The sequence below is a fragment of the Misgurnus anguillicaudatus genome, chromosome 18, assembly GCF_027580225.2.
Source record: "Misgurnus anguillicaudatus chromosome 18, ASM2758022v2, whole genome shotgun sequence".
Lineage (NCBI taxonomy): Eukaryota > Metazoa > Chordata > Actinopteri > Cypriniformes > Cobitidae > Misgurnus > Misgurnus anguillicaudatus.
The window spans coordinates 39,724,873-39,793,557 of record NC_073354.2 but is presented as its reverse complement, the minus strand read 5'-3'; the positions used below and the strand labels follow the sequence as shown (position 1 = coordinate 39,793,557).

General features: G+C 37.3%; 3 protein-coding genes across 5 annotated transcripts in view; 2 read left to right on the top strand and 1 right to left on the bottom strand.

The window, feature by feature from the left end:
* Window positions 1-9,451: 9,451 nt before the first annotated feature.
* kif3ca (kinesin family member 3Ca) lies at window positions 9,452-32,509 on the bottom strand. The gene is made up of 8 exons (XM_073856496.1): window positions 30,294-32,509; window positions 19,046-19,147; window positions 18,792-18,914; window positions 15,642-15,760; window positions 15,434-15,550; window positions 13,125-13,230; window positions 12,873-13,033; window positions 9,452-9,781 (listed from the first exon to the last, which is right to left on the bottom strand). The coding sequence occupies exons 1-8, from the start codon at window positions 31,713-31,715 to the stop codon at window positions 9,667-9,669; spliced, it is 2,265 nt and encodes a 754-aa protein (XP_073712597.1). The 5' UTR covers window positions 31,716-32,509; the 3' UTR covers window positions 9,452-9,666.
* Window positions 32,510-35,443: 2,934 nt separating this feature from the next.
* Window positions 35,444-57,276, top strand: rab10 (RAB10, member RAS oncogene family). The gene is made up of 6 exons (XM_055186146.2): window positions 35,444-36,096; window positions 49,286-49,346; window positions 50,214-50,352; window positions 50,881-50,970; window positions 56,061-56,162; window positions 56,272-57,276. Exons 1-6 carry the CDS (start codon window positions 35,970-35,972, stop codon window positions 56,356-56,358), a joined length of 606 nt encoding a protein of 201 aa, XP_055042121.1. The 5' UTR covers window positions 35,444-35,969; the 3' UTR covers window positions 56,359-57,276.
* A 4,671-nt stretch (window positions 57,277-61,947) lies between these two features.
* Window positions 61,948-68,685, top strand: part of lin28b (lin-28 homolog B (C. elegans)) — a 32,926-nt gene continuing 26,188 nt past the window's right edge. The window contains exons 1-4 of one of the 3 annotated variants that reach the window (XM_073856495.1): window positions 61,948-62,393; window positions 63,397-63,528; window positions 63,974-64,019; window positions 68,541-68,685. The exon at window positions 68,541-68,685 is cut by the window's right edge and continues 7 nt beyond it. In XM_073856495.1, coding sequence (XP_073712596.1) covers window positions 63,998-64,019; window positions 68,541-68,685 — 167 coding nt within the window. In that variant the 5' untranslated portion in view covers window positions 61,948-62,393; window positions 63,397-63,528; window positions 63,974-63,997. Of the gene's footprint in view, window positions 62,394-63,396; window positions 63,529-63,973; window positions 64,020-67,400; window positions 68,031-68,059; window positions 68,454-68,540 lie in introns of those variants that run through there. The other 2 variants (XM_055186751.2, XM_055186752.2) reach the window with 2 other exon arrangements.

Here is a 68,685-nt window from a genome sequence, read left to right as displayed (position 1 = left end):
TATGTTTTTATTACCTTAGAATGAGACGTTTTTATCTACATACACCGAGTGTCCCCTTATGTGGAAGTCGGCATTTTGTGTCGCCATGTTTCTACAAAAGCCCTTAACAGACAAACTTTTTTGCTAAGTTGTCTCCGTCAATTACATGTTTTCCAGTGGCGGCTACCGTAGCTTATGCGTTTCAAAAGCTAGGGGTGAGCAGTGGACTGAGCTATTGGTTGCAATTCACAACCTCACCACTAGATGCGGCTAAAATTTACACACTGCACCTTTAAAGAAGAAACTTTGCAGTTGAACAAAATTATTTTATATTTTATACATCAAATTATAAAAATGAAAATGTTTCACGATAAGACATAAGTCTCAAGTAGTTGTGATCCAAATTTTAAGTTAAAATCACAAAAAATGAGGTTTGTGTCACACTTTTATTGGTTTTACCAACAACGGTCACTAGGTGTCAACATTTGCTGAATACTCTTGTCACAAATTAATAAATTACTGTCACTGCATTATTATTACTGCTAAAATGTTTTAAAATATGAAAACTACATTCTTAGAGATTTCCAATAATATATAGTTTGTCCAGTGGCGGCTCGTGACTGCTCTTCTGAGCGGCGCAAATTCAAAATATGTGTTCGGAGTGTCGTGTGTGTTGCTCGTGTTTTCAAAATATGTGTTTGTTGCGTCATGTGAACCATGTGCATCACGTGTCTTGTCAAAATAAGTGCCTGTTGCATACGCCGAAACAGAATCTCACGTTCACAAAACACTCGCAAGGCACTCACGTAACACTAAACTCTGATTACGCATGAGATTATGCGAGTATCTGGCAAACGCAAGCGTCTCTCTTACCATAAACCGTCTAGATGCACCTGCAGCAGGCACCCATCTTGACAAGACACGCGAGGCACATAGGTTCACTTGACGCGAACAACACACATTTTGAAATGACGAACCACACACATGATGGACATGTTGTGACAAGCTTAGCATCATTAGCCCTCGAAAAAAAAAGTCACCGGGCGCCACTGAGTTTGTCCATGTTGGAAGCCCCTGGCTGGCTTAGACCTTTCCAACGATATATAGTCTGTCGTGATGGATTAAAATTTACATAAAAAATATTGAAGTAAACTTAGGTGTCCCATATATAGGACGGGAGACAGTTAAAGTAACATGCAAATACCCTGGTATATAAAAGTACCATATTATACCATCACTGTCCCAAAACATACACTGTAAGAAAAATACAGTTTTGGATTGTGATAAGTCGACATTACTTATCACAACTTATAAAAGCAAGTCGAAATTTTTTAACATTTTTTTTTTTAGATTAAAGTAACATAAAAATATATGTTGATTTAACAAAAATGCTGCACATTTTTATTTTCAGAAATGAAATTCAGAATTTTTTTGGCATAAATCTATACTTTCTACTTATGAACCTCTGTTTTGATATTATTTTATTATTATAACGCTCTTCAAGATGAAACATGCCAATACATGCACAGATTTACACCTACTTTATCTAAAAGTGAATATGAAACAACACTAGCACTGCATTGTCCAAATGAAGTTTACCCCCATTTCTCAATGCTAACATTTTCGTGTCCGATGGGTCAGTGGATTCATACAGAGTGTTGGTGCTATTAATTATGATGCACACATCAATAGATGTATTAGACGCGCCCTTAGGGGTTTACCACGCCCCTTAGGATTAGTCACACCCCTAATCAGTGACTGAAACCTAAACTGGATAAAGACTTTTGGATCTTGTGCTCCGCCCCCATTGTGATATCAGAAGAATGAGGACACTATTCATCCATGAAGCACATTCTTCTCTGTTACATGATATCACTTTTGCACAAGTCATTAGTCTCAATCCTTTATGATGAGGATCTCTCTCTTTGTCTCTCTCTTATATGCTGTATACAGAATTGTCACAATAAAATAGCAATGACATTATGTGCATAAAGTGCATTTTACACCAGAAATCACAACAGAAGAGAGATTTTCAACTAGGTTCAGATTCAGTCATACATTGTTTAATATAATTGGGCTATTTTAATGTTTGTGGATTGAGGTTGTGTAACACCTGGAGATGAAATAGGCTTCAGCTTATATGAGGAGCCAGTTTATTTCTGTGTCCGTGACATCCTAGAAGAGGAGGAACTCGGGGAGTGTTAAACCTTTGTAGAATGTGATCACATGGACAGAAATACACACATGAGTTTAACATTAACTTGTGCTGCTGCCTGTAACCGGGTGACTTCTAAAGGTTTGCCACAGTAAAAACATTTACATTTGAGGTTAATTCAGATCAAATTTGCACGTTTGTATAGTCATTTTAATGTGCCAAAGTTTTTTTAAATGTACTCCACAGTTCAGACATTTCAGAAGTTCTGTTCAAAAATTGAATAAGAGTAAACTTTTTTGTCCAAGGTGAAGTAGCTGTATAGTCTGTGTCGAAATATTCATAGGCACAGTCAACGGATAGCAAATGTGTAATTTGTGGAGTTTGTTAGGGAAAATGAAGTGGAAATCACTGTTGTTTTATTCAAACACAAGTAAGTACAAAGGTCAGTCAAGTTAATGCTCTTGTGCTGCCTCCTGGCGGTCCAAAGCGGAACACTTTATAAATGGGTCAGTTATGGGTCAAAATAACTGACCCACAACTTTATAAATTGGTCAGTCTCGGACTGGTAGTGATGGGATAAATGAACCTTTCGAATCTTAGAATCAATTGAACCGATTGCTTCGCAAAACGATTCACTATTTTGAAGCGTTCGAAACAGCATACACGCTGGCGACACCTGCTGGTCAAAATCTGTAAATGCTACAAACATAATCACCTTCAACAAACAATTGCAAATACGGCCACAAATGTAATACTTTCAATATAATTTACAAATCATTAAATGTCATTAAATATTAGCATTATTGTGGTATGTCAGGTGATAACACAGACCTAACAATATTGCTTTCCAAATTCTCAAAATTCCAGCAAACACAAAAACGTTATAAAAAAGTTTTTTCACGTTGTGAAAAGGTTGTGATAACGTTATTTTCCGACGTACTTAATACGACAAAATGTCAGGGGTTTTACGTTATAAATACGTATTTTTACAACGTTGCAAAAACGTTTTAATAATGTTCCCAAATAATCGGCCTTCGTTTTATGTCACTCATTCACCATACAAAAACATTAAATGCCAAATGACCAGCAAACACGATTTCATTTTATTAACGGATTATCATTTTATTTTGATAATCTCCATTGAATTGTTAATGTTTATATGTATTAGGCCTATCCAACAGGGGGCAGTAAAAGCTTCTGCAGGTCCTTGTGATATTCATTAAACGGAAATATGTATTACTTTCAAATATCACTAACTGTATATTACTACATTAAATATTAACATTAATCATTACAGACTAAAATATCGACTAAATATGTTGTAGAAATTATTAAAGTGTTTCCTAGTTAGAAGAAATATTTTACTTTGAGAATAAGCCTACGCGTTGATTATTTATTTTAGTCTAGAGTAAGGTAGTAATTCATGAGGAAAATGTCCAGTGAGCAAAAAGTGGTTGTCATGGAAACAGAGAGTGATGGATTTCTGGCAGATTCCGGTGAGTGGCTTATTTCCCATCTTGGAATTCGAGATTTTCATATTTTTTTATTATTTGAATTGTATAACTTTGTAGTGGCCACACCATCACTTATCACAGTCTGATGAAAGTGAACGTGACACCGAGCGTGACCTCCAGCATCCAGATTAACCGTAATGCAAAGCGCCGCGTGGGCACGTGCGTTAATTATTCAGAGAAGATACACACTGTTAACCTCCATACAAAAAAGAGGGGAAGAGAAAAAGAGACACTTTTATCTTTCTCTTGTTGTTCATCATATCATCTCAAAAACCCAATTTTTATGCATTTCTTTATTTTAATTCTAATTTATTATTTGTTTTTATTGTGATTTTGTACGTAATGGCATTACTTGATTTATATATTTGGCAATATTGACCTAAGCATAATCATTCCATTCCAAGAAAGTGCTTTAAAGAGAGAGTGAGAGAGACAAACAAACAAACAGAGAGACACAAGGGTCATTCTACCAAATCAGTACCATTTCTGTCTCCAGGACATTAGATGTATAAAAATGCAAGAAAACTAATTCTAAAATACACTTTATTATTAAGTGCAAATCTAACACCAGATTTAAACTGTATCATTAAAAGGGGACATATCATGAAAATCTGACTTTTTCCATGTTTAAGTGCTATAGTTGGGTCCCCAGTGCCTCTATCAACCTAGAAAACGTAAAAAAAAAAAAAAAACAGCAACCTAGTTCTCTGCAAGCTTGTGAAAAAACAGGGAATTAAACCGTGGCTCCCCTTGTGATGTCAGAAGGGGATAATACCGCCCCTCACTCCGCACCATCCAACCACGACACTACCACCCAGTGCAGAGATCAGCTCATTTGCATTTTGGCACATTTTTGCACACACCTACAAAGTGAACATTTTAAAGGGGCCACGTTACAAGACTTTTTTAAGATGTCAAATAAATATTTGGTGTCCCCAGAGCACACATGTGAAGTTTTAGCTCAAAATATCATATAGATAATTTATTATAACATGTTAAAGTTGCCACTTTGTAGGTGTGTGCAAAAATGTTTGTTTTGGGCGTGTCCTTCAAAATACAAATGAGCTGATGAAATTCAAACACTGATCACAATGATGGTGGTTTGTTGCAATTAAAACTCAATTGTGCTTTTCTATGCACTAAATGGCAGTGCTGTGGTTGGATTGTGCAGATTAAGGGGCGGTATTATTATAATAAGAGCTCCTTATGACATCATAAGGAGAGCCAAATTTATTTTTTCATGTGCTTGTAGAGAATGGTTTACCAAAACTAAGTTACTGGGTTGATCTTTTTCACATTTTCCAGGTTGATAGAAGCACTGCCAATCATAGCACTTAAACATGGAAAAAGTCAGATTTTCATGCCATGGCCCCTTTAACATGCTATAATAAATTACCTATATTGCATTTTGAGCCAAAACTCACATATGTACTCTGGGGACACCAATAGTTTTTTTGACATCTTTAAAAGTGTGAAATGTCTCCTTTAAAACATTAATACAAACTACAAAGAACACTAAAAAAGAGCAGTTTTATCCATCCCTGCCTTTATATCTATACTTCTCCTTTAAATATAAAGCATACCATTTTTTAGATATCTTAATTCTTTACATTTTTGTGTAGGTCCATATCACATGTTTTAAATATTTTTTAACATTGGATAAAGTCATGTTATTTTAGATAAAATGCACATTTTAGTCATGTCCCCAGACTTCCCCATTTCATTTAATCCTCTCAACACCTTCCCCTCTCTGAATATCTAGGAATACTCCACAAATCACATTTTCAAGAGGAACTTACATTATCTGGATCTTCTTGAGGCCATTTTCTTTTCTGTACATTTTATGATATTGATGCGTTTATCTATTAGTTTATTTTAAAATAAAAAAATTGCTAAATCACTAGAATTTGCTCGGTGTCTTCATGTTATCAGCATTTTTTTAATGCGGGTATATCATGTATTTGCTAAATCTATATTAAAAACTGAGTCACTTTCAGCCCTGTTACCAAGATGCCTCTATGGTAAAGACTAACTAATATCCCTAAGCAACCTCTCAACACTTTTACAGATTTTCACCAACACCAGCAGGCTTTTCCAGAGAACTGCTCATTTAATTTCATTTACTGAGAGCACCTTGATGCCAATAACACTCATTTCTGACACACATAAACACACATAGATCTCCTGTACATATCAAATCTCCACATATGTTCATAAATACATTAGAAGGGCATCTGACTGGAATCCATCATGGCTGTTGCTAAAAAAGAAATCAAGTAAGCAAGGCATATCTGTGTACGTGTCTAGTAATGCAGATCTACTGTATGATCTCTCATTGCTTTAAATTAGTGCAGTGGTTTAAAGGTTTAAGCAAAGTCCAGTTTATATAGCACATGCTCTAGATCATTATAAATCACGATCCAGGGTTCCCACACTTTTGACCATTACATTTACATTATTTTCCAGTCATGATTATGAAACACTATCAACATTGTTCGTTTATCAAAGTTTTTTAAGGAAGTCACATCACTGTTAAGGGATGCTCATATTGACCTGTTAACCGAAGGTAAGAATTAATGACCGATTAAAATATTTAATAACGCACGGTGCATGTCGACACGTGCATACAGACATATCGACACTTTTCTATCCTTAATTTGTGAATGGCCTGTAAATGACACATTTGACAATTTTAAATTTTACAATCTTATCAGTCAACGGTTAATGTTCGGTTAAATGTGGTGGTCGGTCGTGAAAATTAACTGAAATGAACATCCCTAGCCACCATGTTTGCAATGCATTCAGATACTGCGCATGTGCAAAGTCCCTCCCCCGGAGCATAATCATTCTTTAACAGTTGACGATTGGCTCTTTTTACTGGAAGGCGGGACTAGAACGGCCATATTGATTGTTGCGATCTCCCCATTCGTAGCAGTAGCAGTGATGGATCTTGGGTAAAATATTTTTGGTCTTAATTAGCCCAATTAGGTTTAGTGTAGGATGAACATACATGCCATTTTTTCCTGGACAGAATTTCAGATGCATCTGCCGAAAGTCGTATTTGTCGACCACATTTCAGTTAAAAACATATACAATCACTGTAATTTCATTCTTACATTTAAATGTAGTGAAAAAGAACCTGAAATAATAAACCTCGATCGACAAATACGACTTTCAGAAAACATACTTTGGAAGCCAGGACGTGTCCCGGAAAAATGGCACGTATGGTCACCCTACTTTAGTTAGATCACAGTTATGAACCGTGATTTGCTCTTGCTTATCAAACATGGATTAAATGCCACAAAACTCCAATTTTGATTTCATTGGGTCTTTCAAGTGGAAAGACCTTAGCAGCACCAATTAGATTGTTTCCATGACATTTCCATATTATAAGATTTTAGTAAATGAATAGTTCACCCCAAATTGAACATTAGCGCATATTTTACTCACCCTCAAGACATTCTAGGTGACTTTCTTTCAACCAAACACGACTAGCAACGAGTCTTACAAGAACCAATGATCATCCTATGTACCTAACTTACTGTAGAAGATAAAGACTGAAAATATTTCATGTTTATTTAACTTTGAACAAACTGTTGCCAGTAAATAACATAAATGTAAAATAGGGCTGGGCTAAAAAATTTATTTTTCGATTAATCATTTTCAAAATCGATTCTCAAAGGCCACGAATCTATATATATATAAAAATATATATATATATATATAAAAAAAAAAAATATATATATATATATATATATATATATATATATATATAAAAAAAATATATATATATATATATATATATATATATATATATATATATATATATATATATATATATATATATATATATTTTAATGAAATAACCTGATCCTGTTTGATCAAGGAATGCGACTGTTCTGACTTTTTTAGCATATTTTTCCATCTTGCATCAAAATTGTATTGTATTTAACATAATTGTATGCATTTGAAAATTAGAGATGGGTTCTGTTTTAATGTACCTTAAATAAAAGAGTTTATTATACAGGTTTGTGGCGCTTAATTTCTTTTTATTAATTACCAACTTGTAAACTTATGTTCAGTGTTCTTTTTTTATAAATATTGTATTTGTATTAAATCTATATTCATTAAGTCGAATCGATTTAATCGAGCATTAAAATCGGTCCGAGAATTGGAATCGAAACAAGAATCTATTTCATAGCTTGTGAATCGAAATCGATCTGGAACATCTGAATCGATACCCAGCCCTAATGAAAAATCTACAGTATGTTACTGGCAGCTAGTTGCCAGTAATACTGTAATTTCTACAGAATTTTTTTACAGTGTAGATGTGTTTACATTTAAACGTGACGTTTCCATTGCTAAATAAACTCAACATACAATAGATGTTCTCTCACAAATGTATCGCTTCGCTTAAAGAGATGTTTATTTACCCATATTAATTATTTTTTCTGATGATGGATGTGTTTGATGCCTAGCCGATGCGCGACCAACGACCACCGGCTGAACCAGTTTAATCCGCTTACCCTACCGTATCTATATATATATATATATTAATTTCTCCCAAGGGTTTTTGTCCTTCTAGGAGTTTTTCCCACCGGGTTTTCTCCTAGGGGTTTTTTCGTCCCAGGGAGAGTCAGCCAACTTTGGCTTAACTTAGCACTTTACTGTATACGTTACATTATTAATACGCTAGCTTGTACGGTTTAACCTTAGCCGTTATATTCTACTTCTTATATTATCTATTGATTTTCTGTGTCCTCCTCTACATCTACTCATGTAAAGCTGCTTTGCAACAATTAACAATTGTGAAAAGCTCTATATAAATAAAATTGAATTGAATTGAATTCAGCTGTAGAAAGGAAGTCATATACAGCTGGGATGGCATAAAGGGACAAAAGAGTCCCCTTGGTATCTTTCAATAGCAGAGGACTATTTTCGTGCCCTACGTAATATCATTGCGCCTCCTGCAGTCATGTTACGGCAGCAAAGTCCTTGATTATTACGCCAGAATGAGAGTATAGTTTCTAGCCATATCGGACTAGAAAATCACAACTTTTAATTTTCTGTCGGTCTTAGTACACGATGTAACTACAGAAGAGTCAAGTTTTAAATAGGAAAAATATCCAAACTTTTTGGGGTTTTTTTAGGGCAATGCTAATGGTCTAATCAGATTCAATGGATTATGCTAAGCTATGCTAAAAGTGGTACCGCCAGACCCGGAGATCAGCTGAATGGATTTCAAAACAGTAAAAATCAAATGTTTAACTCTAGGGGAGCTAGAAAATTAGCATATTTTCACAAAAAATTGGAGTGTCCCTTTAAGAGTGAGTAAAATATGGGGTGAACTATTCATTTAAATAACATGTTCCAGTCCTGGAAATGAAAATGTTTAAATTCCCTGATATTTCCAGGTTTTCCATGACCGTGGGAACCCAGCAGATCCGTCGTCCAGCCAGACTTCCAACTCCTTCCAAAACCCTGTTCAGAATTACAAAGACACGCACACACATACAATTAGACATGCAGATAGAAAGAGAGAGAGACCAGTCTCTCTCGCTCAGCTCTCATCTGACCAATCACAATCCCGGCTTCTGTGTGTTTTCCAGATGTGGTCCTCTAACCCTGGATAAGACCGGTACTGGTCAGTAAGTAAAGTTGACCAAGTGTTTCAGAAGCAGCAATATGAGCAATATAAATCTTAAACGTGACAGCATGACAAGCCTCAGATGAGATTATTCTGAGTCTTTTCAGGTCAAAACTGTCCTGAGGATTAAAGAGCAGAGAGCAAGAGAGAGGAATATTATTTATATATTAATTGTTTTATTGGTCCTGATGAGAGTAAAAAATTGCATCAAACTGACTGCAGAAAAGTGGGCTGGTTTATTATGGATCATCTGAGGATTGGTTGAAGGTTCGATTGCTCCGGTTTTTCATCAGAGTCATTGTTTCATGGTGATGGAGGGGTTTGTCTTACCCCGTCTTATATAACAGTTGTTTTAGGAGGCGATTCCTGTTTCATTCATAAGCTGTTGCCATGGTGATGTTTTGTGGGTGTGGCAGACTGTGGGACCCTGAGGAAGCCAGCGAGAGGGTGGAGCTTGAGGAGGACATGACTTGTGGAGACTGACACCTGCACACAGATTACATGTGATGTCATTATCCTGCAGAGTAGTGTGATACTCAGATTAATAGGTAGAGCATCGCGTTAGCAACACAAAGGTTATGGGTTTGATCCCCACACATAGATGGAAAAAATTCATAGACTGAATGCTCAGCGAATTGTTTGAATAAAAGCATCTACCAGTTAAATAAATGTAAATGTGTATCAGCACAGAATACATACCTGAATATCCTACACTGCAAAAAAATTATTGTCAAGAAAGCATTTTCTTAGTATTTTTGTCTTCTTTTCAGTAAAAATATCTAAAAATTCTTAAATTAAGATGCTTTTTCTTGATGAGCAAAACGACCCCCCCCCCAAAAAAAAAATAAGTCTAGTTTTTAGAATATAAATTTAAGTGATTTTGTGAATAAAACAAGCAAAAAAATTTGCCAATGTGGTAAGCAGAATTCTCTTGAATTTAGTGTTTAAGAAAAATGTTAATTTTTTTGCTTCCCCATTGGCAGATTTTTTTGCTTGTTTTATTCACAAAATCACTTAAACATTATATTTTTGGTCTAAAAACTAGACTTATTTTCTTGGGTCGTTTTGCTCATCAAGAAAAAGCATCTTAATTTAAGAATTTTTAGATATTTTTACTGAAAATAGGACCAAAATACTAAGACTTTTTTTTCTTGAAAATCATTTTTTGCAGTGTACTACATTTGCCAAAATGTGCAATGTCTGGAACTGAATAATATGTGTGACCGTGGACCACAAAACAAGTCCTAAGGGTTATTTGTTTTTAAATCTAAAAGTTTCCATTGATGTATGTTTGAACGAGATACAACTATTTGAAAATCTGGAATCAAAACCTTTAAAGTTGTCCAAATGAAGTGTTTAGCAACACATATTACTAATGATAAATACATTTTGGATATATTTACAGTAGGAAATAAAAAAACTTCATTAAAATGATCTTTACTATTTTTTGCCTAAAAATATAATTTTGACCCATACACTAAAACAACAAAAAAATTACTTTCTTAATTAGTATTTTTGTCTTGCTTTCAGTACAAAAAAATTACAATTTAAGTGAATTTGTGCTTCCAAAAAGCAAAACAATCTGCAAATGGAGTAAGAATTTTTTCTTTAATTTTCTTGGATTCATTTTTAAGAAAAAAAGTTCAAGATTTTTTTTACCACGCTGGCAGATTGTTTTGCTTTTTTAAGCACAAATTCACTTAAAATGTAATTTTTTTTGTTTAAAAACTAGTCTTATTTTCTTGGGTCATTTTGCTCATCAAGAAAATACATCTTGATTTAAGAATTTTTAGATATTTGTACTGAAAACAAGACAAAAATACTGCAGGGTTCCCACGCCTTAGTTAACTTCAAATTCAAGGACCTTTCAAGGACTTTCCAGGTCCAATAACCTCAAATTCAAGGACTAAACGTGGGGACACATTTCAAGTGAGAGCAAGGTTACATTGTGTTAACTTTAAAGATACATTGTTACAGTTCCCTTTTGAGGGAACTCGCGCTGCGTCACTGCGGTGCCACTTTGGCGACGCCTCCAGGGGTAAGTGCGTCTGAATGCATATATCAAATTCAACCAATGGTGAGGCTTAACGACAAAGACAGGGTGACGCGGGAGTCAGGAAGTATATCACTATCTGAAATATTGCAAAAAACGGCGTTACAGGGACGCAGGAAGTATGTCAAGGGAGACGCAGCGTCTCGTTCCCTTCTCAGGGAACAAGAGTTACATACGTAACCCGAGACGTTTTCGTTTGTCAAACACAACTATGCAAAAAATCATTTTGTTATGAATCAACATTTAAATCTAGAAGATATAAGCATTTAAAGTGAACAGTTTAGCACGAGTGCTTAAAAAGTCTAGAATTTTTACACTACACAGGGAATAAGATGGATTCGTTTCCCAGAAAACTTCTTGCATAAAAAAGATTCAAGCACTTTCAATAACCTAAATTTATGTATGTATATTTTCAAAAACTTCCCAGGGCCTTGAATTTTTCCCCCCAGATTCACAAACTTTCAAGGATTTCAAGGATCTGTAGGAACCCTGATACACTAAGTAAAAAAGTCATTTTTTTTCAGTGTACTTGCTACTCATGACTGGTTTTGTTGTCCGTGGTCACATTTTTATATACTGTATACTCTCTTTATAATAATAAACATATTAAAGATACATAATGACAAGATGAAGATCTTTATAGTTAATGTTTCAGCTGTAAAAATAGAGGTTAACCCGAGGGGCAACCTTCCGATCTCTCTAATGAAGCCAACACGGAAGTGACTTAAACTGCAATTCATCGACTGGCCGCTTGAGGCTGGCTCCAAAAGGGAGTCAATTCCCATAGACTCCCATGTTAAAAATGGCCAACTTTACAGTAGAAAATAATATGTTTATAGCCTGGTACAAAAAGTGTTTTTAGCCTATATAGCTAATTTTGCCCTTCATGACAACTGTGAGGGGGGTGAATTTTTTTGTAACTCACCCGTTTAGATTATATTAAGCCATAAACTTCTGCATTATTAAGGGCGTGGCCGCTTGAGTGTCGGTTGAACAGCCACTGCTGTCACTAGACTCGCGCTAGGCGGGCGTGGTTTCACCTCAGCTTCACCCATGTCCCTCCTTTTTACCCATTTTCGGTTTTCCGCGATTAATTCGCGGGGACGCGCGGCCAAGATGGCGACGGCAGGCAACGCCTACTTTAAGCTTCAGAAGCGATCTTCACAAACCAATGGGTGACGTCACGGACACTACGTCCATATTTTTTTACGGTCTATGGGTTAACCCCATTGCATTGTGGGATACAGTAGTGTGTTATGATTATACACTGTCCATGTGGAAAAAGAATTAAGATTATTATGTATGAGTTTATAATGCTGTACACAGTACACATGATTTGTTTATGTAGAGATTATGTGTTTACACTGCGTATGTCAGATTATGTATGGGTTATGTCTAATCCAGTTTAACTCAAACAAATCATCCACAAATGCAAAAATTGCGGCAGACCAATAGTCTTGAATCAAACAGGAAGACGAGTGATTAAAATCTCAGAGTTTTCCTTATATATAGTATCTTACTGACCACGATTGAGATTTTCGAACCCGTCCGGTTGCTGATTTCTCTCTGTAAGGGGAGTTGTCCCATAGAGGGTCGTGGGGCACCTCTGATCCAGACTTTGGGGAGTGTAGTTGAAACACAACAGGAGGAGTCATGTCCAGCTCCAGAACCATTATATTCTCAGCCTATTTAAAGACAGCACAACGAATCACATAAGACTGCACATAATCGCTCAGTCGGACATCTCTCTCTCTCTCTGTGTTCATCTGTTCATACCCTGTATCTGGAATGAGCTCCCATCGCTATGGCAACCCTGGCATACTGGCTGATTGGTCGCTTGTATCCCACAGCGGAAGTGGGTCTTCTTTTCTGCGTGAATTTACTGTCAACACAGACAATGAACAAGAACATGTTAATTAAACATACATGGCACTCTAAAATGCTTGATTCTGATTGGCCAGTAAGGACATTCCAAGCTATGTTAGTCCAAGATAAAAAACACATGAAACTAATAACACATGGTAACCAGGATGCTGCAAATAATTTTGACAGGTACAATTTAATATTGCACAAAAATTAAATATTAACTCATTCATTGCCAGCCTTTTTTTTTTTAAAGTCGCCTGCTAGCATTTTTTGTAATTTTCACAAAAGTTTCACAAAATGCATTCCAGAAAAATTTTCTTCTTAAATATATAAATATATCAAATGAAAGAACAGACCATCTGCCTTCAAACAAACAACAAACAAACAAACAAAATGGGAAAAAACGTTTCATCCTATCTATATTTTCTTCTTTGCTTATAAACTCTTAATTATGGGTATTTTTCTTAAAAAAAAAATTTAAGCAAAAAGCTGAAATAATTGCATTTTTGTGAAGGAATTTTGTTAAGAGATCAGAACCAGGGTTTCCCCCAGCACTTTGCAGTTCGGGCGGCCCGCCTAAGTTGGGAAACCCTACTGCCTTAAATAGGTTGTCAAAAAAAAAAAAGTGCACCTTGGAGAATAGCGCGGACGCGCTTCACACCGCGAGCGGGCACGTGCGCCACACGGCCAAATGAGTGAAATACGTGGTCCGTCACTGTCTGGAGGATAACCCGTAGCCAGTTAATTAAACATCTCGGAGAATAGCGTGGACACGCTTCACACCGCGAGCATGCACGCGCCCCACACGCCCAAAACTGTCTGGAGGATAGCCAGTTGATAAAACGCGTGTCCGTGAGAACTGTAAGTGGACTTGTGTTTTGGGGTTATTTAAGCCTGTTATTGTATTAGTCTATAATTCTTGCAAATTTAAAATAAGTTAGCTGGTGATTTTGTTGTTTGAGCAACCTGCTATCAAGGCGCTCTTGCTCACTTTATTTATGTGCATTATTTACATGCTACAGTAGTTACATTCCTTTAAGATCATGTAATTAATAGTGGGAAATAATCCGTTTTTACAATCTTTGCGCTATCATCGTTCGCCAGACGTTCTACAACATCTCCTTCAGTTTGTGTTTATTAACCCTTTAGTTTCACTTCATCACGCAGCTATTTTTGTTAGAGCTATCTGTTAAAAACATTTAATTCATTAATAATCTAGTATGTGTTCATTTTCCGTCATAGTTTCTTCAAAATTAAGTTTTATTTGAGTGTTTTTAATAAAAATATTTTTATTTTCATCATGACGCGTACATCCCGCCCCTTTGATGAAAAATTGCTTCAGATTTTTTTATACATGTTTTATAATCGTGGTATTGCAGATTAACATGAAAATTCTTCAGAGACATGTTTTCTTTTAATTGACGAGATAACTCGTCAATGGCAGGGAAAGAGTCAATATGTTTTTTAATAACATATATGACATTATATCTACAAATGATTAAACCAAATAGTGTGTTCGTGACATTTGAACGTCATATCTTAAAACCAAAAATAAACGAGTTTCCTCGCAGGAGGTCTACATTAATTAAAAATGAGCAAATAAAATATTTCAAATTAATATTTCTGTGATAACAACCTGCTTCCTCTACATTATCCCTTACTTATTAATGTTTTGGATATTATATAGACGTTTCATCGGATGCACGTGCGTTGTTGCAGTTACGTATCTGAACCGAAGTAACCTTTTGGTTTGTATTTATTTATCAGTCTGGCTAGTATCTAAACCGATCTCTGAAACAAATAACTTGTGGAAAATAAAATGTTTTGGTTTTCTAAAGACGAGGGGACACGGCGAGCATGGATCACAGCTGTGCGGAGAGGTTTGGCAGCCAGGCAAGAATTCAAGGACCTGTAGCTAACATTGTATACATTCATTTTTACACAGTAGCTCAGTGTAATAGTTGATATGTGTTAGATATGATACAAACAAAGGTTATTTACATGTCATTTATTTCTTTTTTTATCAGAAATAAACTACTGTAAAAAGACTGTTGTTATTGATTCTATGTGGAAGACTACCAGAAGTTGCGTTTAGTCCACAAAAGCCGTTTGTTTATATTGTTGCTGCTGAAACCATCTATACAAATGTTTTCTGAGAGTTAGTCCAAGCATAACATTTATATTTAAGTGTAGTATTGCGTAAGTAAAAGTTTATTCACTTCTCTGATGGGACGAGAGGCTGAAACTTCCATTGATCTTCCTCGGCATCAAACTGAAGTCTGTTCATGATTTTATTCTTTTCTTCAGGAGGGATGAAGTTCTCTATGATCAGATACCTGCAAACATAAACACACATCCGTATGTATTCATCAATTTGTGTTTACAGAATGACTGATATTGGTTTAAGAACTGTTGACTCAGACTCACTTGAACTTGAGCTCTCTTGTCAGTTCATTTTGAGTTTGTTCTAGCTCCTGTCGACTTCGTACATGTTCGTCATTTACATCCTTAATATCTGCCTTCAGAGACTGAAGCTTTGCATACAACTACACATAGAAAGAGAAAGAGAAACAGTGAGAGAGATAGAGAGAAAATTGATCCATTAAGCTTTCATCCATCAGTCATTCATCCACCCACCCATCAATTGCTCATCCACACATCAATTCCCCATCAATCAATCATTCATCCATCCACCTATCAATCATCCATCAATCTTTCATCCACACATCAATTTCCCATCAATCAATCATACTTCATTAATCATCCATCCACACATCAATCATTCATTTATCCACTTATCAATCATCCATCAATCGTTCATCTACACATCTGTTCCCCATCAATCAATCAATCAATCATACATCAGTCATCCACACACAAATTATCCACCCATCAATCATTCATCTATTCCCCAACCTATCAATGATCTTTCAATCATTCATCCATCCACGTATCAATCATCCATCAACCATTCATTCCTCATCATTCAATCATCAGTCATCCATCAATCAATCATTCATCCACCTATCAATCATCCATGAATCAATTATCCATCAGTAATCGATTCCTTAATTATCAAACAATCATTAATTCCCACACCCACCCACTCATCAGTCAATCATCCATCAATTAATCATTCATCAGTCATCCACCCATCAACAAATCAATTATCTATCCATCAATCATACGTCAGTCATCCACTCATCTATCACTAATCTATTACCATTTATCCACCCATCAATCAACCATCCATCCACCTATCAATCATTCATCCATCCACTTATCAATCATCCATCAACCAGTCATCCACAAATCAATTCCCCATCAACCAATCATAATTTAGTCATCCACTCATCAACTATCCATCCACCCATCAATCATTCATCCATCGATCCATCCACCCACCTATCAATCATACATCCATCCACCACCTATCAATGATCCTTAAATCATTTATCCATCACCCGTTCATCCACACATCAATTCGCCATCAATCAATCATTCTTTAGTCATCAACTCATCAATTATCCATCCACCCATCAATCATTCATCCATCTAATTCCCTGTCAATCATACATCCATCCACCCACCTATCAATGATCCTTGAATCATTTATCCATCACCCGTTCATCCACACATCAATTCGCCATCAATCAATCAATCATTCTTTAGTCATCAACTCATCAATTATCCATCCACCCATCAATCATTTATGCATCCATCCATCCAACTATCAATCATTCATCCATCCACCCACCTATCAATGATCCTTGAATCATTTATCCATCAACCCTTCATCCAAACATCAATCATTCATCCATCCACCCACCTATCAATCATCTACCAATCTATCAACCATCCACTTATCAATCATCCATTAATCGTTCATCCACACATCAATCATTCATCCATCCACCCACCTATCAGTCATCTACCAATCTATCATCCATCCACTTATCAATCATCCATTAATCGTTCATCCACACATCAATCATTCATCCATCCACCTTTCAATCATTAATCCATCCACTTATCAGTCATTCATCAATCGTTTATCTACACATCAATTCCTAATCAATCAATCAATCAATCAATCAATCAATCATCATCCATCAACCGTTCATTCCCCATCAGACAATCATAAAAAAGTCATTCACCCATCAATTATCCATCTACACATCAGTCATCCATCAATCATTCATCCACCTATCGATCATCCATAAATCAATTATCCATCAGTAATCTATTCCTAAATTACCAACCAATCATTAATTCACCCACCCACTCATCAACCAATCATCCATCAATTAATCATCCATCAGTCATCCAACCATCAATCATCCATCCACACATCAATTATCTATCCATCAGTCATGCATCAGTCATCCACTCATCTATCATCAATCTATCACCATTTATCCATCCACACATTAATTCCCCATCAATCATCCATCCATCCATCCATCCATCCATCCATCCACCAATCATCCATCCACATACAAATTCCCCATCAATCATCCATCCATCCATCCACCCACCAATCATCCATCCACATACCAATTCCCTGTCAATCAATTATACATCAATCAATTGTCCATCTATACATTAATTATCCAACAATCATTCATTCACCCAAGCACCCACCCACCATCAGTCATTCAACCATCACATTTGTTCTCCGGTAATGAAGGTCAGTTCTCATGCTGTGACTAACTGCTCAGTGATCCAGTCAGTTAGTGTGACTCCCAATCCCACGCAACGGGGTTAAAGGTGAAGGCAGAGGAAAGAAATATATGAAGGTCATACAAAGGTCAGGCGTAGCATTTGACAGGCCTCAGATCTGTCGGGAAGTGATGAAGTCTTCTGACAGGAAGTGATGTGCGGTTAAATGTTGAGAAATAAGATTTTAAACTTAGTCTGATTAAAATCTTTATTGAGATTAAATCGGTGCTAGATAGATGGGTTTAATAAAGAAGGTTTTAATGGTTAGCATGCTAGGGGCAGCAATAGGGATTAATGCATTATAATTAGCTGCTCATAGCGCTTTCAAGACTAGCATTTAGCATTAGCCGCTTAGCTTCCGACATTCAGCGATCAAGCACGTGGAAAACAAACTAACCTTTTTGTACTGATTAAAGGTGGGGATTTTTCACAGGGAGGTGTCAGAGGGGTTCCAGGGGTCAAATGTCAAGGGTCCAGAATTAAAGGGGAGCAAAAGGAACAGATGAGTTAGGAAATTCATTTTAACTGTATATATGCGGTCACTATATTCAGCGGTTGTGAAAGAGTGTATGGCCTGCCATACACTACAGCTTTGCATCTTCTTTCTTTCTTTGTCTGTCTCTCCATAAACCAAAACTCTCTAGTCGTGGCCTAATGGTCAGAAAGTCAGGCTTGTAACCTGAGGCCGCCGCTTCGATTATGCAGTGAATAACCAGGTCATCATTGGCCAGCAGATCGATCATCAATCCCAATAAGTGCTGGTGGTTCCAATCAAAGGGGTCTTTCTTTCATCAAGAACCAGTGAATGTGATGCCACCAGCATCCACGATTCAGGTGTGCGTATATGTATCTCACCTTTTTAAGTTTCTTTGTTTTTGCCTCCACTTCTTGTTGTAGCGATGAGAACGTTTCTCTGAGTTCCACTGTTTCTTCATCCTGAACCAACATCTGTTGTTGCATTTCTCTTTCCCTGCGTGTCTGCACACACATATCAGAGCTTTAAATGCCAAATGGATATTAAAGCGACTCGCTCTATTGGTTGAGACAGTGTGATTTTGTCTGGACCAATAAGGTTGCTAAATTTTACTGTACGTGTGTGTGCGTCTTACCTGTTCGGCAATCTCATGCCGTTTCAACTCAAGCATCTTCTGTTGCTCATTGGTGTGATCAATAATGTTCTTCCCACCAACCAGCAGCTTGCTCTCCATCGCCTAGCAACCACAAGAAACCATCAACATCAGCACCACATCACATAAAGAGGTCAAACACACATACATAGGCTAAATCTAGCTATCTGAATGAGAGTATATTAAAGGATAATTCCGGTATTTAACACTTTGGGTCTCGTTTCTGGTTTGTTTTGGATGGGCTGCAGTGATGGACGCGGAAATTTTGACAATGGGTCGTGTCTTGACTTTTCGACTGGTTTGGAGGCGTCTCTTGGCTGCTTCAGAGTGGAGGTCAATGGTCATGCACAGGCATGTCATTGGGACAACACTTGACGTTCATTTTCGGAACTGTGCTGCTCACCGAGTGGTTCGTGGTGTTCGTTGATGATTAAAAACAAATATATTGGCGCAATGTATGATTTCAATCCGTGTTGTGTGCTTTAGTGGAACTATTTTTTCAGATACCTCACACACGCGTATATACTTCCGCTCTATATTTGAGTCTGAAGCATGAATGAACGTAGTCCAACAAACTGTAATAAAACGGTAGTATACTTTCAAAATCAAGTTTATTTATAACACTTACACCATCCAATATGTTTTTTCATCAGCAGAACAATAAAGAAGATATTTTGCAGAAACCCCAGTGCTCCGTCATACAAGTCAACAGATCCGCACACTTTAAGAGCTAAAGCATATATATCCAATACAACAGTAATCCCCCATAACTCCGTGTGACATATTGACATCTTGTGAAGCAAATCAATCAGTTTTGCAAGAAACTGAACGTTATTTACAACACTATTAGCGTGAATGCCAAAGCAGGAAGCGTGCTTTCCGTTTGAGGTGATCTCTTCCACTAGTGCTGTTGGCTCTGGATGTTGGTCTCTCTGCGCCACCTATAGAGCGGGAGCGTGAAGCGCACTTCCTGCTTGGCAAAAGCTCTGCATTGACGCTGTAAAAAAAAATATATATTCGAATCTCAAAACTGAAAATCGAATGTCAACCCACGGATCGAATGTCAGCCCTACAAATATGGGAAAAATTTCTTCTGAGAGTAAACAGCCCCTTTTCTGTTTCCCGGCGGCGGAGTGATATATCAGCGAGCATTGCGTCTTCCTAGAGAAGTCAATGGAATTTTACAAAATGCCAAATAAAACACGACAGAAACTGTATTTCGCTACACAACTTGTTTTTAATTATCAACGAACACCACGAACCACTCGGTGAGTAGCACAGTTTTGAAAATAAACGTTAAGTGTTGTTTTAATGACATGTTTGTGCATGGCCATTGACAGTCAAGAGACGCTTCTAAACGAGTCAAAAAGTCAAGACATGACCCATTGTCAAAATTTCTGTGTCCATCACTGTAGTTCATCCAAAACAAACCAGAAATGAGACTCAAAGTGTTAAATACCGGAATTATACTTTAATTAGGGCTGCATGGGCAATTTTTTTTTTTGATTAATAGTTTTTTTACGTGGTCGATTCAAAATTGATCATCAAAGGATTTTTTTTTTAATTTACGATTTTGAAGTATCGCATAAGAAACGAGTGATGGAAACGCCAAATTTCGATAAAAAAATCCCTTAATTCGCAAAAAAGTTTTTACGCTCGCTTGGGTGGTTTTTGACTTTGAAAAAAGTGTAAATGCGAATAATGAGACATGGAAACGTATTTGACGAATAAATTCTGACGTAGTCATTAAACCCACGAGACTGACCGTCTAGCTGTATCACCTGATGTTGTCTTTACCATATATGGGGCTTGATGTCATCGCAAAGCCCTTGCTGCTAATGCCTGCATCAAAATTTGCGAATTCCTTCTTCTCTGCACAATTCGCTTGAACAACTTGATAAAAACGCACCTAATTTGCATTTGCTTGTTTTTATTTTTTGCAAATTTTGATTCGCTTAACGTTTCGATGGAAATCCCACAATTGTGGGATCAAAATTTTTGTTTTTTTCTTTTATGCCAAAAATCATAAAGATCATATTCCATGAAAATATATTTTATTTCCTACCATAAATACATAACAATGTAATTATCATTAGTAATATGTGTTAAGGACTACATTTGGACAACTTTAAATGCGATTTTCTCAATATTTCGATTTCATTTTCGCACCCTCAGATTCCAGATTTTTAAATAGTTGTATCCCTGCCAAATATGTTCCTATCCTAACACACCATACATCAATGGAAAGCTTATTTATTCGACTTTTAGATGAAAAAAATGACCCTTATGACTGGTTTTGTGGTCCAGGGTCAGGTATTTTGTTATTTGAGGAGTTTTTTCACATTAAGCCATTTTCTGTACCCAAATTATCCTTCACACCCTGTGAAGGCCTCTGACCAGCTCTTATTGAAAATCAATTTTCTGAAATCTTTATTGCTGATAATCACTGACAGTGTGAACGACCCCGTTCAGATGAAACAATGCATCTTTGTCCCCTCCACCCTACATTTTTTCGAGCCAACAGTACAAAACTGTCTTTGTGGACAAGAGCAGCTCTTGGGTTTGTGACACACAACGAATATTTTTAAAAGGAATGTAGCTGATATGAGAACAAAGCCCGAACACAGTACTGCAGCTGACGCACACGACCCATCAGATGAATGCTCAATACATCTCAAAGAAACCCTGAAGAGACATCACAAAACACATCAGAGATCACAGAACCTGTCAGTCTCATTTAATGCATTTACCAAATCAAACTTCCCAGAGGCAGAACGGAAATGTATGGGATGAGATGATGGAGAGACAGAGAGAGATGGAAATATAGCAAGAGGAAAAACTAAGTGATTTTCGTCCCCAGAGATGAAACCAAAACCTTCACCATCTATCGTTCTCATACGCTGCATTAATGTACAGCTCCACACATGGATGCATGGATGAGAGAGCGATGCATTTCCCTGTTGTTTTAAAATAGAAACACATACAGTAAACTCGACAGAGGAGATGCTCTCATTTAATGGAGACCTTTCAGTCCAGACTCCCCCCGCAGCCCTGTCACCATAGCAACAGAGCTCATGACAAGTATGGGTCATTATGCATTCATACTACTGAGAAATTCATTGGTCGGGAGTTCAGGAGGGAGGCTCCGCCCCCTCTCGCACACAGACACTGACTCATCAATATTTTAGCAAAGCATTCTGGGAGAGGACCATGATTTGTGCTTACTGTCTGAACACAAAGGTTATGTTTAAAATGGAATACTAGCGTACTGCATGCATGCTTTTTTATGCATAAAAAATTCACATGTGCAAAGATACCATGCACAGCAGAAATAGTTAGATTTGTATGAAAGTATGCAGTTTTAAACATATAGCCACACACAAACAAAATAAATAATTTTTAATGTCTGTCCTGTTTATAATGACTTATAAGTAAACCAGAAAACAGGTTTGTATACAGGCAATCAAGGGTTAAAGTGTGTATAAAATGGATGATTTAGATCAACTAGTAAAACAAGGACATGGGTGTTGGGAATTCTCAATTAAAGTTTGAATTCACTCGAGTAACTGAATGAATCTGGGGCAAAACTATGTCACAGGCTATTTTTTCTATAGTAGATAATAAACACATTGCAGATGTATTATCTAGAAATTTCATGCTAACAAAAGCATTTTTTATAGGTTATATAGGTAAGCAATAGTTACGAGAGGCTGTGCTGTATCGTGAATAAGCCACAGATGAATGCTTTTATAAAATGTTTATGACAAATATTAAAGCAAAATAAAGTGTTTGTCCAACTTTCATGAAGTAAAATCACATAGTCTTATAGACACTGACCGACAGTAACAGATTGTTTTATGCATGTTTACATTGCTAAGGATGCTGTGCAATGTTACACAGAATCGTTCGATGCAGCGATCATAGCTGTGCTTTATTGTTAATAAAACACAGCTATTGACCAATCAGGACCAAGGACTGGAACTTTATAATAAACAATAATCTAGACAAATTGCATTACACATCTGTTCACACTGACTGCACATAATCCAAAATTGCAATTTGCTCCAATTGACCTTCTATTAAAGTCCAGTAATATCAAACATGATTTTTTCTACACCTTTCTTTTTGCCACGCACAACCATTTCTAGCTTTTACAAAGAATGGTGTGAAAAGGGAAAAATATCCAGTATGCGGGAGTCCTGTGGGCGAAAATGCCTTGTTGATGCTAGAGGTCAGAGGAAAATGGGCAAACTGATTCAAGCTGATAAAAAAAGAGCAACTTTGACTGAAATAACCACTTGTTATAACCGAGGTATGAAGAAAAGCATTTGTGAAGCCACAACACGCACAACCTTGAGGCGGATGGGCTACAACAGCAGAAGACCCCGCCAGGTACCACTCATCTCCACTACAAATAGGAAAAAGAGGCTACAATTTGCACGAGTGCACCAAAATTAGACAGTTGAAGACTGGAAAAATGTTGCCTGGTCTGATGAGTCTCGATTTCTGTTTAGACATTCAGATGGTAGAGTCAGAATTTGGTGTAAACAGAATGAGAACATGGATCCATCATGCCTTGTTACCACTTTGCAGGCTGGTGGTGGTTGTGTGTAATGGTGTGGGGGATGTTTTCTTGGCCCACTTAGGCCCCTTAGTGCCAATTGGGCATTATTTAAATGCCACGGCCTACCTGAGCATTGTTTCTGACCATGTCCGTCCCTTTATGACCACCATTGTACCCATCCTCTGATGACTACTTCCAGCAGAATAATGCAACATGTCACAAAGCTCGAATCATTTCAAATTGGTTTTTTGAACATGACAATGAGTTCACTGTACTAAAATGGCCCCCACAGTCACCAGATCTCAACCCAATAGAGCAGGGGTCCCCAACCTTTTTAACACCGCGGACCGGTTTCAGCTTTAAAAAAAATTGCGGACCGGGGGTTGAGGTTTGGGGGGGGGGGTGCTGAGTTGCTGTTCAAACAAAGTGCTGAAAATCCTCCTTTGCAAAATGTACAACGTTTGCAAAATGTATAACGTTTTACACTGAGACTCCCGTTTACCGTATGCTTTTAATGATGATTGACACAGTTTCCTTTTAAACCTACATTAAAAGTGTAGCCGTTAAAATATTATTACTGCAGTAGAAGAGTTTATTTTGATCATGGTGCCACGAACGCTGGATAATTCTGAAGTTGTTTTACAGAAGAATAAAATAATTACTTTTCAGTCATTTGCAATGTCACACAGTTGAACGTCTCCGTGTATTTACATGATTTGTGACGTACATTTGCAAATGATTCATTAATTCATACCTCTGCAATACTTTGATCGATTGTGTTTTAGAAGTAGTATATGCTCAAACTCTGACAGCAATGTGATTGCCGCTGCGCTGGTAGAGATAAAGAGAGACCACGAAAAAGAGAAAGTGCGGCTCTGTACAAAGGTGGAAATGATTTATGTTATTTCAAGTCGGCTCTTAAAGTACAAAATACCCAATTAAGCTATTACGTAGCTATTATACAATTTTTTTCAGGACGTTCTTGCGACCTGGTGGCAACTTGTCCACGACCCGGGACTGGGTCGGGACCCGGTGGTTGGGGACCTCTGCAATAGAGCATCTTGGGGATGTGGTTGACCAGGAGCTTCATGCCCTGGATGTGCATCCTACGAATCTCCATCAACTGCAAGATGCTATCCTATCAATATAGGCCAACATTTCTAAAGAATGCTTTCAACACCTTGTTGAATCAATGCCACGTAGAATTAAGGCAGTTCTAACAGCGAAAGGGGGTCAAACACAGTATTAGGATTGTGTACCTAATAATCCTTTAGGAGTGTATATATATATATATATACTACTTGTTTGATTGATTTCAGTATTTGATTTTTATCTCCATTTTTGTTTTCCCTCCTTTTTATTTTAATTTCTGATTTATTGTAAAGCACTTTGAATCAACTACAGTTGTGTTAAATTGGTGCTATATAAATAAACTTTGACTATTATTTTTTATACAGCAATTTACATTACATATGAGTAAAAAGAAGTATACAATGTAAAATTTGGCAGTGTTAAGTAAAGAGTAAGCTATTATTCTATTATGGGATGTGTATGTGCTTCCTGCGTTTCTGTTATTGTTTGGGTATCTGTGACGTGATTGGCTTAAAGCCGAAGCAACAGGATGAGGTTGTGATGAGTCAGGAAATAACCCACCAATTATGACGGTTATTTATAAAACCCATCTAAAACCCCTCTTTCTCTATCTTAACACGTTCTCTACTGGCCTATGACTTCAGTCTGATGATAAAAGCAAACATTTATGAGCTATGAATGTTTGAAAAAAGTCGGATGCAAAATAACAGCTTGTCAAATAGCGTATACTTTTAAATGTGCAATACACAGTTTACGCTAAATACGGCTAAACAGCATGTATAAAAATAACACCTGATCTCACAATAAACTTACTCATGGTGTCAATTTCGTGTGAATTTGTTTGATGCGAGTCGTAAAACAATGTATGTTTATTTGGAAAAAGCATGATTGTAATCCCATCCCAACATCGCAGGCAAAAACTGATCATACTAAAATGTATAAATGAGATCATATGACTTTAAACAAATAAGCCACCTCATAAAAAAAAATTATTGAAAAAATAAACTATTTCTAGTATGCGTTTGGCGTAATTATCTTATTTATTTCAGCAGGTGGTAATCACATCACTATTTTTATTAATAGATTACTGTTACCTATTTTTAAAAATTCACATACTGCACACAGTAAATACTAGAGAAATAGAGCGGTATACTAACATAGCATCCATAGCCAGAGTAAAATATTTCCAGCATCCCGCAATATCAAAAACGCTCACAATAACGCACATGCACACACAGCCAGACTCACACATACACAACAGTCTGAGGGTGATGATGAAGACATTTGTGTGTGTGTGATGTCATGCATGCGGTCACTAGATCTGTCAGATCACATGACTCAACACACACTCACAGATGATGTGACTTACAGGAATTTTAACTAGACTTACATGAATTTTAAGTTGTGTCAATTATTTATGCCAGCCCCCAACTGTCTTTAGATTGGTTTGTTTCTGAGTTTGTTGTGTGTATCATGTCATCCACCATCAGCAGTGTGAACCCACAACCCAATTAAGCTAATAAGCAAAGACACAGCTCAGAACTTTTAACCAGAAATCATGCAATGTAAAAAAAGTCTTTGTTGTCTTTTGTTTAATAAACTCGTCATTTTAACATACTATTATTTATCTTGACTAGAGAGTTGTTATAATGTATAAAATATAGTTGAAATAAGTCAACTTCATTTTATAAGTTGTAGCAACTTATCTCTTGTATGAGTTCATTAAAAAAATGTAAATGTTGTTACAAACCTGTATAATTGTCTTTGTTTTTATGAACACGGAGATATTTTGAGGAATGTTTGTAACCAAATTGTTCATGAGCCCTATTCCCTTCCATAGTTTTCTTTTTCCTACTATGGAAGTGAATGGGGCTCATTATCGGTTTGGTTACAAACATTCCTCATAATATCTTCCTCCGTGTTCATCATCAAAACAAAGAAATGTACAGGTTTGTAACAACATGAGAGTAAGAAAATGATGACAGAACTTTTATTTTTGGGTGAACTATCCATTTAGAGAAAAACACCACCATATTTTAATATTTTACTATGTTCTTACCTCAAATTAGACAAATTAATACATAACTATCTTTTTCCAATGCATGCACTTCATCTTTGCACAGCGTGTCATGAATGTGTTAGCATTTAGCCTAGCCCCATTTATTCCTTAGGATCCAAACAGGGATGAATTTAGAAACCACCAAACACTTCCATGTTTTCCCTATTTAAGACATGAGTAGTTACACGAGTAAGTATGGTGGCACAAAATAAACATGGCGAATTTTAAGCGGAAAAAAATTAGAAATATATTGTATGGCGAAAGAGCACTTAGTACTCTCACTCAAACTTCCGTCAATATTACTGCGCCCGAGGTCGAAGTGTTGCAAACTAAATATAGTTCAAAATCTTGATCCGCTTAAAATAATCGCCACGTTTTATTTTGTGCCACCATACTTACTCGTGTAACTACTCATGTAACAGTCTTTAAATAGGGAAAAATGTTTGGTGGCTTCTAAATTCATCCCTGTTTGGATCCTAAGGATTGAATGGGGCTAGGCTAAATGCTAACACATTCACGACGCGCTGTACGATGATTAAGTGCACTCATTGTTATGTATTAATTCGTCTAAGTTGAGGTAAGAACATAGTAAAATATTGAAAAACGGTGGTGTTTTCCTTTAAGGCAGCAAAGATTTTTTTACAGCGTGCAGCTCATTTGTGTAGCATTGCAAAGGTTTGATCCCCAGGGAACACAGAGGTAAATCTAGACCTTGTAATGCACTGTAAGTCACTCTGGATAAAAGCATCCACCAAACGGATAAATGTATTAAATGCATTTATCTCTAATTGAACCATACAAATCAAAAATCACTTTAATCCGACAACATCAGTGCAGGATAATGTCAAAATGTCTGTTTTAATATAAGAGGATTACAGGTAGCATAGTCACCGGTGAAATTCTCCATGTTGTCATGGTTACGCTGTGATAAGAAAGATGTGCACTACATATCAAAGCACATGGAAATACACGTGCTGCATCCCAATTCGCCTACTTATACTACGACCTAAAAGTATGTACTGTTTTAGTTAAGGGAAAGTATATACATATCAGTAGCTTTGTTTACGGACCATTGTAAATGTTTAATCCAAATAAAAATGCTCCATGTAAACACCTTAATTGGAATAAAAAGAGCCAAGCCAATTAAAAATCGAATCCGCTTGAGAGGGGTGATTTATACCTTTTGTAATCCGCTCAAAAGGACATGTATACACTTGATTGGATGGATAACTGAAACTGGGACGCTCTGCACATGTGCAATCTTCTTCTTCATTTCTTTTTTAATGGTGTTTGACAAACCCACTTAAAGGTGCATTTAATTAATTAATTAGTTAATTATGACCTGAAAAAGACGCACAGCGATTTTAAGAGGATGATTTGTATGCGTATATTGTCAGAAGGTTTAAATCTGATTTTAAGCATGTGCCATATAAACAGGCACATCAATCCAATCACATTGTTAAGTGTTCAGGTAAACACTGTAATAGGATTTAGGATCAGAATGATTTTACTCCAATGGAGGCAAAAGGTGTCCATGTAAACATAGGTATTTTGTAGCAAAAGAGTGCGCAAAGCTAACGTTGTTGACTATATAAAATTGTAATAATTAATAATAACTCACACTCTTTCCTGCATTTCGGCTTTTCTCCGTTCATTATGTCTGATAAAGCAGTGGACCCATCCAAATACTTTAAAGGAATATTCCATTTTCTTAAAAGAAAAATCCAGATAATTTACTCACCACCATGTCATCCAAAAAGTTGGTGTCTTTCTTTGTTCAGTCGAGAAGAAATTATGTTTTTTGAGGAAAACATTGCAGATTTTTCTCATTTTAATGGACTTTAATGGACACCAACACTTAACACTTAACTCAACACGTAACAGTTTTTTTTCAACGGAGTTTCAAAGGACTATAAACGATCTCAAACGAGGCATAAGAGTCTTATCTAGTGAAACGATTGTCATTTTTGACAAGAAAAATAACAAATATGCTCTTTTAAACCACAACTTCTCGTCTAGGTCTGGTCCAGCGCGACCTAACGTAAATGCGTAGTGACGTTAGGGAGGTCACGTGTTACATATAAAATGCGGACCATTCTAACAATAAACTGACACAAAGACATTAATTAGTATCATTCCACATACAACAACATCGGAACGGTCCTCTTTCTCCACACTTGTAAACACTGGGGCATAGTTTCGCGTTCGTCCTCTGTGACCTCTTGACGTGATGACGTATTACGTGAGGTCACGCTGGGGCATCACGACCGGATCTAGACGAGAACTTGTGGTTTAAAAGTGCATTTTTTTTTCTTGTCAAAAATGACAACCGTTTCGCTAGATAAGACCCTTATGCCTCGTTTGGGCTCGTTTATAGTCCTAAAAAACTGTTACGTGTCGAGTTAAGTATTAAATGTTGGGCTCTATTAAAGTCCATTAAAATGAGAAAAATCCTGCAATGTTTTCCTCAAAAAACATAATTTCTTCTCGACTGAACAAAGAAAGACATCAACATTTTGGATGACATGGTGGTGAGTAAATTATCTGGATTTTTCTTTTAAGACAATGGACTATTCCTTTAAGGATACTTATTTCCACATATTTCTTATTTTAAACACATCTTTTTTTGTGAACACTTGACAGGAACATGTTGACACCCTTGCCTATAAAAAACCTTCTGTCTCTCCTAAACACGTTGTGTCTCTAATGATATGTGAAACCTTGTAGGCTGAAGGTGGCTTTGTACGGCACTTCTCGTGTTATTGCTTTCCTTTGACAAATCACTTTGCTGTTTACCTCGCTTTTTGGATAAAAGAGCCTGCTAAATGCCTAAATGTAAATGAATAACATTTAAAACAGATAGTAGTCCAGTTGGGACACAAGGATAAATTCTTTCATATCTCTGACACACATTCCTGAAACCACAGTTTGTTTGCTGACCTTCTTTTAATTTAGCAGTTAATTGATACCTACTGTGGTACAATGCTGACTTTGATGTCTGAAGTGTGCATGCAGATGGACTAAAGAGAAGTAAAAATAATCCAAAGCACAATAGACGCTACTGAAAAACACAAATTTACTTTTATGCATTTATCCAAAGCGAATTACAGTGCATTCAAGCAATTTATACCACGGGTCTGTTGAATGCTGTATTCTGATTGGCTGAGAAATGTTCCGTGGGTATGCATTAATTTCTGATAACCGCACACCTAACTTGTCAAATGTCTTAAAAATAGGCACCAGAGCAATATTTGTGGTAATCGTGATATAAGAGGAATAATTGACTCCGGTCCTTTGAATTATTTGAAAATAATGCAAAGGTCCGGATGGCCGTAATGGCACGATTGCACCTTGGGTGTGCATTATTTTCTTATAATTCAATGGCCCGTGGTCAATTATCCCTTACATATTGATCAGTATGATGTGATCTTTTTTTATTTTTCCCATTTGTTATAATTTTTTCCTTTAGAGATAAACAGCATATATTTACTTATACAAACACGATTGGTTCATACCTTAAACTTGGCGGTGAGGAGCTCGGTGGCCTCCTGCTCCTTCTTCAAGTGTCTCATCATCCTCTCTTTCTCCTCCAAGAGTCTCTGTTTCTCCTCTGCCACCAAAGAATGGTCATCTCTGATGGCCTCCTTCTCTCTCTCCAGCGTCTCCTGCTGCTCCTTCATGTACTCTTGTGCCTCCTTCTCCACACTTTCTTCATCATCCTCGCTCTCTTCATCCTCATCCTCATCTACCTCTTCTTCATCCCCTTCTCCAATCTTCCTCAGTCTGCTACTCCTCCTCTTCCTCCTGGTGAGCATGCCACGCTTATCCAGCTGCGCTTTTAGCCGGGCGATCTCCTCCTGGAACTCTCTCAGAAGGGCGTCTTTGGGGTCTTCGTTGACACGTGGCTTATTCTTGATGTTCTTGGCCCGGTTGGCATAGCGCAGGGTGGTAAGGGTCTCCTCGTAATTGTAGGATGCCGGCCCCAGAGTGGCCACCATGATGGTTTTCGCGTTCCCTCCCAGCGAATCCTGAAGCAACCGCGTGAGTTTGGAGTCACGGTAGGGTACGTGAGAACTTCGACCATCTACCAGGGCAGAAATTACGTTTCCCAAAGCAGAGAGGGACAAGTTTATCTTGGTGGCCTCCTTCAAACGTTCTCCTTGGACACCTGTCTTGGTTTGCCTCTCGCTGCCAGCCAGGTCCACCAGGTTGAGCTTGCCCACCCGGATATGGTTCTGGCCATCTGGACCGAGCTGGCTGCACTCCACCGTAATGATAAAGATGGCATGTGATCTGGAGCTGTGCTCGTTCATGTTGGTGGAGCCCACGGATCTGGTCTGGTTGCCCACGTTCATCACGTGCTCGATCTCCTTCACGTTCTTGGTCACGAAGGAGGACAGATCTTTGATGTAGACCCCTGAGTCTGCACTCTCCTTTAGCTCCAGCTTTCTGCTGTGATCTTTGGTGAGCAGGTCTCTTATCTCCTCCTGGTAGATCTCCAAATACGAGGCACGGACGAGGTACTGCTGGTTCTGGGAGCGCGAGATGTGCGTAAAGATTTGCTCGAACGAGTTGGGGATGACGCCGCGGCGCTCACCGTCCAGCCACTGGCCCTGCATTGTGTATGTCTTTCCGGTGCCGGTTTGTCCGTACGCGAAAATGGTGCCGTTAAACCCGCGTAAAACCGAGTCGATGAGCGGCCGGACCGTTTCATCGTACAGGTCGCTCTGTTTGGAGCACGCATCGTAAACGGCATCAAACGTAAAGGTTTTGAGCAGATCTCCCGGAGCCGCCTTTGGGTTCCGCAGGGCAACCTGGCCCAGTTTCACATCCATCTCTACAATGTTCTCATAACCCGACGATTCTTCTTTGCGGTTCAGCGGGCGACACCGAACCACCACCTTCACCGCCTCGCCGTTCTTTGATTTCATAGACATCTCGACGTCTTCTGCAGAACGAATGAACAGAAATGGGCGCAGTGTTCACCGTTTAATTGACTGTCAGAGGATGGCGGATGGTTTAAATGTCAGCATCAGCTCCCGGTTACCGAGCGCATAATGTCCGTGCCGGTGAAAATCTCTGCCGTCTGCACGAATTAATAAAAGACAACGCCGGATCCGTCATGAACTCGTATGGAATAAATAAAATCCTTACCGATTTCCTGTGGTAAAAGACGGTTTCACGTTCACGCGCATCTATGAGGGAATCGCGCACATCAGCCGCGCTTCACTGCAGCCCTGCCCAAACACACACACTCGCGCGCGCACATAAAAACTGACAAACACACACACAATAATTGCAGAAGACCCCGGTGTTTTATGGGATTTGGAGTTAAATGGACGAATCAGGCTCATTAAATCAGAAGAAATGTAAAAAAAAAAACCTATCGGTAAAGATTATGTTTAACACTGCTGCATTACAGGACGAAATTTGTCTGTGTTTACATTTAACACACTAAATTCTAGCTGGATCTGCTCAATTATTATATTTTGAACCATATACAATCAATCGTAGCCTATTCATGATGCTGCTTGACGAATTCAATAGCCTACTGCTTTAAAAATATTGTTTTTACAGACCAAATTGTATGTAACTCCTCTTAAACCGACTATACTGATTTTTATGTTATCTTTTCCTAAATTACCGGACTTAGCATTTTCCTAAACCTGTCATTCGATAATCCCATATATTTACATTGACTAAATGTTCAACGGTCCAAGACATTTGAATTCCAACTGTCAAAATTCAAACGCAACTGATCTAAAGCGTTTAACACGCTAATTCACGTGACCCTTTTCCATTAGTGGCTACACACCATTAATAATCACTTTATCTGTCACACTAGTACTTTAGGAGAGTGCATACTAGACGAAAATATCTTAATAATGCCTACCAATCACATGGAACACCCTAGGAACCTGCTACAACACCCTAGTAACAAGTTCAATAAATTATTATTATTATTAGCCTATTTAAACACGGATGTTACTTGTTTGCAACTAATTTAGCAGATTTATTTGTCCCGCTGTGTTGGTTTGATGCATTGCAAGTCTGTGGCGCCATCTTGTGGATTTCTGTAATGAATGGTTTAATTTTTAGACTTCTTGTGGTTAAAGGGATAGTTTATCCAAAAATGACAATTTTGTCATATTTGACTCACCCTCATGGTGTTACAAACCTGAATACATTTTTTTGTTCTGATGACCACAAAGAAAGATATTCTGAGGAATGTTTGAAACCAAACCGATCATGAGCCCCATTCACTTCCATGGTAGGAAAACGAATACTAGTATGCAAATTTGTTTCCTTTCAGTAGAGAGTAGTTTTTATTTTCCTTGTCATCTTTTTAGTTTTTTTTATGTCATAATACAGAAATACATTATGGTAAGATACAAAAACCCATTGTCATTGGTAGTAATTAATTAAACTATTTTTGTGTCATTGACTGCAACTGCCTTCTGGGACCCAACCCACAGGTTGAAAACTTTATTTTTTATCACCTAGTGATTCTTGGGTTTAAATATTAGACACTTTTGTACTTGTATCTCCATTAGGATAAAGACATCTGAAAATGTCTGCAAACACCTGCTGTGATTCCTGTCTGATCTTGGAAAAAAAAATCAATCCACCCTGAAATTAACAAATACCCAACACTGGGACTTGTTCCAACAGTACTGAAAGTGACAAACCATTCCTCTCAAGGTGATAGAACTTAAAGTGTAATGTAACATAAAGGTGACACGTGTTACACTTGGTTTCTAGTTTTTGCTAAAGGCTTTTTAAAGGGGACATATCATCAAAATCAGACTTTTTCCATGTTTAAGTGCTATAACTGGGTCTCCGGGGCTTCTATCAACCAAGAAAATGTGAAAAAGAAAAACCCAGGAACTTAGTTTTGGTAAACCATTCTCTGCAAGCATGTGAATAAATAGGTAATTGAAATTTGACTCCACTTGTGATGTCAGTAGTGGATAATACCGCTCCTTACTGTGCGTTCACACCAGTCGCGGTAGAGGCGGCAAGCGCGGATGATTTACATGTTAAGTCAATGCAAAAACGAGATTAGGCATCCTGCGACGCATTCAAAAATCTGAACTTTGGCGGATTTTCGCGCCGCGTTAACTAATCAGGACCTTGCTGTAGTAGTGATGTGATTACAGGAAGTGAGCGGAGTCGCAGAAGCCCCTCCCATGACGTGAATTTCCGGTGAATTTCTCGAACGACTAGAATTACACACTCGGCTTTCACGCGAGAATGAAACGAGTGAACTCAAATGTTTAAGCGTCCAACTACGCGCGAATTTCACGTTTTTACCACCTCTACAGCGGCTGGTGTGAACGCGCACAGTTAATCTGCACTATCCAACCACAGCTTTGCATTTTAAAGGACATTTTTGTTCACATCTAAAAAGTGGCAATTTAACATGCTATAATAAAATATCTATATGGTATTTTGAGCTAAAACTTCACATGTGTATTCTGGGGACACAAAAAATCTATTTCACATCTTAAAAAGTCTTGTGAAATGTCCCCTTTAACTACTTTGGGTTACTCTTGAAATTCACAATTGCTGTAGCCTATTAATAGCCAATATTTTCGGCTCCTTTATTACCAATAATTTGTGCTGTTTTGTCAGTAGCTTTTTAAATAATAGGCGTTAAATAATAGAATTTTTTGCTTGCTTGCTCAATTAATCTGTTCAATTGTGCACTTTTGCCATGCACATGAAAAGAGCCTTTAAATGCTTAAGTTCAAGCTCTGAAAGACATCCGGTGGATTTAACAGAACCAGATGTTTAACTCCATGGTGACTCACCAGCAGATTGACTTACAACACTACAGATCTGCTCTGTTCGGCAGTTTGTCTTAATCTCATTCAAAGATGAGGAAAATCTTGAGAGAGAGAAAAAAACTGGAAGAACTACATTTTATTCTTTTTTCCTCACAATATGGGAAGATTGACCCCTATCTAAGAAACACATACTGTTCTTATGCTGACAGGGATTCATTTGATAATACAGCATAAAGTTGGTCATGTCTGGAAACAGGAAATGGAATCATAAAACTGACTCAATGACAGACATGAAGAAATAAAACCTCTAGCAGTTTTCAACCATGTTTCTCTGAGTCACAGCAGGTTTAAGCATGTTACGGCTCTATTCAGATGTTGCTCAATGGATTACAACAATAGCCAAATTCTTCAAAACTCCAATGACAGCAAAGTCTGATTCTACAAAGAAACTGTTGCAGTTTGTCTCTTGTTTTATACAGTCCGATTAAATTTAAGAAGAAACACTATCTAAACTGAGAACTCGTAGGGTGCAACTTTCGTCTTGCATTGTGTAAATTTCTTACATTGAGAGACACCGGACTGACATCATAGGGTTCGACTCAACCTCAGGATTTATTAAATATCTATAGTGCCTGATCACAAGGTTGGGTTTACAGGCCCGAATCGGGTATCTTTATACACGGTCTGCGCCAGCTGCATCACACCCGCCGCACCTCCATTCACCCTTCCCGAATAGCTACGTCAATAATGCCCTCATCATGTCTTCGGACAGTTGACCCCCCGTCCAATCACTGTCAGAAACGAATTTGAAAAACATCACCCTCGGCCAATCACAAGCCTTAACACTGACGTAGGGGCGGGAAGAGGGGCGTGGCACTGAAATCTAGGGTGTCGCCGTGGTCGCTCTATTCGAAGGCGACGGCGGTTGGTCGGTCGTCAGTGTGTTTGTCCTCTTCTAAACTCCCAAAACGGACCCGGTACGGGCTGTCGGTTCTGATCCAGGTGCGAGACGTGCGGGTGGTGATTTGTTCGGTTCGGGATTGCTGGGATGAAGCGGAATATTTTTCATTTGAATCAGATCGCTGGTGTAGTTTGAAGAAAGAGAGAGAGTGAGTCGGGCGGAGGAGCCATTTTGTCCCGACAGTAAGAGAGAAAGAAAGAAAGACCGATATAAAACAACACGTAACAACACAAAATACGCACGCCGGAAGTAAACGCACATCCATAAAGATCTCCGTTGAAGTCTAAAATAGTCCACAGAGGGAAATTAACGAAATTAAGCTGTCGCGAGACTGACCCGTGTGTGTTTTTGGATCACACACACGCGCACAATCTTTCTTTCTTTAACACACACTCGGTGTCCATCTGTTTATCGTCAGTGTGTGTTTATAAGGAGCTCAAATGGCGAAGAAGACATATGATCTGCTGTTTAAACTGCTCTTGATCGGTGATTCTGGAGTGGGAAAGACCTGCGTCCTGTTCCGTTTCTCCGATGACGCCTTTAACACCACCTTCATCTCCACTATAGGTGAGTATCACGCCCAAATCCTTCCGAGCCGAACCTGTTCTGGGTGTTTATTCATAAATTTTAATGAGAAATAATGTTGTATGTGTGAGTGGATGGTTACCGGGCCTTGAGACGACTGAGGTCTAGCATGCTTGCTAACATGCTAACAGATTCATATCAGCTGATGAAATCATCAGAAGTCAGCACAAAGTCAGGATCATGTGTTGTTGGGCTGATAAGTTTGTTTTGGTTTGCCATGTTAACCATGCCCTATTTATTTGTCTGTTTAAAGGAGTGTTAAGGTTATTGTTGATGTTAAGCTTAACTGATAGTTGTTTAACGTTAGCTTTAACATAACATTTTTATTGAGAAAATGGACGTTAAATGAGTCTTATTCATAATCTGACAGTGTGATACTAATTTATCTGTCTGTGTGAAATAGTGCATAGTTTAGTTTAAATGTAAAGGTTCAAACAGGCCTGTCACAGACATTATACCTTTGATAATCTTTAGTTTATAAAGACTGCGGGTTAAACTGTTATACAGTACATTCACTTTGTAACTAGTTGAATTAGCCTGCAAATTCAATAAAATGATCGATTGTAAGTTATTTTTAAATAACCATAAACAATTCATTAGTGTGGCGTCATATGCTGCTCTACCGCGCATGCCCGGGTCAGCTCGTGCCAATAGAACGATTGCCTAACGCGCGCGCTTGTGTTCTGCTAAACCTGTCATTTCAGTATTCCGTGGTGTTTTCTCTGTGATATCATGGGGAAGCACATTTGGTTTGGACTTTTACTAGTTGTTAGGTTATGTTCATATGTTGATGGCTGATGTCATTGTATTTAAAAGAAACTTGCATTTTCCAAAGCAATGATGTGGTTTAGTTAAAATAAACCTGTTTTTATCCTAAAAGTAATTTGCTATACGTCTATATATGTCATGATATATATGACACTCCTTTGCTCTTAGGAACTTTTCCGAAATGTCACAGTACTGTGATGGTATGTAAAAAACACGGTAGCATCCTGTAAGATGTTTTCTACACTGTAAAGAATTAGCTGTAATTATGCAGCTGGTTGCCAGTAACTTACTGTAGAAGATAAAGACTGAAAATGTTTCATGTTCATTTAACTTTGAACAAACTGTGACAAGTAAATGACAAATGTAAAATCTACAGTAAGTTACCGGCAGCTAGTTGCCAGTAATACTGTAATTGCTACTGAATTATTTTACAGTGTATGCATTTAAACACTTCTTTGGGATAATGTCAGTGGAAAAGAGTTTTTTTGTGGTGACATTGAATTTGATCTGTTAGAAAACTGTGCCACAAGTGTTATATAACAAAAAATTCCTTTTAGATCAGTTTATTTCTGTTAACAAGCAAAATAAACAACAAGTAGATTATCTTAGTTTAAATCGCAGCTAAAGCGCATAAAAATCTACACTGAGCTAACGTTACTGTGTAAAATGTGTATTATATATGTTTATGCGATCTTAACTACAGATCGGCTGCCAAACCTCCCATCAAATGGCGGTAATCCATGATTGCCATCTTCCCTCTTCTTTAGGAAACCAAAACATTTGTTATTTTCCAAGAGGTATTTTTTGCAAGAGTTCAGTTTAGCAACTAGTCACACCATTAAACAAACATAGACCGAAAGTAAAGTTTCACTCAGGCGTGTAATCGCGTCATCGCACATGCGTCTGATGAAATCGTTTATAGACAGATGAAGAGTTTCGTTGCAAAATGAGATAACCATCGTTTTTTTAATATGTTTAGAAATCTCGTTTTTTGGTTGTGCATTCCAATTACTTTCAATGCAACTGCAGTTGGTTTGTTTTGATTTAAACCTTCATAACTTAAAAAATACAGCTAAGTAGCACCATAAAACAAAATAAAAAAATGATAACATAATAATAAACATGTTTTGACAAAAATGTTAAAAAATGAATTTATCTCGTTTCGCAACGAAACTCTTCAGATATACTTAGGTTGCATTTACACTGTATTCTTTTTTCTCTCTTGTGCACAGATCGGATAAGACCCACGAACGTACGAGCATAGATTCTATATTCTCATATCTGTTTCTGGCCTTATGCATATGTGGGAAAATGGATATGAATCGGAAACATGCATTCGCAGAACGGATATTCCAATGTCAAGACGTGTTGTGCGTCATTGAAAATGCGACGCTGGCAAATGACGTCAACTAGGGGTGGGCGGTATGAGCAAAAATCTATTGTACGAATAAGTCGTTTATTTCACGGTAAATGTATATTTCACAGTATATATTTTCTGTTTATATTGTTGTTGGAATATAATATATAATTGCAGAAGTTTGCCACTCACTATAACTTTTAACTAAATTCTCACCACAGTTTTAAAATATGGTCTAGTTAGTGTTCGAGTGAAAATGCCCATAAGATAACAAAAGATTGAGTCTTGATAAACAGTATTGTTTTTAAATCGGTTATTAGTTTTATAGACTACTACTTAAGCTAAAGTATGCATTGTTTTTTGAATTTATGCATACAGTACATTTAAATAGGCAATGTATAAAATGAACAGGTATGAATATATGCACAAACCTACAGGCATGACGACATGTCTGTATATGAGAGACGGATCTCTAGATATAGATATTATAAATATGACGGGTACTATGAGGTGATGACCATAAAGTCTGTTTTAAGGTCTTGACGCTCTTTTCTTTCTATTAATGTTATACCTTAACCTTTGCATCTCTTTCTCGTCTTTCTGATCAAAGATGTTTGTACTATGAGCAAATGGCGTGTCAAACTACATCGCTATGTCACTGATATAACCGCAAGTTTTGTCTTTGCTTGCTTAAAGTTCAGAAAACTTTACAACTATTAGCATTATGTGTGAGAAGTGCTTTCTTTGTGAGGCAGCTCCTTGTATTATTTCATCTGTGTTCATTTCATATTGTGATGTTTTACTTTCTCTGTGGTTTAAGCTGGGTCAATATGTCTCCCCTGAATTGTTTCACCAAGTGTTGCGAGTCGCTTTTAAAAGATGATGTAAGCGAATCGTCAAAAAATGAATCGGATATAGTCAACAAATCTGAATTGGGCATCAATATCTACAGCATAAATCCAGCCTCCCACTTTAACCACGAGCAGTTTTGATGGCGCTTTTTTTACTGCATTCATGTGCCTGGATAGTAAATGTAGTGAGTGGTTCATACTTGTTAGATTACAGGAACTCTATTAACCTATTCGAAAGGAACAGGGTGTGCGTAGCTGTGATCTAGCAGATGCTCTTGAACTCACCACAGGGTCGTTTCTCTCGGGGTAACAGGAGATCTCAGTGCTACAGCCATTCATGGGGCAAATTTAGAAACCCCCCCCCCCCCCCCATGTCCGTTTATTTAAAAAAAAACTGGTCCACAGGATGGACTCAACAGGACGTTTTGTATAATGTCTTGCATGTATATGTAGACCAGAGTCAGGTGTAAGAAGATATTCTGTATTTGTAGATATTTGGAACATCTATGTTCATTCAGAAGAGCTGTATATCATCATGTTATGATTTAATCTAGTGTTTTTAAACTAGGGATGGGCACGAGTTCTCTATTTCTTGAGGACTCGAACGTGGCATTGACGATTGATCATGAAAACGATGACAGTTTTTGTTTATTAACCCTTTAGTTTCATTATTAATTAATAATCTAGTATGTGATCATATTTCTGTCATAGTTTCTTTAAAGTTAAGTTTTATTTGAGTGTTTTTAAATATTGTCATTTTCACCATGATAATGAAATATGAATATTTTTCGGCATATATATATATATATATATGTTATCGGCCCCCAAATATAAAGAGTTATCAGTACCGGCTAAAATTTCCATATCGGTGCATCCCTAAAAAATTACATACATGCACATCCCATTAATAGTTATACAATAAGTATTAACATAATGGCAGATAGTTTGTTCAGGATTGGCATGGACACTTTTTACAATCCAATAAATTACAGATCAAGTCCGTCCTACAATTTACCTCTCATTAATGTGCAATTTCATTCAGAAATGTCACATAATGATATGAATGTCACGTTGACTTCAAAATGCATGTGTCTAAATAACTGGCAGTTTGTATTCTCCGAATTTAACAAATCCAAGTCTGCAGCATTTAATGGTATATTGACTAAGGCTGCATAACAATTAAATATTTCTTACATACATACATACATATATAAATGCGCCAATATACACTAATAATATGTGGCCGATAACTATTCTGAATTGCACAGCCGATATTATTCACAGCTATTTCATGTACTACGGCTTTTGATCAGTAAGTCCTTATCGATCTAAAATCACTGTTAGTTTAAGTCGTTTATAATATGCATTTGTAAAAGCAACACTCGTCAAACATAATCATTATACATATTCTTTATTATCATGAAAATACCTGGTTAAACGTTAATAAAGGTTTGAAGAACAGCAATATAAATATATCCTTAAGCCATGTCCTGGAGCTGCGTGTCATAGCTGCATGTGTATGGTTCATCGTCTGCAGCGCATATTGAGTTTCTGCACGAGAGCGCCCTCTGGCTTTTGGATGTAGCGGCAGTTCACCGTAATTCATTGAAAAGCATAGCAAGCATCATCGGCCGATATATATCGGGGCACCCCTAATAATTATTATCCAAAGTACTCAAAGAAAAACATTTATTCTGCAAAATTATTCACTAGCATTTTTTTATGAATGACCATTTAATTTATGTCTGTGAAACAGTAACTGAAACAAGTCGAAACAAGCAGCTAGAAATGAAAAACTAATATTTACCAGGTTTTTTTTCTGGGCAGACAAGGGTGTGTTTGAGATCTTTATGATTGTGTTTTTACCTGCTGCGAGTCATAGGATAGCGGATGACCACATCACTAGAGCCCGACCGATTTATCGTTTTGCCGATTTTATCGGCCGATATGAGCATGTCGCAGATATATCTGTATCGGCGTATAAGCCGCAGATATGAAGCCGATATGAACGTTCCTTACAGAACACATTAAATGCTTTTGAAAGATGTAAGTACTTGTTTGTCCAGCAGAGTGCGCCCTATTGGTTGCTAATGGCGACTCAGGTCACTCACTGTAGTGACATCAGCCAATCCCCCACCCCCTTCACTTCAGTCAGTCTCTCAGTTCAGGTGGCGGCCGCGGCAGTCACGCGGTTTCTTCAAAACATTTTACACCTGGTATTAAGACGCGCTTTGGTCGATTGGATTATAAGTGGACGAGAGAGACACATTCCTGTTTACATTTGGTCGTTTTAATCAGTCTTTTTTGTCCACTTGCGAGTTGTTTCAAACGCAAGCGGAAGAAATGACGCGAGGCGGAGAAAGGACGCGCTTAAACTGACGCGCAGTCTGTGGGAGTACAGCTGCTTGTGCTGTTACATTCTCATTTCAAAGCAATTGATTAAATAAGCTCGCGCAACTTTACACCCTCGCTAAATAAAAGAGGCGGAGAGCAGACGCTTTAGTTTGATAAAAGTTTAAAGTCCCGGCAGAACACTGTGGGTTCGTGTTATAAAAACGTTGTGCAGTACATTAAACATAACCCTACATCAGTATGTTGTCAGTAATTCAAGCATTGTCGTCTTAAAGGTAAGTTTTTAATTAATTTGTGAAGTCCATAACTCAATCTAAAGCTAATAAACAATGACTTTATAAGTTTCCATTTTTTAAAATAAGCCCAATATAACATTATTCTCGTTAAAACTGACAATGGTTTAAGTTATATGTATTTTGTTTTGTTTGTGATTTAAAGTTATTTATAATAAGTCAAATTTACTGTTTTGTGCACTTATATCAGAATCATTTTGGATAATAAAGTTTATTGTTAACTTGTAAAACACACCTGCCTATATTACATATCTTTGTCACGTCATTTTAAGTGTTTGATCACCACATTTGTGGTGTGATCATAGAGTGATCATTGCAAAAAGTATTTATATATAGTATATTCTGTTAATGTATATAGTGTATTCTATGTACAGTACTGTAGTAGTATAATATACTGTAGTATATGTGTACTGTACTATAATATGCACATAATGAATATCGGCCGATATATCGTTATCGGTCTTTTTTTACTCTCTAATATCTGTATCGGCATCGGCCCCAAAAAATGCATATCGGTCGGGCTCTACACATCACACACCTTACGTGTGTCAGAAAGAGAGGTCAGTTGGTTGTTATAAAATGTGACTACGTGCTTGATCTACTAAACCATCGGGAAAGATCAGTAAGAGTCTAAGAGATCTGTTTTTATTTCTATTCTAATTTACTTCCGTGTAGTTTCATCTTGACATGTCCTTGGTGGTTTAAATCCAAAGTTGATCATTTTCACTTTCTTTATGCACATCTGTTCTTATTGTAAATGAGTGCACATTATTCCCTATGAACTTTTGCAATCTTTAATTTGAAACTTGATTTTCTTTTCCTCTGACATCACTGAAGGTACATTTTAAACAATGACCTCGTGTACACCTGTTACAAATATCCATCTCATGTGATTTAAACATAAGGGGATGGGTGTAACCAGGGTTCGAACGTTGTTGTGATCTGATCGCTCAAACTTCTTTCAAAGAAACATGCGATGCATTTCTAGTGTAAACATGAGTATACCACGTTAATAACTGGTGTAAAGAGTAGTTGAGCGAAGTAGTTCACCACAATAAATTGCAAACTCTGGTGTGTGTATTTTCCTGATATTTACTTTCACCAGGAAATCCCTCCCTACAAATATTTCCTCTTCTTGAATATCTGTTTTTAAGTGATTGTGTGTGTCATTTCATATTGGCTTTACGTGAATCTCTCTGTATGTCATAGGCCTTAAAATACACACAGGAAAGTCCCAAAGTGAAAGATCATCTTACACGCTCGCACCCCTGCTACATATTTGAACTTTCACTCGCTTGTTTAAAAGATGATACACTTGTGAGCAACGAAATGTGAGAAACAGATCTTTTTAAGATCGGAAGAGAGTTTTGCACATGCTGTGTTGTACAATCTCTTTCTTTGATTGACAGGGTTTTGGGTCAGCTGGGCGGAGCTTTTGTTTTGTCCCTGTGGAGGCGCCTCACAGCTGTTGAGGCTCATGGGAAGTTCTGATTGGCTGACTGTCAAGAACCCATCCATGTATGTGTGTATGAATTGGATTCTGAGCTTGTGATTTTCCAAACTGAAAATCAGAGCCATTTTAACCCAAACTCACATTTAGTGCTGTACTGAATCTAAGCTGAATGTCTCTGTGAGGTAGCTTAAAGAAATTGTTCAATGTTGTCATTGTTTAATTAGTAAAAATGTGAACATTTGCTTAGCATGTTGATTTACAGTGTGTACCCCTAAATTTTCTGGTTGTGCCCCTAAAATTTTCAGTTGGGGGCCACTGTGCTCCTAGTGAAAAAAGTTAGTCTGGAGCCCTTCTGTCTGAGTGTGTAAGGGTTCGTGCACTCTTTTCTTATGCATCCTTTTCTCTCTGCTGTTGCGGTTTAGTGTGGTTTGCGTGTATTGTGTGAGAGTGACTCAGTGTTTGGCTCCTTGTTTGTGTATCATTGCATAAAGCGGCTCCCACCCATAGTGCAGCTGTGTGTTTAATATTTCTGCTGAATGTGATGTTTAGACCGATTTCTGCATCACAGTAGGCACGTTTACATGCAACCAAATAATCCGTTTGTAAATTGTATTGATTTTGGGATTTTTGTTTATTATAAGCTCAAATGAGCACGTGACGTGAAATTCTTTATGCTGCTGAATAGTGTTGTAGTCAAGACCACCTAAACTGAGTCCAAGTCATGACCAAGACCGAGACAATACCAAGACCAGTGCAAGTCAGTGCATTAAAACACTTATGATAAAATGTGGAATATGAATATGATTTGGCACTTCTTGTCTGTGCGTGTGCGTGTGTGTGTATGCTAGGGTTGGGCGATGTCCCCATAAATTGGCAGTTGACGATGGTTACGTAAACCATCGCGATGGACGATGATATCGTTAGGTGGGAGGGGGGTATTTTAATTTTTCGTTATTATTCGTTATTATATAATTATTATTCGTTATTTTACTTTATTACTTCCACTTAAGAAGACTTGTGCACTTTTTATTTTAATATATATTTTACATAAATACTATTCTGTACTTAAAATCTATTATTTTGTTATTTTACTATCCCAACTACTATAGGTTGCACATAAGGGGAAAAAGTAGCTTTAATCCACTGAAGAAGAGTTGTGCACTTTTAAGCACTTTTTAATCTCTTTACATAAATATTTTTTTCTATTTAAAAGCTATAATTTCGTTGTTTTACTAACCCAACGACTCCTTCGCGCTTTCCAAATTTTGCACGTAAATATCTGTGCATATGTGCCACCAGTACTCCGTCAGAGAGCGGGTCTTCAGCACCGCGGGGAGCAGCCAGCACTTCAATCCGCAGCTTATTAAAACTAGACAAAGTGAACAGGGCCAGACACATCGAAATTTAAACATGGTCTGTGTATGTAAATCCCGCGTTTCGGTCGGAGTGTTGTTCCCGTTTTCTTGTTCTTGACGTTCGCTGAATTCTGGGTTTATATCCTAATCTGCCGCTTCAGTGCAGTATAGCCTCAATGTAACAATGAGCACGATCTCCCGAGACACTACAATAGGCTACTAATAAATAATTAATATGGGCTGTTTTCTTGTACAAAATTAATTATTTTAAGATAAATGTACAACATGTAAAAAGACAAGATTCTAGCAATGTCAAGATTAGGGATGGCCATTTTCCAGTAACTTACTATTACCAGTAATTTACTATTACTTTTAATATTTACTTTTTCGAATATTTAAGCTCTTAAAGAACGAATATTCGTTTATTTAAATTATGTTAATTAAGACATGCGTGTTTTGTATTTTTCATTTTGTCATAATTTCACAGAAGGCTTAATTAGGAAATATCCACAACAAGCTAAACTTATATTCTGTATGTATATATATATATATATGTATGTATTTTTAAGTTGAAAACATTGTAAAAAAATATATTTTATTTATATATATTTTAAATTCTTCTTAAAAAATATCCTACAGAAAAAAATGCGTTAAAACTTAATGCGGAGCGAAGTCTAGTCAAATCCTTAGTTTCAAGTCGGTCGTTAGTATTAATTCATTACTGTTTGATCTTACATACATTATATTATACCAAATATTATACACTAACCCCAAATCTAAGCGAAGTTTGAGGACTTGCGAAGTTTAAAGTTTGAGGACTTGACAAAGTAGGCTATCATCATTTAAACAGACTCAAAACACCAAGAGCCCGGAGCAAATGAAAAAACACATCTACATAACCGACTGCTCAGTCGCCATTTAAATATCTTCTCAGTTTAGTTTGACATGTATTTGTGAATAAAGAAAACCGTATTTATCCTACCTGCTTCGGTGAAAGCCCGTTCTTCTGACTAGATACAATAATGCTTTGCTTTAAACTGCCATGTGCAGTTATCCGGTTCATTTTCAAAAGAGCACCGCATATAATAAATGTTCTCCGTTTCATTTCGTTCTCCGTGTCTGTCTCCTTATTAACAAAATAAAGTAGACTTTATAACAGAAAGCTTACAAATCTCTCATGATGTGTTGATTCGGGCGGCGGAGAAGCACGTTTAATAACACGTGAGCCCTCACTGAGCCAGTGGCCAAATACGGCGCGGCGCGGACAAACCCGGAGATAAAAGGAAAAACTTAAATTCGTCTGCAATCTGCATTGCCAAACAATCAGAAATACATACAAATTAATGTTCATGTATATTTTACATTTAAGTCTGTAAAAGACAGTATAGATGAAGTGAAAAAGCATCAAATAAGTTGTTACCCTTTGGTGGCACATTAAAAACAAACAAACATTCGAATAGCATTTTTTAAATTCGAATTATTATTGCCATTCGAATATCCGTGCCCATCCCTAGTCAAGATCAAATGCCTGACAGGATATTATCACAGACTAACACACGTCACGTCTCAGGCATAGACTACAGTATTTAAAATAGCATATATGGATTAGTTATATTTTCTATTTAATTTATAGAGCAATTCACGCAAAGATATTAGGTTAACTATAGTCTATATAGAAGAGAGTTAGTGTATGTCGACTCGCAGCGGAGTGGGGAGGGGGCGTGGCATCACGATGGTGACTCTCCATCGTGATGTCAGTCAACCATCACGATGGACGATGATATCGTCTATCGGCACAACCCTAGTGTATGCCATCACAGAAGTTGAAAAAATAATCAAAGGCATTGCAGATATGTGGGAATTTATCTTTGTCTATAAGCAAAAAAAGTGAGCAAACACTAAAGAGCTGAAATCAACTTAACCATTTATTCTGAACTGTCTTTCCATTGCTTGCCATCCACTTAACACAATTTAATGTTTTTTGTAATAAAATTAGAAAAAATGTAATTGGAAGAAACTTAAACAATGCCAGCATCATATGCCCAGAGTTCCCACGGGTCCTTGAAATACTTGAAAGTTTGTGAATCTGGAAGAAAAAATTCAAGGCCCTGGGAAGTTTTTGAAACATGCATAGATACAGGTCATTGAAAGTGCTTGAATCTATTTTATGCAAGAAGTTTTATGGAAAAAAATCCATATTATTCCCTGTGTAGTGTAGGATAATATCATAAAATTCTAGACTTTTTAAGCACACGTGCTAAACTGTTTGCTTTAAATGCTTATATCTTCTTTATGCGAATGTTGGTTCATACCAAAATGCTTTTTTGCATAGTTGTGTTTGACACATAAAAACGTCTCGGGTTACGTATGTAACTGTTGTTCCCTGACAAGGGAACGAGACGCTGCGTCTCCCTTGTCATACTTCCTGCATCCCTGTAACGCCGTCTTTGGCAATATTTCAGATAGCGATATACTTCCTGGCTCCCGTGTCACCCCGTCTTTGTTGTTAAGTCTCACCATTGGTTGAATTTGATATACACATTTATGCACTTACCCCTGGAGGCGTCCCCAAAGTGTCACCGCAGTGACGCAGCGCGAGTTCCCTCAAAAGGGAACTGTAATAATGTATCTTAAAAGGTAACACGTTGTAACCTTGCTCTCACTTGAAATGTGTCCCCACATTTAGTCCCTGAATTTGAGTGTAATAGACCTGGAAAGTCCTTGAAAGTTCTTTGAATTTGAAGTTAACTAAGGTGAGGGAACCCTGGATATTTGGGCTGTGGACGGTCATTGGGATGCTTTTGGGCTAGTTTTGAATGTCCATCCGGATGGTTTTGATATGCAAATCTGGCAACCCTGACTGTACGCTTGTGCAAACGTTTGGTTTGGATTATATAGAATGTGAATGTAAACAAACATTTAAATCGGATTGCAATGTTTAGGGTGCATGTAAACTGTATTGTTGTAACTTTTTAAATCGTATTAAATTTAGTCAGATTGACAAAATTTTGTGCATGTAAACATAGCCACTGTGCCAATTTGTAAATTTTTATGAAAAAATAGTGTTTTTTTATCTTTAAAACCCATCCATCCACCATGATGTTAGTGTGTGGTTGCTTGGGTATTACTATTGAGTTACTAAGGGGCTGTCCACACACGGAGACGCGTATCACTGTATACGCATAAATTTGTTATCGTATTGGCGTTTCATCCACACGGATCCGGCGTTTTGGTAGACTGAATCCGCTATTTTTTGAAACCGGGTCCTAAAGTGGATAAATCTGAAACCGACACCCTTGCGGTTTCGTCTGTACAGCCAATCCGTATATTTTGAGAAGCGAAAACGTCATCGCATCACGTGTTGGAAGCGTCACACGTAACAGCAACAACAATAACGGCGGACTACGTGATTGTGTTCGTGCTACAGAAGCTACTAAAGCCTACTAGCTTTATTACAGCAAAATCTATTGGTTCTATGCAGTTGTGGTGACCAACTAGCGATTATGGACAACACCATACGTTGGTTATGCGCATGCTCAAAGTCTTCTTTTCCGTGTATAGTGTATATCCGTGGCAGAATTACAGCGCCCCATACTGGTCCGGCATATATACTACACCGCTTTCAGTCGGTTTCAGTGTTTTCGTGTTTACGGATTATTTTTTTAGAGCAAGGAAAAAAATTATCGGATAGGGAATGCACCGGCTTCGTGTGGACATAGCCTAAGTTGTTCAAATTGTTGTTGTTTTTTTACATGTGGTGGTTGCCATAAGGTTTCTGGGGGTTACCCTTAAAACTTTATAGCATATCAGGTCATAGATATGTGCTGCTTTTTTATGGCCGATACCGATATTAAGATAGCTGTATGGGTGTGTATTCGCATCTGTACGATCACTCGCGACTCAAGGAGTCGCATACCAGACCGGAAGATGTAATTGCAAATTTGCAATGCGGCACTAAGCTTCTTTCCCGGTGTGCATACCCTTAAAACCTTTTATTTAACCGTGTCAATTGTTCGCGCAAAATGTGATTTCAGTTTGTAATGACTGTTGTTGGAGGATGCACAATGACTAAAACGAATTCTAAACCCCACCTCCAGAAACAAAGGTTGTTTGAGATGCTCGACAAATACAGTTTACCGCACTTTTCAGTGTAAGTTTGTGTTTCTGAATGATGTTACTGTGTGACTGCATCATTGAACTCTTAGCAGTTTCACAGATAAACCTTTCCATTCTGATTGCCTGTTCGTGTTGGTCGGTGCTTGTCTCAACAACACACACTGCTAGTGTTCATATGAACGCTTGACATCTCTGTACCTTTTAGCATCTCTACCACAGTGAGACTTTCAACCACCCTGGGTTGTGCTGCGTTTTTACAGAACAAACTGTGTGTCCGCAAAACACACAAACCAACCGAATCACTTACCCGTGTACATTAAACAAACATGGCTTGAATGCACAATGAATATTGATAGCTTTTATTGTGTAGATGTATTGTCACATTGGTCCTAATATGAACGTGCTTTTAGACATCATATCTGACTCTTAAACTTTCTCAGTACGTATGTTTTATTGCAGGGGGCAATGATTTTTTTTGTTTGCTTTCTGAAATAAAAGATTTTTGTTGCAAATAACGATTATTTTTATAATCAATTAATCTGACGATTATTTTCCGATTAATCGACAAATCGGATGGTATTTGTGGTATTTATTTACTTAAATTTCTGTTTCTTTTTTCTTTTCAGGAATTGATTTTAAGATTAAAACAGTTGAATTGCAAGGAAAGAAGATAAAGCTACAGATATGGTGAGTCTGCTTAAGTTTTTTTGTACTGTATTTATTTGTGCGCATTTGCATGATCCAGAATTGACCTAATGTTAATAAAAATTGGCTTAGTAGTATTTAGGGATGTACCGATAGGATTTTTTTTGGGCCGATACCGATTTAAACAGACAACTTCTGGCCGATACCGATATTAAACACTTGTATACAATACTATACAGTTGGTCTATTAGCTAGTTTATTTCTGCATCAAATTATTTTTACTGAACATGGATTGGATCTAATTAACATTCAACTGACCAACATAATAAGAGAGGCACAAATTAAGCTAAAACACATATAAGACAACATGACAACCTTCAAAGGTGGTTTTTGCTATTCAGCATTTCTTTTATTAACATCATTAACTCCTTTTTTACATATAATGGATTTCTTTAATAAACATAAATAATGCCAGTGCTATTGCAACTTCAAAAAAAGTTGGACTTCTTTTCCCCCACTAAAGTGCAGTCTGTTTCTTTTATTGTCCAAGACATTTGAGTCAACAAAGGTTTTCTGTCGGTGCACACCAGAACATTAAATCATTTTAATTGAACAACAGACATGCAACTCATTGCGTTTATGTGGTTAATTAAAAAACAGTCGGTATCGGCCTTTCTTGTGCTATTACCGATATGCTGATGGTTTCAAATTCATCAGATATCGGCAGATAAATATCGGCGGCCGATACATCGGTGCATCACTAGTATTATTGGCTAAGTATTATCTACAGCGATGTTGTTCGTCATGTAATCGTGAATGAACGTGCTTGTTGTGGATATTTTATTTATTTAGCTTCAACTATGATGAATGAACAGAAGTATTTAATTGGTTGTTGATGTGTTTGTGCAGGGATACAGCGGGTCAGGAACGGTTTCACACCATCACTACCTCTTACTACAGAGGGGCCATGGGCATCATGCTTGTATATGACATCACCAACGGCAAGAGCTTTGAAAACATCAGCAAATGGCTCAGAAACATTGACGAGGTACATCATGAACACAAACAGCCAACCAGCCAATTTTGTTTTGTATAATTATTGGAAAATGTCACGATAGATGCAGTATAGTTTAAAACATTAGTCCTTTATAACAAAACAAATCCCCAATTGTTTTTGCAGCCGAAAAGGGATATTGCTGACGGTTTGACTTTCGAAAGATGATTCATGCCGAAGTTACAGACAGTCAGCAATTTCATTGGAATTTATAAAAAATGAAACTCGATGAGGTTTGTGGTTGTCTCATCCCAGACTCACAACAGTTGGTTAAAGGTTTTTTAGTGATGTTAAGCAGGTCAGGTTACTCAGACAGAGCCGTGCTGGAGCCACAGTGTTTTTAAGAGGAGTCAGACTATGATTGACTTACAGTTATATCAAATTGGGATCGGAGAAAGTAGTTCAATATCCGGAAAAAGACACACTATTCATTTGGACTCTGACTCGATGTTACTGCGTGAAAGGATGTAGAGATTGAAGTAAAGATGCATCTAAATGGTGTGGGTTTTGTGTTTATTGCAGCATGCTAATGAGGATGTCGAGAGGATGCTGCTAGGCAACAAGTGTGACATGGAGGACAAACGTGTCGTACCAAAAGCCAAGGGTGAACAGGTGAGATTGTACAGGTTTTTGTGTGACCAGGATGGTCGATCAGTACACTAGTCACTTATGGTTGGTTGCACCAGCTGGGCGTAAACACGGTCGTAAGACTGGTTTGGATGTAAAATACGCTTTACGTCCGATGTAGAATTTACACCTGTTGTACCATCTAGGCATAGCGCACGTCTGATACTTAATCTTACGTCTAGTCAATGAAGTATAAAGTCTAGACTTTTCAGACCTGCCAACCTTTACGCATTTTGCGTAACAGATACGCATTTAGACATCAAACTACGCTGCTACGATTTGTCACTTCAAAATACGCGAAAAGCCTTTGGTGGCTTTGAGTTAAACTGTCTGTGCATTTGCGCACTAGGCAACTCGTCTATCTGTGTAACCGCATTGGGCAGCAACCTGTTGGGAAAAGACGACGTCGACCAATCATAGCGCTAGTTTTAAACTCTTCAAAGCGGAGAGCGGGGAGCCGTCGAAGCGAATAACGAAAATAACGAAATTGTTTTTCATCCCGGTCCATCTTCATACTGTGACTTGTTTTACAAGGGAGGATGGTTCTAAACACCGTTTTTAAAGGTTAATGGGCAGGGTATGGGAATTGTGAATTGGATCCATTGTAATAAGCCTGCCAACCAGGGACGTCTAGACGCCTTTTACTGTTGTACGTGCCCCAGTGTAAATCTGTTGTACCCAGTGTCCTATGTTGTGCCTCAAGTTTAAGTTTTTACTTTATTTGCCAGTATATTTATTTACATTGTTAATCGCGCCAAAAAAACTGAGCTATATGAACTGTAATTCACGCTTGTAAACACGTTGCAGTCCCACAAGACAAACTGGCGCGAGCACGCAGAAATCGATGTCCGCGAGCGGAGCGTCTGTGTTTACTTTTTCTAGCACTCTGCCGCCGCTCACTCAGAAGAGCATGTGATGTGAGGCACGCGAGAAAACATGACAAAACAAAAGTACGCTTCTGAATTTAAATCAATCTTATTCTTACTCGATTGTTACTGGCTCCTGTCGATGTACATCAGATTTTTTTGTGCAGAGCAGGGAAATAGAAGCAGAAAGTATAGATGATGAGGGAGGTAAAACGAACTATATGCTCAGCCAGTCAAAACCAAGTATAGAGGTTTGCATTATTGCTGAGAAAATCAATGTTTGTGTACTGTTCTGTATTGTCAGATATGACATTACTGTTTAGTTCACTAGATCTACTTTAGGACACTACATAAACAGTTGGCATCACTGCTGAAAAAAAAGCAGTATACCAGCAAGACCAGCATATGTTGTGTTTTGTTGCTGGTTTGCTGGTGACCAGCATAGACCAGCTTGATTCTCATGATGATTTGGTGCTGGTTTAGCTGGTGGTCATCATCAGCATACCAGCACCACCAAGACCATGTTGTGTTTTGGTGCTGTATGCTGGTGTCCACCAGCTAGACCAGCAAGGGAATCGTGCTGGTTTATGCTGTTTTTTCAGCAGGTTTAAACACTATGCTGATAAAATACACAAAAGGATCATCCACATATGTTTTTTATTGTAGTAGCAGCTAAGTAATGTTATTGTAAATTTGTGTAAAAGACTCATTATCATCAGTACTGTAGAATGCACATTTGCTAACATGGCATTTATGCATTAAAACATTTTAATACTGTTCATGTTAGGTATGTTAAAGAAAAAGTAGTGGTAGGCCTGCTGTGCCCCATTAGAGGTTCATGTCAATGTGCCTGCTGGAATATAAAGCAAGGACATAGCATGCTATTTGTTGCTTCTTTGTTATTTATAATGTCCCATGTATTTAAGACATATGCCATAAGCATATTGTTTAATAGGCATATTTTTGGAGGTTGCCTTTTCATTAAATGAGTTCTTCATAGCCTACTTGTATGTTGAAAGACTAGATATGGTGGTGAGTGGGAACAATTTGCTTAGTAATAAGTTGTAGTAATAAGTCATAAGTAAGCATGTGAACTCAATCACTACAGATCAGCAAATGTGCCTGACCTCGCGCCGCGCCGCTGCGGTAAGTTGCTACTCAAAAAAAAAGGTTGGCAGGTCTGACTTTTTATGGCAAAAAAAAGAGATAATCATATTTGATGAGACTTTATACAGTGAGGAAAATAAGTATTTGAACATCCTACTATTTTGCAAGTTCTCTCACTTAGAAATCATGGAGGGGTCTAATAATTAGGAATAATTAGGTCATTGAAATTTGGCTCTCCTTGTGATGTCATAAGGAGCTCGTATTATAATAATACCGCTCCTTAATCTGCACTATCCAACCACAGCACTGCCATTTAGTGCAGAGAGAAAGAGGGAGAAAAAATAATTGACAGCACAATTGAATTTGAATTGCATCAATCCACCATCATTGTGATCAGTGTTTGCATTTCATCAGCTCATTTGCATTTTAAAGGACACACCCAAAATGACACATTTTTGCTCCCACCTACAAGTGTCAATTTTAACATGTTATAAACTATCTATATGGTATTTTGACCTAAAACTTTACATGAGTATTCTGGGGACACCAAAGAATTATTTTACATCTTAAAAAATTATTGTGACATGTCCCCTTTAAAATGTCCACCTCCACTCCATTTATTATTATCCTAAATTAGATGCACCTATTTGAGGTCGTTAGTTGCATAAAGACACCTGTCCACCCCACACATTCAGTAAGAATCTAACTACTAACATGGCCAAGACCAAAGAGCTGTCCAAAGACACTAGAGACAAAATTGTACAAATAGCAGGGTGTTCAAATACTTATTTTCCCCACTGTTTATCATAAAATAGCTAAATATTTACAAATACACAGTAAATAAGTTAAAAGCTTTCAGTTAATTTTGTTTTAATCGAGAACTATTAGAAATTATCTGCAAATAATTACCTGTTGTGCAACGGTAAATGCTTTTGTTTAGTTAATGTTCAGGTTGTGTTTGATTGGTCTGGACGTGATGCACGTATCTTGAGGGAGAGTGCACTGGCAAACAAATTGATGGAAAGCTCTTTATTGTCATAGCGGCAGAAAGTGTAAGGCGTTGTGCACACCAAAACTTTTAAACGTGGCTGAAAACACCTGGAGGATGCCAAGCTGACGGCTTTGGTAGCTCTGATTCTTGAGCTGTGAGCCGGTTGGTTGCTGGGGTAATGTGATTGGATGGCCGTGTGAGAACTGACATTGACGAGTGGAGCTTTTCACCCAAAGTTGAAGAAAAACCGCTAACTGCTGGCTTTTTAGAAAAACGCAGAGCTTTCATTGGAAACAATTGAAAACATGCGCCGGCCGCGGGCGTAAATGCTTTGGTGTGCACGCCCACTAAGTCTATAACCATAGTAACGCGAATGGCGTTTTATTACCACTGCTGTTAAACGCATATGCGGGGACTCGCATCAACTACACTGAGCGTAGCTGCGCCTGGTCGTAGTTTCAGATGGTGAAACGGGTAAAAAACAACGTCACAGCCAAATTTTTTACGTCTGTCTGGTGCAACTGGTCCCTGACAACTGACTGGTGGTTGAGGTTAGGGCTGTCACGATTATGAAATTTGGCTGACGGTTAATTGTTTAATAAATTGTGATGATTATGATGATTAATTGCCTGTTTATTGCTTTGACATTTAATTCTCATAAATTTTTTTGTTTATGAAATAATTTTCACAGAATGTTGTGATTATTTAAATTAAATATTTTGCGAGGTTTATCTGGCAGTAAATATTTATACACATAACACATTTTTAAAAGTAATCTGATATGGTCTCGTTTATACAGGCGCTGCAGCTCCCCCTTGTGTTCTTTAGAGAGATGTGCAATCATTGCGGTGATCTGAAATCATCGCGATGAGACGATTATTTAATCATTGTGACAGCCCTAGTTGAGGTTGACTATTGACTACCTAAAAATTGTTCTTGTATTTTCTTATTTTTTCTTATTTACCACAATTCCCTGACATTGTAAATGAAATATAGAAATATAGGCGTGGTAAGAAATATTTGCCATTTTCGGATGGATGAAAAATTGAGAGAAAAATGTTTGACCTGTGTCTGACCTAAAGCCTAGTTTATGGTCGCCGCGTCCGCAAGAGCACGTTGGTGCGCGCGGCAAAAATGACGTCATATTTAAAAGATTGTTGTTTTATTCATGTTCTCATATTTATAAATATCAAACTCTAATGTTAAAAGCAGTAGGGTTGTTCCAGCGGACGACTTCTTCTATCCTCTTCTTTGTGTTTGTTTTTGACTTTATTGCTCGCGTCGCCGCCTGGTGGTTAAAAAAATGGTGCAACGGCGAGCGCGTAAACTATAAACGCCTCGTCCGTTTGGTGAGACGCGCGCGCGATCCGCGGAGGCTTGCGTTGCGGACCAAAGCGCGAGTATAACCAGCCCTTAAATCCGCATTTCCACCGTAGACAACGAACGATGGTCGATAATAACCAAAAGTCATTAATTCGTAGAGTCTTAAAGGGACTGCGTGAGGTGACGACCATCTGCGGATGCGTAATTTTCACATCCGTTAAAAAATGTGAACTGCACCTTATGTGGTACGCCGGCGGTCCGGAAGTAATGTATTTCAGTGTATTCTATTTTTAAAAACACTGTGCGTGGTGAAAATTATTCATCCTTTTAGTTTAACTTTATCAGTAACATTTGAATCGTTAAAAAATGATTGATTACTGATAAGTAATACATTAAAATAATAACATATACATATTAAATGAATAGTCTCATTTGTTTTGTCTTGTCTTTGTCGCATAGCTTTTTATTGTTTCATTCATTTGCATTCATTTATTTATTCCACTATTGTGAATATTAGAATGAAGCCTCTTGCGCTGGAATGAGCTTCTCTCTCATGTTAGCACAGATTTACGATTAAATTGAAACTTCATTACGACTGCCACTTGGGGGCGAACTGCAACAGTCATGTCCTAATGTCGCGTACAGGCGAACGGTGGCTTAATAGTTTTTTGTCCAATAATCTGTCAATCACCATTGCTTTAGACTAACTAGTTGTTTAAAAATATTATATGCATATACTTGTTCAGGCTCTCAAACACATTAATGAACTGTTTGGTGTTGATTTTCAGATCGCAAGAGAACACGGGATTCGCTTTTTCGAAACGAGTGCAAAAGCCAACATTAACATCGAGAAGGCGTTCCTAACGTTAGCAGAAGACATTCTTAAAAAGGTGAGAGCTGAAATACCTGACGCAACGCAATCAATACTAAAAGCCATGCCATTGCTATTTTCTGTTTTTTTTTATTTATTAAAATTGAATTACTCTATTTTATTCGCAGACACCAGTAAAAGAGCCGAACAGTGAAAATGTGGACATCAGCACTGGGGGCGGAGTCACGGGCTGGAAGACCAAGTGCTGCAGTTGAACACACACACACATGTACACACGTCACACAAACACAATCTTTTCTTCTGTATCCCTCTTTCTTACCCCTCACCTTCTCTCTTCATTCACTCATCCTTTGTTTCTGTCTAACACTCTTCTGTTGTGTCCTTCTTATGGGATTGTCTGTAAAACACAACTCTAACGTTTCTCACACAACTGCTTGCTGACATCATTTTTATTTCTGTAAAAAAATGTAAAGAGAAGTCGTTTCATGTTTCTTCTTATTTTAAACTTTAAAGAAAGAACGAAATGAGTTTAAACAAACAAACAAAACAAAGGCGCATTCACCACTACACGAAGACCGGCAGTGGACCTGGAGACGCTGTATGTCGGCGCAGAGGAACGGCGAAGCGTTCAGTATGACATCATAGATGAAGACTTTGTCCAGTGTTAGTGTGAGATCTTCTCTAGCTGGGGTTATTTGTTTTTTTTTTTCGTCCGGTGCCTTAACGTAGAGCATATAAGCTCATCCCCCCACCCCAAAACACACACATATAACCATCACTCTTCTGTAACCCATCCAGACACAAACAAACAATGGTCCTCACCTGACCCCCGCAAGCTGGACCCCACACATGCCCAAGCGGAACCATCCATTCTGTTTGCACAGAAGAGAATGGCATTATATTTTTGTTTTTAAATCTAATTTTTTCTTTATTACTCAGAATGATTGTTTTATGAATATCGGTATGTATTTTTTGTTTACCCTCACTCAGTTACTCATTCTCTCCTGCATGCTGGTTTCTTTGGGTTTTTTGGGGTCTTTTGTAAGTTTTGCCATGTTTGTAATTCACAGGAAGTATCTCTTCTAGTCAAGATACGTGTCAGGGAGGGGAGTGTTCTCTTTGGAAATTCAAACAATTTTGCAGATCCATTAAAAATAAGCTTGTTTAAGTTACATGTTCTCCGCATTTTTCAAGGATGAAAGGAATTGTGTGTGTGCTGGTTCATATCTGGTGTCCTCACTTAAGTAGTAACTTCTGTTAATAGCAAGAAGACTAAATGCATGGTCATACGGGAAATTAGTATGTTTTTATTAATAGAAAATATTTTACTCCTATTTGAGTCAGATAATTCCTGTAAATGTTATATATTTATATAATATATATATATACACATGCATCCATACATATACATGCATGCATGTATACATACATATTGATCTGTCTGAATATGAGACATCGACTGTCAAATTTTAGTCATGTAGAAGTAAATATTCATAAAGGTACTTTATGTAAACACTGTAAATCCATTTCTATATAAATTCACGAAGGTTAGTTTTTTTCCTATTGTCTTTCTATATACTGTGATTCAACAGAACCCGAGCATCCAGACAAAAATCCTTTGCATGAAATTTGAGGTTTGAAATCTTAATTAAATGTTGACTGTTAATGAACTGGACAAATTATGCAATTTAAAGGGGACTCTTAAGATGTAAAAAAATAAAGAGTTTGGTTCCGAAACAAGATAATTATAATTTTTCAAAAAATCTTGTTTTTTGATTGTGCATTCCAATTAATAATCAATCAAACTGCATTTAAGCCTTCAAAAATAAAATAAAAAATACATCTAAATAGCACGTTTTGACAAAAAATTTAGTTATCTCGTTTTGAAACCAAACTCTTAGAATCTTTGGTGTCCTCATAGTACATATGTGAAGATTTAGCTCAAAATACAACATAGATTTATTATAACATGTTAAAATTGCCACTTTGTATGTGAACAAAATTTTTATGTTTTTGGGTTAAATGCAAATACTGATTGCCATGATAGTGTTTTGTTGAAATTGAAACTCAGTTGTGCTGCCAATTATTTTCTCTCTGCACTAAATGGCAGTGCTGTGGTTGGATGGTGCAGATTAAGAGGCGGTGTTATTATAATAAGATCCCCCTTTGACATCACAAGGGGAGCCTAATTTTAATCACCTATTTATTCACATGGTTGCAGAAAATGGTTTACCAAAACTAAGTTATTGGGTTGTTCTTTTTCATATTTTCAAGTTTGATAGAAGCACTGGGGACCCAATTACAGCACACTAAAGGGACACTACACTTTTTTTTGGAAATATTTTCATCTTCCAGCTCCCCTAGAGTTAAACATTTGATTTTTGCCGTTTTGGAGTCCCTTCGGGCGATTTTCGGGTCTGGCGGTATCACTTTTTGGCATGGCTTAGCATAATCCATTGAATCTGATTAGACCATTAGCATCACGCTAAAAAATAACCAAAGAGTTTCGATGTTTTTCCTATTTAATACTGTGGTTACATCGTGTACTAGGACTGGCAGAGGATTGTAAGTTGTGATTTTCTGGGCAGATATGGCTATGAACTGTGCTCTCATTCTGGCGTTGTGATCGGGGACTTTGCTGCGTAGCATGGCTGCAGGAGGCACAATGATATTACGCAGCAGCCGAAAATAGTTTCCTTAGTAACTTTCAATGGCGGGGGACTATTTTCAGGCAGTGCGTAATATCATTGCGCTTGCTGCAGTCATGTTACGGCAGCAAAGTCCTTGATTATTACACCAGAATGAGAGTATAGTTCCTAGACATATCGGCCTAGAAAATCACAACTTTAAAATTTCAGTCGGTCTTGGTACACGATGTAACTACAGAAGAGTCAAGTTTTAAATAGGAAAAAATATCGAAACTCTTTGGTTATTTTTTGGTGAGATGCTGATGGTCCGGTCAGCTTCGGTGTATTATGCTAAGCTATGCTAAAAGTGGAAGCGCCGGACCCGGAGATCGGCTGGGTGGATTCCGAAGCGGTAAAGATCTCTAGGGGAGCTGGAGAATGAGCATATTTTCAAAAAAATGGTGTGTCCCTTTAAACATGGAAAAAGTTGGATTTTTATGATATGTCCCCTTTAATAAAAACACTTAATGAAGCAACTTTTTTTCATGCCTTGTATTTTCCTCACAAACTAACTTGGTCAGGATAACTGTAGGCTTAGTTCAGCAGATAGGCTGTAGTGTTCCTGTATTACAGTCGTCTTGTTTTCTGCAGTGGCTGTTTTTATTTATTTATTAACAAAAACACTTGAGTTTATGTTATTGATGATGCTCCCGTAACTGGAATGCGCACATTACGACGAGAAGCTCGTTCGGGTTTTACCTGCGTGTCCGCAGACAACCCAGAAGTGAGTATCCCCGTGTTCTTCTTCCTCCGAAGGGCAGAATGGGAATTCCGAAAGGGAAAAATGGAAGTTGTGTCAGCAGCACATTGGGGATTTTTCGGATATTTGGGACGACGACTCGTATGACTCTTCTACAAGTAAGGCGGGGCATAAACAATGAGCGCATTTAAACACACACAAACACTATTGGTGATACACAATGTAACACATAGTGGTAACATATACTGTCTCAATTTCATCCACACCCACTCCATTTCTCCATCTCCATGTCCTTTATTGCCACACCACAGAGATTCACTACAGAAACACACCATATAACATTACACTACATGGATCTCTTTAGGACATAGTCAGTTTTACATTTTACACGTATAATCCATTTATATCAAGTGGTCAGTGCATGTGTTTGTAAAGAAAGAAAATGTTATTGTAATATTTTACAGAATACTTTCTCTGAAACTTCACTTAAGACATGCAGTCAAACTAAAGGGTTTTGATGACCCGAGTATAGATCAAGACACTTTTAAAAACACAAAGAATGTGTGAGCATTTAAAAAAGTTTAAACAAAGCATTTACATGAATATAAATTTAATTGATTCGGCTGTCTGAGTCATTCTGTTGCATCTGATCTATTTGCAATTTATTTCCTAATTTCTTCGTTTTGTTGCTCTCTCTTTCTGTCCAGTGAGGATGTTGGCCAATAAGCAGAACTGTTTCACAAATTTCCAAAAGGTTTTTTGCACTTCACACTTGCAAACCCATCATTGAAGGCTCCAGTGTGAGTCTGGTTATATTATTTGCATAAGAGAGAATACAATCACAATGTATGATTTTGTATTGTGTTGTCTTGTGGCAATGCCATAGTTTGTTTGAATGAATGCATTCAATTATTGAAGTTAGTTTAACAAAATATTTTTAAACACTTTCCCCTGTTTCTTAGTTTCTGCAGGTTTGTCTTATTATAGTTTTATTTGTGCCTCTTGCCTTCTGTTTGATGTTTACTTAATAATAGTTTTTATCTTTGTCTCTCATGTGTTTTAATTTTATTTTCTAGTAGAAAAGTTTATGTTTGAAAAACTTTTCAGAGGAGAAATCAATCAAACTAATGTGATCTGACTTTTTTGCTGAGCGAAAATATTAAACATTTATATTTTTTACTTTTCTGAATGAGTGTAAAAGACAAAATCATGTTTATTATGACAAAAGAATATTAATTCATATAGGAAAACAAAACATTAACTGTGCTTTATCTGCTAAATATGAAATAATATCTTATGCATTTATTTAGATTCGTTTGTGTTATTTTGTTGTTTATGGGTTTTGATTTTAGACCACACGATGGCAGCAAGTTTCAGAAAGCGATTATCTTTTACAACATTTTTAAAATTCAGTATGAAATCTGCATAAAGTTGTGTATTTATAATTCTTTATTTAAAGCGATTATAGCGGAATTTCAGCAACAATGTACAACAATTAATTCAATTTCAGTAAAAGCTGTAAATGACACAACATAATTTTCAAGAAGTAATAATAATTTTCCTTTAGCCTATTGTTTGAAATATTGTAGTACTATAGAAACACGTATTTAGACTTTTAGAAAATGTCATTCAATGTTTACATTACTAAACACTGTCAAGGAAAAAGGAATCTTATGACACAACATATGTCTTTTCGAGAACATATAATGCAAGGTATATTTACTTTGACAAATATTTAACAACTCTTACAGTTTTTACATAACCCAAAACAATAAATTGCACAGAGAAAAACTAAACATAAAAATAGCCACTTCAGAATTGTTTTGGCCAACTGAAAATTTTGTAATAAGTGGCAACCACAATTTATTCATATAGATTTTATTGCAAAAAATATGGTGATACTACAATTTATTTTTAAGATTAATATTTTTCTACATACATTTTTTTTTTTTTTTAATAAAACATATCTTTAAACTGTCTTAACTTGTATTAGTGACTGACATTGTGAAAAATTGTCTCAGGCTATAAAGTATTTTAATAACATTTACTAAACTAGAATTACGGATGATCATAATAAAATGGGAATCTGGGGTCTAGGAAATATCTACTTAATCCACTACGCAGGCCTACCATTTATACATATGCAGAGAATAACAAATCACTTACAAGACGTATTTACTGTTTTATGTAAATGCAAAAATTAGCCACATTACAATAAAGCAACATTTCTTCCGAATGCTAGGCTATGACTATTTGACATGTATGTTATATAAAGTCTTTTATCCTCATGGTGATTAAATCATTCAATAACAAATCTTCTATTAATAATGTAAAAGTGAGTTTTGAAACAAACCATGTCGAGTTTTCACAGAAAACTCTACTTTTGTAAACTCAGAATGCTGCAATGTCTTAATTTAACCAGGAGATGGCAGAACAGACTCCCCTTCACACATTTACACAAAATAAAGACTTCTCATTGTGGTTCATGTAGACGTCTGTGAGCTCAGGAGAAACGGGTTCGAGTATTGATTCTCCTTGAAATACAAAGGAAAAAGTTACATATTACTAATTTTAATTATAAATATTTGCTAATTCAAACTTATAAGATATAGCTACATCAAAACATAGATTTAAATTTAGAACACTGTCTTGCAATACATGTTGTAACAAACACTATTTATTTTGTATTATAGAAACTGCAAAGTTTCATGTGGAGTCCGCGCATGGCAACTGGCGACACTTGCGCGGTTTCTATGGAGGATGCTGTGAGCTGAGATGCTCAAGGAAGTCGGGCAAACCCAGCCATCATCCACCGGTGCCACACACTTCATATATTTATATATCTGCGAAATAAACATATTTACAGCCATATTCATCAGACCGCGGTAATGGCGGATGAAAGGTAAGATGCGCATGTCGTTATATAATAAAACTGCATGGATGTAAAACAAATATATGCGACTGGCCATTTAATATGTACATATACAGCACCAGTTGTGCATACCCTAATCTACAACTTATAATAAAGGTTTGTTTAAATGTTATTGAAACACTTCCTGATCACAGAGCAGCACAGACCGCTTTGAAGGCCCACATGCAAATTTCGGCTAAAACTAAATTGTAAAAAATATATTTACAAACATTAAAAGCTAGATTATTGTGCCGCTGACTTATGCAATGATCATTTCTCTACACGTGGTCAAATTTTATACACCATAAAGCTACAAACACCCTTTAATTAGTACCTGCCTGTTATACCATGCCACCCAAGTACATTTCAATTCTTTTGAATAATGAACATCTCGGTTATCAGTCAGTATATACCTGTAACTCAACCTCAGAGCCAAACCGCTGCACGTCTACTACACTGACGTCACTACGCTGACTTGCAGCCAGGGGGCGCCACCGGAACTTAATTCTTTTTACTGTAACCTAAAGCAGGTTGAATATCAAACTCTGCCACCGTGGTGTGTGTTTTCACCTCACACGATGAAGAAACTCGAGACATAGTAAACGTGAACTTTTAGTATGTCAATTTAAAGGATAAGTCCAACCGGTTTGAATTTTTTAGTTTGTTTAACCAAAAGACATGTCTATACAAAATGGCTGCCAATCAGACCCCCCATCAACCCCCATTAAAGTCATGCATGACAATGGGTACATGGATTTCATTGGTTTGTTTTAAATACAACTAGAAGTGATTTAATTACTTTTAACAAATCTCAATTTAAAGACTTTAATTGAACTAAAGTTAAACTTAATGTTATTGTCTTATTAGGCTATATTTAATCATGTAGCATATTTATGTTTATAATTTCTGTCGAATTCTCCAATGATTTGTTGACACTAACATTTCAAACTCGTGAAATTTTTATTTCTCTTTTGTTTAATTTTGTTTAAAACAGAAATCTATCGGATTTGACTGGATATTTTTGCGCCAAGGAACTTTTCAAAGACTATCTGGAGTTTCCTCAGAAATTTCCTTTACACCCCAGTCTGGATCTGAAACATCAAGATCTCAAGACAGCATATAAAATGTATAAATTGAATTATTAAAATAATTAATTAAATAGGCTAATAATTAAAATAAACATTCCTGGGAACAGGGAGAATTTCACCTGTGCTTTATTCTAGAAATCAGATAAACAAACATGTGCGTAAATAACAATTAATGTATTTTTTAACTATACTGAAAAATCAAAGCGCGTGCTCATTTTTGCGCGTTCCCGCACTCATTGTTTGAGATTGGAATTAAAGGAGCGATTTAACCTCCTCTTACATTTCACAGACGCTATGAAATATTCATGCTGGAAAATTCCTCCATTCAGCACAAATGAAAGCACCACCAGCAGCTTGAACAAAATAAACGAAACTCGGTCGGTGGATCCTTTAACTGCCACCACATTTAGTTAGTTAGCAGTTAACAGATGTTAACAAGAAAGAATCATTGGCACTGTTTAATTTTCTTTAACTTATCCGCAGGGTCAGACACAGAGCACGCGCAGCATGGCCGTGCACTCCATCGCAGGTGAGTGAGATATAGCATCAATAAGCTATTTATATACAGTGATATAAATAAAATCAGAATAATATCCTGTTTGTAAGAGCATTACATTAAGAAATTGATGAATTGGATTACCTCTCTCGCTGTGTGTGTGTGGTCTGACAACACAAGAAGCAATTCATAGTAATATAATCAGCTCAGATTGTCTTACGCAGCGAGCTGTGATCTTTCCGTGCAGTTATTGATCGTATCCGACACAAATATCCATTTAAACCAAAGAAAATGCGTCGGAAAAACTCACTTGACATGCCATCACTGCAATTCTTTCAGTTTTGCACGAAGTTGATGATTGAGACAGACAGAAATGAATTGAGATTGACAGAGAGTTAAAGAAACCTGACCGCAGCGTTTATCCTTCCGTCTGACGTCATGGTTTAATTGTGACGTATACAGAGCGTGGAATGATCACCACCTTAAACACATAATAACTTGCAATGGTTAAAAAATAATAATTCGTAAGATACGCAAAATTTAAAATTATCGGTAACACTTGTGGACTTTTCTTATTGACAATTATTGCATCGATTAAAAGACTACATTTTAAAACAACAATAGTTGTTGTTGTTTGTTTTGCGTTTTAAACTGAGAACTATCTGAAATGGCGTTTAAATATATTTATATATATTATTTTTTTAATGTTTAGAAACGAAATATTACTAATACTGGAATCTGAAAACGTAAAGAGAAAATGTATCATCTGTCCTGTCCAAAACATTTTTTTTTACGAGAAAATGCTTCAAAATTCTAGAATAAAGACGAATGTTTTAAAGTAAAATATAGCTCTGGTGGTGACAGAAAACTGCATGGGAAAGTTAGTGGGAAAACATTTATTTTTATCCTTTTCAATCTATCAATAAATGTTTGTTTTGGATTGAATAGGTAATTATTTTAACGTAATCTAATCCAAAGGTATATGCAAAACTGTGGCAGTCTGCAAGTTTTTGTGTAAATCGTGTCTAAAGTGACTTTACAAAAACGTGTGAAATTGTTAAAATATTCCCCTAATATTGACCACTTGTTTGTACAGAATACTTTGCGTGACGTTCAAAAACGATCGGGTTTATGTTGGTTCAATAGAAAGAGAGTTTCGGAAAGATGGGGGAATTGCAGACATGAATGCATCACTAAACTAAACGAATAGAGAAGTGCTGCGTGGACTGAATGAGCTCTATTGACAGCTATGCGTTTCCTCAGGGGTTCGTCAGGGTGGGGGTGGGTGAGATGAAGGTATGGCGGATCCAAACTGCTCAATACACTCAAGATAAAACCTCATGCTGGTCCAACGGGTTTAGAAAACGAAATTTCCCCCTCTTTGATTCTCTGATTTGCAATTCAATATCAATCAATCATTATGATTATTTATCGATTTGATTAATTCATTTAATTGTCAGATGTGTCCTAAAAGCCACCCAAAAGCATGTTTTTTCTGTAAATAAACAGCTACTTGTGTAGTCTTCATTTATTAAAGGGTTAAACTGAGATCTTAGCTTTTAGTAATGTTCAATAAAAACGAATTCAATAATATTAGCATATTAGTTTTAGTTTCACACAGTAAAAGTTTTTTCTTAGGTAACTAAGTGTTTTTTATAGATAAAATTTCACCTGCTAAAACATGGCATATTTTTTTTTTTGCATTTTAAAAGCATCTATTTGCATATGAACATTTAAAAACATGATGCCACATTAAGAATACATTTCTTTGCAGTGTGAATAGCAAGTCGGATTTAAAGGTTCATTTTTACAAGAAAAGCAAGAAATCATTTAAAGGTTAAAGCTGAGGTAAAGCTTGTTAATCAGTTAATTATTTTGTTGAAATTTCAGCCTATTCAGTTTACAATAATTTACCTTCTTACAATAATTTAATCTAAAAAAAAAACACACACACAAGTGCTGTACAATTTAAATGTCACCAGCATTGCTTTATTGATAAAGAGCTTGAAAGCGTTTTTGATGCTTTGTCTGTTTCCAAACTTTTAGACTGAATGTTTTCATTCAAGATATGTTAATTTTGTCAAAACAGACTCAATTTAAAATGTTTAAATTGGGATTTCGTTGTAGTTTACAGTCCAGTTGCAGCTAAAAAGAGAAAATGTTAAGTTTGTGGGAATAATAATGTGCTGCTGCTGTTTTATTTAGACTCTACATTCACGCGTATTTTACGCAGACCAATAAAATGCATTCACCATTTCATTCACAAAATGAATAACGTTTGTGCTGTCTGTGCATCCGATGCCCCTTAACTTTGTCGGGATCACACGGGGACATGAAGGGTGTGTCCGTGTTTCCCGGTGCTCACGGGCTCTTGTTTTATGAATGGTGGATGGGAAACCCTCGCACAGGAAATGAGAAACTCCATAACATCTGACACCGGTGACCTGCGACCACCATCCATCCCCTACACACAAACACACACGCGCGCGCGCGCACACCATCTTCTGCACCAGTTGTAGTGCGGGGGGCTTCAGTTTTGGGGGCAGGGGTGAATTCCGGAGGGTGGTCGGAATTGGTGGGTGGTGGGGTAAAAGAGGCGGAGCGCGGAGGTGGTGGGGGTAGTTGTTGATTCACTCCTCTAGCATGTTTTTCTACTGACTCAAAAGACGAATAGAGAAAAAACATCCTTTGCCAAATCCTCACGTTTGATTCTGAGGTTGTGAGAAGCGAATGACGCATATTAACCTAACGAATTCATTCTAGAAACTGAATCATCTACGTTTATATGTGGGGGGAAATGGTTGTTTGGTGGAGCTGATGTTAAATTCTTTGCCTTCATTTTGTGGGTGAAACGCACATTTGGTCATTTTGTGAACTTGATATCCACCTAACAAACACAAATAGTATTTGAAAGTAAGATTAAAATGTCATCTGTTCAATATTTCTTATGCCAGAATTGTTTAGTTAATATATTACAATAATTAGTTAATATATTACAACAACTGGGGGTGGTCTGTGTTTTGAATCAATACTACTCTTTAGTCATGATAACACAGAAAATACAGCAGTCTCATTGATGTTTGTACTGTTTGTACAAATAACAAACGGCACTGAAATGTGTTTCAACAAACAATTAGTCTATTTTACCTTTAACCACAATAAGGAATATTTTGGAAACGTTTAAAAGAATGAAAAGATGATAAATGGAAAGCAGTATTAAACTGCATGTAGTTTCTTAAACAATGTAAAATGACACACAATCTGTTTACAATTTGTCAGCCAAAATAAACTCTTGTACAGACATTTTATCAAATCTGTTTGGTAGAGACATAAAGGTGATGTTACGCGCTTATGTAATAAATCAAACTTGTTCTCACAGTTTAACTTTGCCTGCTGTTAAACGCGTATTTCTGGACAAATGTTGACGCATTTCGCTTAACTCTGAGTGGGATTAAAAAAAGGTATTGCACGTATTTACTTTAATGGGACTAAAGTATGATGACTGTGGTTACCAGTGGTTGGAATTTGTTACATAACGCAAAATTAAATGTGGCATACAAATGAAGAAAAAATCCCGACCATGCTTTTTCTGACATTTAGACTTTCATGAAATTTTCAGTATCTTAACGCAAACGCATTTAATCGTTTTAACACAAGTTTTAGATCAAAACTGATGCTTTACGTGACGCAGAAGCAGCACAGCTGAAGTCCAGCTCGGTTCCGAGTCCGCTCCCTCTCCCGGGCTCACGGAGGAGTCACGTGTGCAGCGCTGCGAGCGAGCGAATGAGAAACTGAGAGCGGGAGAGAGAGAGAGAGAGAGCGAATGCGCGAGGGAGGGAAAGAGAGAGAGAGAGCATAGGGGATGTTAAAACAGACATGAGCAAATATCCAAAAGAAGACGCACGTCGTACCATGTGCGCTAAATTTGCCCCCGCTGGAAATCGGGATGTCGGATCGACGGTGAAGCGCTTCGCCCCATTTCGCCGAGGAAAAGATTTCGCAGGAACTTTGGCACGGAGGGTCCGCGGGGAAACATGGCCGAAGGTTACGATGCTTTTTAAAAAATTATCTTTCTTATTGGAGCACGTTTGGATGGAAGCGCGCGCGGCTGCCACGCTTTGTTTACGTTGTTTGTGTGCGTGATGATTTGCTCCAGTGTTGGCGGTGGGGTGGGGGGTAACGTGTGCACACCTGCCCCACGCCTGGCGGTTCGCGTACGGTAGATGCGCGCAAAAAAACACAGTAGCCACGGCAAGTTGCATATCGTACTAACTAACAATCGCGGTATAGGCAGTGCGCCATCCCATCTAAAGTGTAGCTCCACTTTTCATTGAGTTTCTGGGGGTGGGTTTGGAGTACTATCTGTACGCATACGGATCGGTAGCGGCTGAATGAACGCGTGCTGTTGAGCTGTATTGGGGGATTTCCCTTTGAAACGCAGCCCATGGGCTGTGCAAAGCGAACCAAGTATGAATCTCATTAAAAAACACAACCACGAGCAAACACACACAATCATCATGGCTCACTGCGCTTCTCTCCTTTGACCGCACACAGGAGGGCCGCGCAGAGGTAGAACCCCGCCGCAGATTCTGGCTGGTTCCGGTTACTGCAAGTGGTTTAACGTCCGCATGGGTTTCGGATTTATATCGATGACCAGCAGCGAGGGAAAACCAGTCGACCCACCGCTGGACGTGTTCGT

Excerpts from the sequence above, each read along its gene's own strand:
- rab10 (XM_055186146.2), top strand. The coding sequence starts at position 35,970 with ATGGCGAAGAAGACATATGATCTGCTGTTTAAACTGCTCTTGATCGGT. Across the intron at positions 36,097-49,285 it reads CACCTTCATCTCCACTATAG|GAATTGATTTTAAGATTAAA; the intron begins GTGAGTATCACG and ends TTTTCTTTTCAG. Across the intron at positions 50,971-56,060 it reads CAAAAGCCAAGGGTGAACAG|ATCGCAAGAGAACACGGGAT; the intron begins GTGAGATTGTAC and ends GTTGATTTTCAG.
- kif3ca (XM_073856496.1), bottom strand. The coding sequence starts at position 31,715 with ATGTCTATGAAATCAAAGAACGGCGAGGCGGTGAAGGTGGTGGTTCGG. Across the intron at positions 19,148-30,293 it reads TCCTCACCGCCAAGTTTAAG|GCGATGGAGAGCAAGCTGCT; the intron begins GTATGAACCAAT and ends TGTGGTTGCTAG. Across the intron at positions 9,782-12,872 it reads GTTCGAAAATCTCAATCGTG|GTGTCAGTCTCCACAAGTCA; the intron begins GTCAGTAAGATA and ends ATCTGTGTGCAG.